Here is a 72,089-nt window from a genome sequence, read left to right on the forward strand (position 1 = left end):
CAGACTCTGAATGAGAAACTCACTAAAACACTCTATGACAAGTTAAAGGAAACAAGTGAGAAATTACTTTGTATTTTAAATATGAGAAATAAGTCTCTAAAAATAGACTACCTTATATGTTTTGTGCTAATTCCAATAAAAAATAACAATAAATGATCTGAAATCTAATGAAAGTGATGTTTTGTCATAATTAGTTTCCACAGAACTGAAGAGGATTCAGCAGTATGCAGGTACAGTGAGGTTTCTGATTTCCTCTCATATTAAAATGTACATATCAGCATTACACCACTACATCATCAGAATTATTGACATCTGTAGATCTCTCCAGATAAAAGGAAGTCTTAAAGTGTCTCTCATTATCCTCCTCACTATAGGTCCTTATTACTACCATGCACTAAACTCTTTTTGTACTTTAGAAAGACTGATCTTTTTACATTTCATAAATAAAATTGAACAAAATTGCCTATTGATGGTAAATTCAATCTTCATGCTGACCAAAAGGTGAGAGTTTTATATTTATGCGGTTAGAAAAGAGTTGTTACACCATGCAGTGTCTCTATCATTTAAATATATAAATATGCTTGAGGGTAAACATCATGAATGTGTTCTACAAAAATAGCATTTTTCTGTTAACATTAAATGACACCTTAAACAAGTATGTTTACTAAAAATAATTTTTTGTATCAGATCAGGAAAACGTGTAGAAATTCAGGTCTGTGATTTTCACACCTAAACAACAGATGCAGTTTACTGTATAGGGGTCAGCAACCATAGACAAATGTGCAGTATAGTCACTGACACACTACCGAAGCGCACTGGAGAGTTTTATTTAACAGTTAATTAAGCACGGTCTCAGCTGCATGCTACATTTTGATGAACCATTGGCTGTTGCACTGTCATTCTTATATAGTGTGATTGTTCTTCCTCAAAAACAAAAATTTATTTAGTGTGATTTGTATTTCCTGAAACACAAAAATGACAAACACAAATATATCACTAAAAATGAAAACATTTAAAATTTTTCATCTTTGACAGACTTTTACCATTTTACAAGTTTTAACACTTTACAAGTTTTATTCATTTTTTTAGGTGATATTCCTAAAAATGTTCCATTATTTAATCTTCTACAAATCCTCTTATAAATCCTAATAAATATGTTTCACTGCATGATGATTTAATTTTTTTTTGCCTGCATACTCATATCACACACTGTGTGTTTCTCTCAGTGGATGTGACTCTGGATCCTGATACAGCTCATCCCAATCTCATCCTGTTTGCTGGTGGAAAACAAGTGACATGTGGAGACAAACGACAGAATCTCTCTGATGCACCACAGAGGTTTAATGATTGTGTTATGGTTCTGGGAAAGCAGAGTTTCTCCTCTGGGAGATTTTATTATGAGGTGCAGGTCAGAGGGAAAACTGCATGGGATGTCGGTGTGGCTACAGAGTCCATTAACAGGAAGGGGAATATTACACTGTCTCCTCAGAATGGATTGTGGACTGTGGATTTGAGGAATGAGAATCAGTACAGTGCTTGTGCTGATCCCCCTGTCCCCCTCACACTGAGAGAGAAGGTGGAGGTGGTGGGGGTGTTTGTGGACTATGAGGAGGGTCTGGTCTCCTTCTATGATGTGAAGTCTAGATCTCATATCTACTCTTTCACTGGTCAGTCTTTCACTGAGAAACTCTATCCTTTCTTCAGTCCTGGTTTACATGATAGAGGTAAAAATTCAGCACCACTGATCATCTACACTGTGTTTAAATGAAATTTCACCTCGCAAATTTACTTCTCATTTTCGTCTATTAAATGGGATTAAATGAGAATCAAATGAAATATTTTACTTTTTCTGGTTCATTTTCGAAATACAGCTATAGGTGGAAAAAACACATAATATTAATCCTTCAATCTGGTGTTATGATTATTACAAATCAAAGGTTAATAAAATTATTTACAGTTCACTGTGTTTTACTCCAGAATTTAATTTGATCAATAAAACGTGTTACATTCAGCTGCTGATGTCTGTGTAGATAAAACTGAACAAAACTGTATTACCTTAAAACTTCAATAAACACAAACAAATTCATATTTTATTTATAAATAACAATGTCAGGCTGATTCTCTTCTTAGAGTCAGAAATAAATAAATAAATCCTCTACTTTTGGTATTTTCTGCCACCTGCTGGTGCAAAGGGGAAACGATGTTTACCTAAAAAAAAAAAATTCTTAAAGGTAGGACGACAAAGGGAGCCTCATTAATATTCATGAGGAAGTTCTACCTGATTGGTCACTGACACGATTTGGCTCTGATGTTTCATGTTGCTGCACGAGACTGTTTTCTGACTCCTGTGAAAAATCCTCCTGAGGAGATTAAACTGACTAGAACAAGATACAGAATTAACCAACCGGAAATATACATTTTATTTCATTTTCTGTTTGAAAAGCCAGCTAGCTATTCTTTCATAAACATTTCAATATTACTGTGGTTTTATTTACTACATACTCCACACTGAAATGAAAATTAAAATGCCATTATGTGATAAACGGGTAAATTCTGAGTGGGACAGTAAATCACTGTAACTTTAATCTGTTTGTAGAGAAGTGATATCGAGCTCAGTGAGACATTATTAAAGCAGACTTTCTCTTGGAGAAAACCTTATTTCTACATGTATGTGGACTGCAGGGCCGTGCACAGACATTTTAAAGGGTAGTGGCCCAAAAAAAAAAAAAAGGGCAGTTACAAAATACCAAAATAAAAGACAAGACACCAGGCACTATATAATAATAATTTTCTGTCTTTATTGTAGACATTTTACTGATAAATTATGAATGCACATCTCTGATAATACCATGAACTTTTTACATATTTTTCTTTGTCTCTGAGTATCTCTTAATTTCACAGCAAAACCTTTCTCTCCCTCACTCTCTGAGTCTCCCTCTGCCTCATCTTGAATGAAGGTATTATAAATGCAATTTCATTATTACTGATACTACTTTACTGCTATACAACACACACGCAGGCACACACAGCTATGCTATATGCAACACGTTTATAATTACATTTATAATGATAAATTATATATTTTTAGAAGAACCATACTTCACAAGAGTTGTGAAAAAAGTGTGACAAATTGCTTGCGTCCAATAATAATTTTATTGGACCTTCTAAAGACGCGAATATTTCGTAACACTGTTACTAACTGCACTAACAAAAGACCAAGAACAAAAACAATTCATTACCAAAAGAACTATAAACAGTGTATCAAAATAATACTTTTAAAACAATACTATTTTCGTATTTTATATACCTGTCGACTGGGCGAATCGAGTGACTGTGTGACTGACTGCTTGGGACTGAGAGAGAAATATGGGAAGCCAAACACATCAAAAGTGGGACGAAACCGCGCCACCCGATTGAGCCACCCTGGGCGGACCAAATATCTGCGCGGTCCAATGGACAGAGCAGCGCGACAGTCTGGATAGCGCAGAGATGAGCTGGTTTACTTGCGCAGTCCAGTGGATAGCGCAGCGCGGACCACAAACCTGCGTGACTCACTGGGCAGCGCTGCGCGACTCTGATGGAAATAGACCCCGCCCACCATCAAGTTTACCCACAATTCTCCGCTGTAGTTTGAAGTGCACATGGAAGCTTACGCTACAACAGTATAGCCAGACAGTATTAATTTGAACTTCTTAAATTTCTAATGTTTATTTTTCCTTTATGGAAACTGCAGTATTGTTCGACAGTACTTCGTGAAATTACATGCATAAGTGGCAATGGAAGAGGATGTTCAAAGCAGGAATTTTAAATGTTGGTCTCGATTGCGTTGCTGGTCTCGTTTGTGTTCGAACTTGAGGAATAAAAAGCCTTCTAACTTCATTTTCTGCATTTTTTGCATTTTCTTCTGTTTTCCAAAGCCTAGTCAATTGTATTCGAAATGTCAAGACTACACTTAATATTGTTTCTACTATGCGCCTTGCCAAACCTGGTTTGCACTTGGGCTTCCTAGCGGAGAATTGTGGGTAAAATGTAAGTGGGTGGAGTCTATTTCCATCAGAGTCGCGCAACGCTGCTCGACCCACAATCCTGTGTGACCCACTGGGCAGTGCTGCGCGACTCTGATGGAAATAGACTAGTAATAGCAAGTAAACCAGCTCATCTCTGCGCTATTCGCTATTCGCTGTCCATTGGGCCGCGCAGATATTTGGTCCGCCCAGGGCGGCTCAATCGGGTGGCGCGGTTTCGTCCCACTTTTGATGTGTTTGGCTTCCCATAGAAATAGCGGAGTGGAGGGCGTCGAGTGACTGTGAGAGACTGTGGCTGCTTGGGAGCGAGCGAGAAAAGTAAAACCCGGAGTGGAGTCGAAAAATCTTTAGCGTTCTCTAGTTCACACTACAAGACTTTAACCGTCGGCAGATCGCTTTGCTGTTCAGACTACATGACTTCACTGTAAGTCTTTTTGTCCTTGTGTTCACACTACGCGACGCTTCGTAAATGATCCACAAGAGGGGGTCGCACACCACACCATCTGACAACAACTCTTGTCACTCAACGCCATCCCCAAACCACGTTTTGTCACGAAAACACACGCGACAGGTGGATCCGGAAATGACGCGAGACTTTCGGTAGAGGTTTGTTTTGAAAATGGACGTCGGCAGGAGTCTCGCTCTAAATAAATTTTAATTTATTAAAATAAATGTTGTGTCCACACTATTTTTGAAACCATGTTGCTGCTGCTGCTGCTTTTCTTCCGGTGACCTCAACCTGTTGACTTGCTCTCATTGGCTGGAGGTCGTAGCTACAATTGACACCACGTGATGTCGAGTCGGCCGACCGTCTCAGATATTTAACATGCCAGATATCTGGATATTGTCTGCGAGGTGTCGTTGAGTAGATCACACAAAGATTGCCGAGCGCTGATCACCCGCTGATTTTCCCACGATCACAGACCGATCTGTCGGCGAGCTCGTTAATTTGCAAATCGGCCTTAGAATCCTGTAGCCCTTGTAGGTATTTTAGGAGTGAATCTGTTAAAATATATGGAACAGACCAGACATGAGCTTTACTCCCAACAGTGAAATGCAACCCACATCTATGCCTACAGTGCCAAGTATTTATTTACAATGAAGGTAAAAAAAAGAGACAAATATAAGTAATATGTAAAACATAAAATAGTGTAACAGACAACAAAGGCAACATATTGTCATTTATTTGTAGATGTTAGCCAACAAGCTAGTTAGTCTAATCATTTCCATTTCCTGCATACAGTGGAAAATGCCATACTTAAATTATTTCAATTCATGAATGCTAGATTATAGCACTAGTCATAGTCTATTTCATGCAGTTATCTTAAAACAAGAAAAACTGTTTCACAGTCTCAGTGTTGCCGAATAAGATATTTTAAAAGTCTATTTCAAAATATTACATAAACATCACGGGTAAAAAATCACGTCGTTAACTTGTGACAATTACCTGTGTTGCTTTTTTCTCTTCCTCTTCTTTGCGTCGCTTCCTGACTTATGCCCATTATAATGTTCTTTTTTCACTCATTTTTTAGAAAGGATAGTTTAAGTGCACATAAATGGCAAAACTAATATATATAATAACTGCGTGCGCCATGCATAATTAATGCGTTATGGTGATGTATTATAATCACGTCAAGATGCATAAAGTGTTTAAATTAGTCCAATATCACATATTGTCAAATCTTATGATTTTTTGCTGGTGTCAATTTAATTTTATTATAACAATATTTTAATCAGTTCGATGATCAATCAGTACTAAAAATATGTTAACTGGCTGAAATAATTTTGCTTAATGTATGGGTGTATGAGCGCACGATGATCACAAGAGGACGCACGCCGACAAAAAATACTTTCGTGCGGCGCCTCCAGTTATTTTGTGCTGTAGACATTTGCCTATGTCGCCTATGCCACGGGCCGGCCCTGCCACGAGCTGTTAACCAAAACAACTTAACTTTCAAAATTCAATTCAAGTTTCAAGAATCTTTATTGTATATAATATAAATATTTTATATAATAATTTATAAATATTTTATATAATATTTTTTTTATTTTTGAATTATTTTGATATTGTGAATATGATATATTCTTTTCAAAATAGTTAATATAATACTTGCAGATGAAATTTAGGGGCACAGCCTTTTCTTTTCTAACGTCTATCTATCTATCTATCTATCTATCTATCTATCTATCTATCTATACATACTATATTGCCAAAAGTATTCGCTCACCTGCCTTGACTCGCATATGAACTTAAGTGACATCCCATTCCTAATCCATAGGGTTCAGTATGACGTCGGTCCACCCTTTGCAGCTATAACAACTCTTCTGGGAAGGCTGTCCACAAGGTTTAGGAGTGTGTTTATGGGAATTTTTGACCATTCTTCCAGAAGCACATTTGTGAGGTCACACACTGATGTTGGACGAGAAGGCCTGGCTCTCAGTCTCCGCTCTAATTCATCCCAAAGGTGTTCTATCGGGTTGAGGTCAGGACTCTGTGCAGACCAGTCAAGTTCATCCACACCAGACTCTGTCATCCATGTCTTTATGGACCTTGCTTTGTGCACTGGTGCACAGTCATGTTGGAAGAGGAAGGGGCCAGCTCCAAACTGTTCCCACAAAGTTGGGAGCATGGAATTGTCCAAAATGTCTTGGTATGCTGAAGCATTCAGAGTTCCTTTCACTGGAACTAAGGGGCCAAGCCCAGCTCCTGAAAAACAGCCCCACACCATAATCCCCCCCTCCACCAAACATTACACTTGGCACAATGCAGTCAGACAAGTACCATTCTCCTGGCAACCGCCAAACCCAGACTCGTCCATCAGATTGCCAGATGGAGAAGCGTGATTCGTCACTCCAGAGAACGCATCTCCACTGCTCTAGTCTCTTACGCCCATGTGCTGCAATAAGTTTACCATCCTACCCTGTTAGTCAAACCTTTATTTTATTTATTTATTTTTTATTATTATACCCTAACTGGGGGCTGAGCCCCCCTTAAATGAAAATTCTAGAATCGCCCCTGCTGGAGACTGATATTGAGGAAGAATAATCACGTGACCCGCAACTCTCCTACAGCTCTTCAGAGATTCCAGCTTTTTTCGATGAGTCAGATCATTTAGTTTCAAATAAGAGCCGACTCTTTCGGTTTCCAAACGATTCATCCCCGTTTGGAAACCGAATCGATATTTCCTATTTATTCAGTTAAAGCTGAATTTATTAATTAAATTCTTACATAAAATGAATAACAAATAAGGTTATTCTATATAATGCATGTTATAAAATCTGTGTAAAATAAATATAACAGATAGATAGATAGATGGATAGATAGATAAAAAATCAGCCAGACAATGGTTTATTAAAATAACAATAGTTATTAATTTAACGCATGTGTTGTGAACTATGTGTGTAATGCCCATTTATTATACTCGCTGATTTATGTAATCACACGATTGGTCCATTCTACACATAATACACTGTGATACAATGAGGGAGATCTTCCCTATGTTAATCTAGTCCACTACGAAGTGAACAGGGAAGTAATATCACACTAGCTAATCGAAAGTGAAAGGGAATCGATTGGAAAACATACGTCGAGCTAAAAATCTCTCTTTACAGAAGAATATAACTACAGCACAGTTAAAGACATCGAGAGGAGTGTAAACACAGACAATTCTGACTTTCTACAAAAAGCAAGGCGAAAAATAAACGTAAGTAATTCAGTGTTCAGTGAAAGATTTAAGTAGTATTTCATGCTAGCTCATTAACCTTGAATGAGGTTGAATGAACAGACGTTGAATGAACAGATTCAGTTTTTTAGGCACAGTTAAGTTTAAATTCGGCAAACAACACGCTTGTAAACAACCTTTGATTGGTTACATACTCACCTTTAAAATACCAGGTTTAACATCTCATATGTGCTTAAATGTGTGTGTAATGAACAATTTCTTAATGTAAAGCTTTAAGAGAAGCAAAACATGGAAGAAGCGTCATCACCACAACTAAGAAAAGGCAAAAGGAAAAACATGGACACACCAGGTTCTTGTAAGTAACACTAATCATTTATGAAAATCACTTTGAAATGTGTCCATTTCACAGCAAAATAAAGCGTGAGCAAAAGCAAGAGAGTAGATGAAATAAAATTTACCCATTTAGAAGAAGCAAAAATAATCTGTGAGACTTCAGTTGCAAAGCAGGTTCAGAAATAAATGTGAAAAAAACTAAGAATTTAAGATGCTTATATATGCACCTAGATTTTTTAGGTGAGACCAGGTAAAACATTCAAAGTCAAATAAAAATAATAAAAAAAAGGTTCTATTTGCTTTTAGCAATCAAAACAAATAAGAAAAATATTAGAGAAGTAGAAATATCTGTAGCTCTGTCTCACTAATCAAATTAGATCAGATTACATATTTACTGTATATAAAATAATAGTAAAATAAAATAAAAGTAAAAATAATAAATGGAAGTCAAATAAAGATGTGTTAAAACTATGGCCTTGTATTTGATGATCTGATGAGGACAAATGATAATTGAGTATTTGATAGTTAAAATTTAAGGTTTAACTGACAGAAAGGGACAGAAGAGAGAGAGCAGGCTATAGCATTATTATTTAAATATACAGTCAAATCGTTTTAAACAATCAAGTATATCTTTCTTCCATACTATGGAAAAACTAAATGTCAGGTAACCGAATCCTCACAATATGAAATGAATAAATAGATCACCATAGAAACACAATAAATAAAAAATTGAACTCGGCACTTGTCACAGAAAACACCAGAGACAAACAGACAATGGAGTATGAAACCCCGGAAGGGGTGCATTTATTGAGGCGGAAGGGAGGTAAAGAGAGGTGTGTGGAGAATACTCAGCTGTTGGTGTAATGATCTGGAAACCGGGGCTGAGAGGAGAAGAGGACGCCGTGCACTGAGGTAAATGGAGAGGGAAATAGCAGTAATCAGACTGTTACTAGGAGTCGAGAAAGAAAGCAGGTAAGGAGATTAGATTGAGGCTAAGGCTTAGGCTAATTAGCACGGAGGCTAAAGCTAACGAACAAATCCATCACTGTGAGTCAATGTCAATAAAAAAAACGAGACCAGATGGGGATGAAGTGAAGGAAGTGTTCTTAAATAGGGGAGTGGAGGTGATTAACTAATGAGGTGCAGGTGATAGATCAATACTCAGGAGAATGTGTGCACTGGCGAGGTGTGGGGTCCGGCGTGACTGTGACAGCACTATGTCTCACTTAAAAGTTAATAGCTTAAATTCAAATGTTCTTCAGTTAAAGTAAAAAGATAGATTCATAAAATAAGGGAATTGTTTGAAGAGGGTATGTCAATTAGAGGGTACACAAGACAAAAAACACAAAACAGTCTTAAGAAAAACAAAGGGTAGGAGGTGCCAGGTAATGCGAGGATAAATAGAGGAAATTTTTTGTAGGACGTTGCACTTGACTGTGCCGAGCCTGGAGCTTTATGTCTTTTGAGTGTCATTTTGTTTTTTTGTTGCTGAGAGACGTCTTATTAAAATAAAGTCAAGTTGCTCCTTCTCATCCAAGCCTGAAGAAGTTTTATTATTTAATTTAAATAATAGGTCATTGTAAAAGGCCCCGGACCACCCTTTGATTTACTCTGAGTTTCAACAAGCTACTTTGACAAAATTAAGTTGGCCAAGAGCTACTTGTGTTATATTTTTAGTAGCATTTATTTACATAGCTTATTGCCATAAACCAAACCAGATGAATAAGAGTCAATATGTTTATGAATGGTCATATTTTATATTTTAAAATCACATAAGCAGCATATTAATTGTTGAGTCAAATTAATTGATTTAACACAACAGTTTTGCCATTCACATTCTTTTATTTATCAGCAAACTGTTACTAATATGTCCCCTGGCACATACCCACATACCCTCAGCAAGACTGACTCAGTAAAAAAGACTTAGTAAAAAAAGTGAACGTCTTTGATATTGAAGGTGATATTAATTTTAAAGAGATCTTAAATTTTATTAGAGCTTATGCGATTAAATAATAGTATTTTTATGGCATTTAAATGCATGTGCAATGGGAAATATTAAACAGTATTTTGCTAGATTAGATTCAACTTTATTGTCACTGCACACGTGGGTACAAGGCAACGAAATACAGTTAGCATCTAACCAGAATTGCATTTTCACAGTGCAAATAATTAGCATATATAATAAGTATATAACAATAAATAATTTGTATATATAAACAATATACAAAAATATATAAATAATTTGCATATATAACAGTATATAAACAGTATACAGTGGGAGGTAAATGCAATGAGTAAATGCAATGAGTGCAAATGAGCAAATGATTATAGTGGTGCAATAAAGAAGGTATTGTATACCATGATAATAATTAAATATGTAAACAGTATACAGAGGAGTTATGGACAATGAGTGCAATGATTTAGATGTATGCAATGAGGACGATATTGTATACTATGATAAATAATTTGTATATGTAAACTGTACACATATGTAAACTGTACACTGAAAGGGTTATATACAGAAAAGGTTATATACACTGATAACAATGTGCTCAGTCAATGTGTGTGTGATCGGGTGGAGGCGGAGTTCAGCAAAGAAACAGCTGTGGGGAAAAAGCTGTTCCTAAACCTGCTAGTCTTGGTCTGCAGGCTCCTGTAGCGCCTCCCAGAAGGCAGGAGGCAAAGGAGGAGGCAAAGAGCCTATTGGCAGGGTGATAAAAGTCCTTTATGATTTTGCGTGCTCTGGTGAGACAAAGCTTCCTGTAAATGTCCTCGATCTTAGGAAGTGGAACTCCTACGATGCGTTGGGCAGTTTTCACCACCCTCTGCAGCGCTTTCCGGGCTGACACAGTGCAGTTCCCATACCAGACAGTGATACAGCTGGTCAGGATGCTCTCGATGGTGCAACGGTAGAAGTTCACCAGGATGTCTGAAGAGAGATGGTTCTTCCTCAGAGCCCTCAGGAAGAAGAGGCGCTGGTGAGCCTTCTTGACCAGAGTGGAGCTGTTGGTAGTCCAGGAGAGATCCTCGGAGTTGTGGATACCCAGGAATTTGAAGCTAGTGACACGGTCCACCACCTCTCTGTTGAGATGAATGGGTGTGTGTGTGTCACCTTTCTCCTTCCTGAAGTCCACTATGAGCTCCTTGGTCTTCGTAGTGTTGGGCAGCAGGTTGTTGCCAGTCTAGACAGTCTACCTCCTCTCTATAAGCTGACTCATCGTTGTCTTTGATGAGTCCAATCACTGTGGTGTCATCTGCAAACTTGATAATTGTGTGGGAACTATGTACAGGCTTGCAGTCAAAGTTGAAGAGAGAGTAGAGGAAGGGACTCAGCACACAGTCTTGTGGTACTCCGGTGCCAAGGATGAGGGTGGAAGAGCATTGGTGATCTATCTGAACATGCTGGGGCCTGTTGGTCAGAAAGTCCAGGAGCCAGTTGCATAGTGATGCGTTGATGCCCAGGTCTCCAAGTTTGGTGACTAACTTGGAAGGGAATACAGTGTTAAATGCTGAACTAAAGTCCAGGAAAAGCATTCTGGCATAGGTGTCTTTATTGTCCACGTGAGAGAGGACTGAGTGCAGCGCTGTGGAAACTGCGTCCTCCGTGCTCCTGTTCTGACGGTAAGCAAATTGATGAGGGTCAAGGGTGGCAGGAAGACAGGTTTTGAGGTGTGCCAGGACCAGCCGCTCAAAGCACTTAGTGATGATGCGGGTGAGTGCTACTGGGCGGTAGTCATTAAGGCAGGATGCAGTGGAGTTTTTTGGTACAGGCACAATGGAGGTGGTCTTAAGGCAGGTGGGCACAATAGCTTGGGCTAGAGACAGGTTGAATAAGTCTGTTAGGACCCCCGCCAGCTCCCCAGCACATACTCTGAGGATGCGCGCGGGGATACCGTCAGGCCCTGCTGCTTTCCGTGCATTGATCCTGCTTAGTACTGCACTGACATCATTAGTTGAGAATATTGAGCGGCTGGACGTCTGCCGGGAGCGCGATTTTGATTGCTGGCTTCAGATTATCCCTTTCAAAGCGAGCATAGAAGTTGTTTAGCTCATTGAGAAAGGAGATATCAGTAGACAGGGGTGAAGGGTTGATGGGCCTGTAGTTGATAATGGCCTGAATGCCCTGCCACATCTGCTGGGGATTGGATTTGGAGAAGTGTTCTTCAATACTCAGCTTGTAGCAGTACTTTTCCATATTAATGCCCCGCTTCAGATTGGCCTTGGCTGTACTGTAGGCCTGTATATCACCAGATCTAAAGGCAGTGTTGCGGGCCTTCAGTAAGAGGCGAAGCTCTTTGTTCATCCAAGGCTTCTGATTTGGATACATGGTGATCTGTTTCTGGGTGGTAACGCTATCTGTCGTGGTGTAATTGTAATCCAGTATAGAGGAAGCGTAGCCTTCAATATCCAAGTGGGAACCACAAGTCGCCTGTAACATAGCAAACATGCTCCAGTCGGTGTGTTGAAACCGGTCCTGAAGTTCAGTGTCTGCCCCCACTGGCCACACTTTGATTGTCTTTACTGTTGGCCCCACACGTTGGATGAGTGGTAAATATGCAGGGGAGAGGAACAAAGAGAGGTGATCTGATTGTCCCAGGTGGGGAGGGGGTAGCCTTGTAAGCTCCAGGTATGTTGGAATAAACATGATCCAGGGTTTTATTTCCTCTGGTGTGGAAGGAAACGTGATGGTGAAATCTAGGGAGCACTGTTTTTAAGCTGGAGTGGTTAAAGTCACCCTCAACAATAAAAGCAGCATCTGGATGAGTTGACTGTTGTGTGCTAATGGCTGCATGTAGTTCTTTCATTGCAAGCTTGGCATTAGCATCTGGTGGAATGTACACAGCAGTAACAACGGTTGATGTGAAACACCAGTTGCACTAATGTCTACAGCACACTCGTCCTGCATCTTCATGCAGCAGGATAGATTCAAGCAGCAGGATAGATTCATTCAGCGCTTTTACTTTGGCAGCATCATAGCTTTATTCCTAACGCTGTCAAATCCCCAGCAGTTTCCAAGTTAAAATGATCTGCCATGTGTTGTTGGATTGATGAATGGCTGTATTAAACTGTATTAGCATGATTTGTCCGGGGAGGATTCACTAGAAAGGGGCAGGATGTCTGTGAATTTGATTGGGATGAAATTTAAACAGGTTCATTCAGTTGACTTGATTTTATAAATTTTGTACATATTCTTTGAAGCTTTAGGCAAGCTACTCAGATGTGTTGGAGACCTATGAGTTAGAGAGTATGTTTGTGTAATGTGTAACTTCATACATTTTCTAAAATTATATATTTCCTTCATAATCTATGAAATTTAGTTTCACATGACTCCTGCAGTCTCCTGTCTGAAGAGCAGCTGCTGTGTCCGATCTGTCCGGATGTGTTCACTGATCCAGTCACCACTCCATGTGGACACAACTTCTGTAAGAGCTGCCTTACACAGTGCTGGGAGAAGAGTCAACACTGTCAATGTCCATTATGTAAAGAGAAATTCACCAAGAGACCTGAACTGAAGATTAATACAACACTGAGAGAGGTTGCAGATCACTTCAAGAAGAAAAGTGTTTCTGACAAACCTGAGGTTCTTTGTGATGCCTGCACTGGAGAGAAGCTGAAGGCCATGAAATCCTGTCTGGATTGTATTCTGACTTTGTGTAAAACTCATTTAGAGCCACATACTCATGTTCCAAGACTCAAGAGGCACAAACTAATAAACCCTGTGGAGAACCTGGAGGACTACATATGCCAGAAACATGAGAAATCTCTGGAGCTGTTCTGTAGAGATGATCAGATGCGTGTGTGTCAGTTCTGCACTGAAGGAGAGCACAAGAATCACAACACTGTTCCTATAGAGGAGGAGAGCAGAGAGAAGAAGGTGAGAAACACTGATTAACATCAACTTTGGACATTATGATAAATAATGCAAACCAATTTTATCCCAGAGAAGATCAGTGGTGAATGATCTGCATATTATCAGTTTAAATCCTTAAACTGTGATTAAGTTAATGTCAGCTTATATTTAGAAATTATACAGTTATATATTTGTACTCTTCCCAACATGGGTCCCTAAAACGAAAAGATGTAATCAAACAGAACTCATTCAATTTCTCATACTGTGTATGTAAAAATAATTTATAGTAATTAACATTACCAATTAACATTTCTATTAATTGAAATCCATTACTATATATTTTGTTCGGCCTCTGCATCATTCTCAGACTCAGCTGGTGAAAACACAAACAGATGTGCAGCAGATGATTCAGGAACGACTGACGAAGATAAAAGAAGTCAAACACGCAGTAGACCAAAGCAAAGTGTGTACATACATGATGTTTTTTCGAACGAATTTTCATTTTATTTTGTAGAAATGAACAAACTGCATTAAACATTAGTTCTCTATTCAGTGTTAACTGGTGGAAGTGAAAATGTGTTCCTTCTTTAGATAATCATAAAGAAAGAGAAAGCAGACAGTGTTGAAGTCTTCACTGCTCTGATTCGCTCCATTGAGAGAAGTCAGGCTGAGTTGCTCGAGGTGATGGAGGAGAAGCAGAAAGCAGCAGAGAGGCATGCTGAAGGACTCATTAAAGAGCTGGAGCAGGAAATCACTGTGCTAAAGAGGAGAGACACTGAGCTGGAGCAGCTCTCACACACTGAGGAGCATGTCCACCTCCTACAGGTCAGTGTTCCTCTTTCTGTTCACTGGCAATGTAGAACATCACAGAACAACACTCACCATGCTGAGAGATTTTTCCTCTCTCCTGCTCTACTGTAGATTTACTCCTCCATGTGCAGCCCTCCACACACCAAGAACTGGACTGAGATCAGTATTAACACTGATCTGAGTGTGGACACTGTGAGGACAGCTCTGTCTCAGCTTCAGAAGACTCTGAATGAGAAACTCACTAAAACACTCAATGACAAGTTAAAGGAAACAGGTGAGAAATGATTTTGCATTTTGTATTTGTGAAATAATAGACTGTTTTAAATAATCTGATTAATCATATAAAAAATACCAATGACTGATTTGAAATCTTATTAAAGTGTTTTTTTGTTGTTTTTGTTATAAATAGTTGCCACAGAACTGAAGAGGATTCAGCAGTATGCAGGTACAGTGAGTTTTCTGATTTCCTCTCATATTAAAATGTACATATCAGCATTACACCACTGCATCATCAGACTTATTTTCAGCTGTAGATCTCTCCAGATAAAAGGAAGTGTCTCTCATTATCCTCCTCATTATAGCTCCTTATTTCTGCCATGCACTAAAGCTATTAAACTCTTTTTTACTTTAGAAAGAATGCCTTTATCATTTACAAATAACATAATGTCGTAAAAGTTATGAATGTGTTTTACAGCTATACAATTTTCACACTAACATTAAATGACACCCTAAACAAGTGTGTTTAATAAAAACAACTTTTTGTATTAGTTTAGGAAAATGTGTAGAAATACAGGTCTGTGATTTTCACACATAAACTCCAGATGCAGTTTACTGTATAGAGCAGGAGTCAGCAACCTTAGACACAAATACAGCGTAGTCACTGACACACTGGTGGTAAGCGCCCTCGAGAGATTTTTTTTAACAGTTAAAGCTCCATCTCAGCTGCATGCCACATTTTGGCTGTTGCACTGTCATTCTTATGTAGTGTGATTGTTCTCCTGCACACATTTCACACAGAAGATGCAGTAGAGCAGTTCCAGTTTGGTAGAAAGCTGAAGTAAATGTTTGGTCATTTCAGCCCTTATGGACAGAAGACTTCAGTTTTGTTTTTTAGAAAGGCCGGGCTGTTTGTACTTTATAGCATTGCTCATTGCATTTCTAAACACAGAAAGTCATTCACTGATGGTGAACAGGGGCGGAATGTGTTAGGAGAAACATCAAATAAAATTGTAATGAACAGGAATTCACCAGCAGATGAATCATCTAATCAATCATCACACAGAGAAAATCCACTCCCATATAATGCTGACAGAATGACACCAAATGCGCAGATGGTTTATTTTTTATTTCTGACTCTCATTTAAGTTGTTTCTGAAGGAGGCCATAAAATTATTAAATTTATTTGAGCTTGTTGTAGGGTGTAATCATTTTTGCACCTCACGTAAATTACATTTTTGATTTTTCTTATCCTAAAGATGTTAGGTGACCACACTTTTATGCTAATAAAAATAAATGTTTAATAAAACTGTTTTGAAAAATGAAGTAAATTGGTCTCATATTCACTGAGAAATAGATAAAAATCTTCCTTTTCAAAGGGGGTGTAATCATTCATGCTGAGCATTGCGTATGGCTGGAATAATATTCTAGGTTTTTATGTGGTGTCATAATTAAACTTAATGTTGATATGATGCACTTTTTAACAAGAACATTTCAAACACTTCATGTCAAAAAGGATCAAGTTTGTCCACAAATGCTTTTCTCTAATGTTCTGTGACTCTTTCTTTGTAATTCCTGAAAAACAAAAATTACAAACACAAATATATCACTAAGAATGAAAATATTTTATTTTTCTCATCTTTGACTGACTCCTACCATAAACTGTACAAGTTTTTTTAAGGAATATTTTCAAAAATATTTCATTATTTAATCTTCTACAAATTCTCTTATAAATCCTAATGAATATGATCCAATGGATCATATCACACACTTTCTTTCTGTGTCTTTCTCTCAGTGGATGTGACTCTGGATCCTGATACAGCTCATCCATATCTCATCCTGTCTGCTGATGGAAAACAAGTGACAAATGGAGACAAACGACAGAATGTCCCTGATACACCACAGAGGTTTAATACATGTGTTATGGTTCTGGGAAAGCAGAGTATCTCCTCAGGGAGATTTTCTTTTGAGGTGCAGGTCAGAGGGAAAACTGAATGGGATGTCGGAGTGGCTACAGAGTCCATTAACAGGAAGGGGAAGATTACACTGACTCCTCAAAATGGATTGTGGACTGTGGTACTGAGGGATGAGAATCAGTATAAGGCTTGTGCTGATCCCTCTGTCCCCCTCACACTGAGAGAGAAGGTGGAGGTGGTGGGGGTGTTTGTGGATTATGAGGAGGGTCTGGTCTCCTTTTATGATGTGAAGTCCAGATCTCATATCTACTCTTTCACTGGTCAGTCTTTTACTGAGAAACTCTATCCATACTTCAGTCCTAATTTAAATAAAGGAGGTAAAAATTCAGCACCACTGATCATCTCTCCTGTATTTAAGACTAGATGTGTCAGGAACTGCTGGACTGTTCCCTGCCTGGCCTGAGGAGGGCACTGGCAGGTGAACCCGAGAAGCCTGCTTGTTCGTGTGTCGTTCGTGTTATACCTGTCCTTTTGTTCTCTCCCCTGATTTTGTCACCTGTAACCTGTTTACCCTAATGTCTAGCTCTATAAATAGGGATCCTTCTGTGCATGTCCTTGTCTGTGATTGTTTATCAGTACCGTGGTTCCAGTCCGTCTATGCGCCTGTCAGGCTTAAGTTTAGTCTTTTTTTTATTTTCCATTAACCACGCCATGTCTCGTCTTCCGTCTGTTTCCCCATGTCGTATCTTTATGTAATAAAAGCAGCGCTACGCTGAATCCTGTGTCCGGGTCTTCATTCAGCCGTCTGCTGGCGTGTGTGCGCGCACCACGGACGGCCAGGGTTCGAGCCCCGCCTAGGACGAGGATCCCAGCCGTGACAAGATGATTTTAGACTCACATAAATTGGTAAGTTTTTAAAAAGGGGTTTTAAAATCTTGTTCTGCAGAATATGTCAAAAAACAACAGAACGACAATGTAATATAATAGAAAAAATCAAAAATGTTTAAATAGCAAAAACAAAATACTGAATTTTACTTTTTAAAGATGAACACCTACATTGATGTGATAATATATAAATTGTGACATGATAAACTGTGTATCCTTACAATACATACAAATCACTCAGATCTATACATCACATTTTACTCAATTTAAATTTTGATTAATGAATAATATCAAAATCAATATGCAAATTCAAATGTATTGTCAATCATAGATCTTACTTGTTTTTTTTATAACTGCAAGTTTTATCCAACTTTTATTACTCTATTACTAAACTCACTTTGGGCTTCCAAAACTTTGTCACTGCAATAATGAATTAGTTGTCATACAGAGATAAAGAGCATTGCTCACTTAACACTTTTAGGTCTATCTTGACCTCAGTTATTTCAGGTGTTGAGATGAAAAGGTGAATATACATGAACACATGACACATCATACAATTGTACTGGCAATTACTGATGACTACAAGAGAGAACCCACCACAATCAAGCCACACACACACAGCAAAAATAAGTGTCAATAAGTAGCCAACTAGTTTCATTAATAGTCTGAATTTTCTCCACAGTATAATGTGGATTTATTTGGAGCTCTGTAAACCTCCTGATACTGCTGTAGTGAAGAGATTCAGTCCTTGTTATTATTCTCATCTGGTTTAAGGACGCTCTTTTTAATGTGAGACTGTATAAGAGAAAGTGACTGATACATTGTGTAAATTACTTTCTTTTACTCTTTCAATCATTTATCTTCTTGTTTTTTTTCCCTTGTCTTCAGTATTAAAATAAAGTTTGTCATGATCCTCACTGTTTACTGTGTAATATTATAAAGACATTGCATCAATTTATTTCTTCTTTTTTTTAGTAAAAAAAAGCAAAGAAAAGCATATTAGAATGCATATCTTGTTTACAAATGTTATCATTTATGTTCATCTGAAAGTGGTCATTAAGAGGACATGTTTTCATATTTAGATTAGAAGCTGACATTTCCAGGCCAGACAGATCTCTGCCAATACATAGCTCATTAAAACTGGAAATTCACTTCTGATAACGTAGTTTCAATAACATACAGCATTTTCAGTGTAATAATATACTTTTCTGTAGTGTACATTACATAAGTAATATGTACTTACAATAGTATAATATATTTTCTAATATATTATATACATTATAATGTATACATTATATGCTATTTATGCTATTTGTATTATGTTGCATGATGCAACATAATACACCAATCAGGCATAACTTTGTCACCATCTGCTTAACATTGTGTTGCTGCCAAAACAACCCTGACCCATCATGCACTGTGTATTCTGACACCTTTCTATCAGAACCAGCATTAACTTCTTCAGCAATTTGAGCAACGCTTGTCTGTTGGATCAGATCACACGGGCCAGCCTTCACTCCCCACGTGCATCAGTGAGCCTTGGACCACCACTGTTCCTTCCTTGGACCATTTTATAGATACTGACCACTGCAGACCAGGAACACCCCATAAGAGCTGCAGTTTTGGAGATGCTCTGATCCAATTTGGCCCTTGTCAAACTCAAATCCTTATGCTTGCCCATTTTAACTGCTTGTAACGCATCACACTTTGAGGACAAAATGTTTACTTGCTGCCTAATATATCCCACCCACTAACAGGTGCCATGAATCAGTGTTACTCACTTCACCTGGCACTGCTTATAATGTTATGCCTGATCACTGTATGTATGTTACTGCATGTTCCAGAACTTTAACACTTTTTATTTTGCTCCTGATCCCCTGATATTACCTGTAAATGTGCAGCCCAATTTGGGTGTCCTTGGGGTTGGTCAAAGATGGGAAGTACCTCTCTGGTGAGGGCAGCTATCTCAAATTATAAATTTGTTTCCAATCAGTTATGTAACATATATTACAGAAGTTGATTTAAATATAACCATTGTGTTCCCATGTACTCAGTGTTCCTATAACCAGTGTTCTCAAGATATTCCACAACAATGTCGGTTAGGGGAAAAGCCCCTCATGTGTTAATGCTATATTAATATTAACACTGACTCTTAATCAGAGTCTTGCTCCACCGTGTCCATAGGCTCAGGTCAGTCAGATACAGGGTCAGGGGTAGCAGGGTCAGAGATGGACACGCACTGCTCAGGACATGGCCAAGTGCATGCTGGTGATTTAATGAAGCATAGATTTCCTGTGCAATGTTTCTGAGATTTGCAGCTTTATATGAGTATATGAAAGTCTGCTGTATTACACTTTATGACATTTTATCTCTTTTCCTGGCGTTTTCAGTAGACAGACTTCCTGTGGAAAAAGAAGAATAAACACTGCTCTGAAAACCACGAAAGAGCAAACGCTCGAGTCAAAAGAGTCTAAAGTCAGAGTCTGAATGTTCAGGGCAGCCATTACAGTAGTGTTCTTGTTGATAAAAGATGTACTTGTTTGATTTGTAAAATACAGTTTTTTTTGCATAATGTTTTTTAACTATTTGACACTGCACTTCTGTTTCTGCCCATTGCAATAGTTTTATTGCTGTAGTTTTTATAATTCTGTGTCGAGGCATGTTACTACTATAGTTCTGTCTGTCCTAACAGCAGTGGCTGTTGCTGTTTTGCTCTAATGCTCTTCTTAAATTTGTGTACATTTCAAATCTTTTACCAATGTAGTAGCTAATACATTTCAACTTATTTACACAGAGCACAAACTTGGCTTTCAAAATGTGGCTGATGTAGATATATTAGATTCATGTGCGACTTTTAAGATTATGTCAAAGTACACATACATGAAAATACAATTTTGAACTCTAGCAGAAAAAGTGAAAATGGAAAAACGGCTAAATTAAAACACTCCAAAAGACCTTTTATTTGGGGTAAAGTGACTGATGTGTTCAGCAGAGCCTCTGTTTCTTTGAATAATCCATGACTATTCATGACTATGTAAGACCTATGGTGACACCTGGCTCAGGTGACACCAGGTTTCCCCAGGACTCCTATTGATTTCTCAGCTGTTCGCACCTATACATTCAGATTCCTCATACAACAACAGGGTACACTGAGGCCTGGTTTTGTTAATGGTTTAACAAAAACAAAAAAAGTTTACTTTACTGGCCTTTGGGTTCACAGGGTTTGCTGGAACTGGAATATGGTAGCTGTTTTGGGTTGCATGTTGAGTGGATGCACTGCACAGCTGTACAATAAGCTCCTCCATGAAGGAGGCTTCTGATGAGCAACTGCAGACAGTTCTTTGTGTAGAATGTAGGCATTACTAGCAGCAATGTCCAGGAAATGGAGAAACAGTACCATTTCACAGTTTTATGTTGCACAGATCAGAAAGGTCACCTCCCATGTTCCTGTTGTACTGAGATATTGGAGAAGGGCAAGGAAAAGTAATGATAGACCAGATGCCATCTCTGGACTTCACTCTTCTCTGTACCATGTCCCCAGTGAAGGCTTTGTGGACTGTGGAGCAGACAGATACCTCTCGTGTGTCCATCCACTTCACAAAAAGCAATGAACCATCTCTGATCCATCTGAATGCTCCTCTGTCAGACTTCTTTGTTAGGGCATTAGTTGTTGTTTGTGGACACTCCATCCTTTGGTCTCTGTATGTCCCACAAGCACCAACATTCAGCCTGAACAAGTCTCTGAAAAGCTTTGGGCTGGTGTAGAAATTGTCTGTGTACAAATGGTACCCAGATCCTAAAAAGGGACGATTTACTAGCAACATAACAGAGTCATATGAAAGTCCTTATCCAGAAGGAAAGTTATTCTTTCCCGTGTAAATGGAAAAATCCATGTGTACATTCCATGAAATTGTCCTGAATCTGTCTCTGCTCATTACTGTTGGTGGGAAGGCTTGGGAAAAAATTGTGCTTTGTCTCCAGTAGTCCCTTATTTGGTCCAGCTTCATCATAGCCATGTAAAAAACAAGTCCAATGTATTTGTAGAACTCCTCCACAGTGACGTCTGTCCATTTGTATTTCCTGCCCTGCGCAATATGACGGGCTGCACGCTTGTTGGTGTTCTTGCATATTGTTTTTACAGATTCGTTGCTGACGAACATCTTGAATAAGTCCAGTGGTGTGTGGCGGTCCATTGAACTTAGCTGCACTCCTGGTGGCCGTGTGGGCTTAAACATCATGTCAGGAGGATCCATGTCAGCATGTTCTTCAGAGTTCCAGGACAGAATAGAAGGCTGAGGTGGTTCTGGAGCAAGGAAGCTGCGGCGTTTCTTTGCAGGGGGTGAAGCTCCATGTCTTTTCATACATCTTGGAGTTGCGTCCCTGTAAATGGAATAAAAAATATATAGTTAAATGTTATGACGAGAATGCAGCCATTTGCAGACACACATCTATCTAATGGGTTGAAATTTCACAAGAACAGACCAACAAAACAAAAGCGCCATGCTAATGCACTGAATAACAATGGGGCTAATAGCTGGCAGGTTCACAAGAACATTTTACATTTGCAGAAAGAACAAAGGCATATTCACAAACACATTCCAGCCATTCACAGACAACGTGCATTGTGCTATTTTTTTTGGTGATCTGAGTATATGATGACTGGAATACAGCTGCTCACATCAGCGCGAGCTTACACTTTATATTTGTGCTATGTTGTTTTTCTGTGGTACCATTATTGATTTTACATTTCGTCTGCTTAGCAAAACAACATAGCACAAATATATATTCGCTAAATAAACGCTGCCTTTTGCAAAGTGAAAGCACGCGCCGATGTGAGCAGCTTTATTTCAGTCATAAATTCACAACCACATTCCAGACATTTGCGGTCAAATTATTATTACAAACACGCCATTATTGTCTGGCCACAGCAAGTGGAAGCGTTTGCAAAACATATGCAATGCAAAATCGCAAAAACAAGACAGCAGTTATAAGAAAATCAACTTCCTGATCACTCAGTTCACCTTCGACTGGATCAATTCTTTCTTCAAAATGACACAATCTTCATCAGTGTCACAATCTTCTGGTCCAGATGAAATTTCTTCATCACTGTCCTCTAACTCAAAAAAAAAAACAACATGAAGGTCTTCTTGTGGATTCATGCGACGAGCCATTTTCTCGGGGCAAGATTCTCGATATTGAAGATTTTGGTTTGGTTCTTCAAGCCCTTTTTATTCTGTTGGACACTGGCATGCATCAGCACGTCACTCCCCTCAAACAACACAGCTATTAGCATTTACTTACATCTGATAGCGTCGTTTACAGAAATCTTGCATGTGAATGGAGCGCTAAGTGCAGGGGCGGGGCTCCGGCCAGTGTGGAGACGAGAATTTGACATACCTTTGTTTTTTATTTTTAACATTAATTTAATAACAAACATTTATTTGGCAATAAACTTTTTGGAAAGACAACTGTCTACCGTTTTTGTACATATTTTTTCTGGGTTCCTACAATGTAATGTCATTTACAAAAACACTTTCAGAGAGAAGAGAGAGAGAGAGAGAGAGAGAGAGAGAGAGAGAGAGAGAGAATGTTCATTCATATTTAAATTAGAATTTATTTCTAGACTCTTTATTTCTTTCTGTGTGCTAGGGACAGATCACAGATCAACATCATTATGGAGTTGCATGTTACCATATATATATATATATATATATATATATATATATATAGAAACAACTGGAAAAAAAACATTAGACATAATACAACTGATTACTTGGACAATAAAAGCATCTAACTACGTATAAATTGATGTCGATTACATGTAGCTAATCCTCCATCTCCTCACTTGCTCAACACAGATTAAAACACTAACCGCCAGAGTCAGAGTCAGAAACAGTGACGTCACATTATTGATTAGCTAGAGAAGGGCTGTCAATTGAGAACCAATGGACTAATGGAGACTTTTATCCTGCCCGCTAACCTGCATAAAACTCTACTTGTGATTTTTGGAATCGCAAACAACTTGGAAAGAAGTGCCAAGAAAAGTGAAGCGTGAATAAAGAGAAAATTAAATCCCGAGCAAAAAATAGCAGAAAGAACAAGCATCCGAGTAAAAAGTAAGCACAGAAAATAAAATTTAGTTTTTAATTCCTAGTGTTTTGTGTTATTTTCTTTTAATTTTTTTTTTCAAATTTTGTATTCAATTTTCTCATATTATATTTTTTTACTACCACAATACTTATCGCGTGAAATTGACGCCATATAAGGTAAATTTCAGGTTACATGTAAAATAGTTAGTAATTAAATCCATGCTTTAAAGTACAAAATGTTTTGTTGTCAGAGTCCAGACACAGTAAATAGGTAGTGTGTGTTATTATTTTAGGTTCCTCATCTCAGCGTCACTCTTGAAATTACTCTGAGAATAAGTGAGAAAAGTGTTTTTCTGTAGTATGTTGCAGCTTCATTATATTTATATCCTACTGTTATGGTACTGATGTATTTGATGTATCATGTGCAGCACATGCATAAGCTTATATGAAAAACAGTAAATAACAACAAAAAAAAGGTACACTGTAAACATGGGTCACCTAATTTCTCTAGTTAATATGTTTTTCAGCGATTTGCATTACACTCTCACAGGAGTACAATAGAAGTAAAAATGGGAATAACAATAATTTCACAAAAAAACACACAAACAATTGCACTTAGATATTGCACATCTTAAATTGTTGTTAATGCACTCTTGTATTGCACAGGATTATAATTGTAATTCACAGATGAGAATATATGCTTGAAGGAAGTCTTAAAGCATGTCTCATTATCCTCCTCCCTATAGCTCCTTATTACTGCAATGCATTAAAGCCCTTTTCTTTTCTTTTCTTTTCTTTTCTTTTCTTTTCTTTTCTTTTCTTTTCTTTTCAGAAAGACTGATCATCTTCTTACATTTCATTGTAAAGTAATTTAGGTGAAACGGTCAGGAGACGCCGCCTGAAGTGGGATTGAAACCGGATCTCCACTATAGTCTTGATCTCTGACATTGCAGAAAATCAAGATGAAAACTAGGCACTGCTTTATTTACATAAAAACAAAACTAACACGGCAACAAAACTTGAATATGAAACAAATGAAAGATGAATAATGAGAACATGATTATTACATACCTGAAAAACATTCACACCGTACTGCAAAAACACAAAACTATGACTGACCAAAGACAGAGACAAAAAAGCTGATATATAAAGGGCTGAACATTAGGGCTAATGGGGAACAATTGAAAGGGCATGGCACAACACACATGGGGAAACACCACAAAAAGCAGGCTATAGTGAAACGCCTGCAAGCAACCCCTCTGGTGGTCTGTCAGGGAAATGTCCCAGTAGCTCCTAACGCCAAGAGGTATGTTTAGACAGAAATTAACTTTGCTAAGAAAGTAAGAAATTGAAAGTGAATTAATATTGCAATGTTAGTTTCATATCACTTTTGCACCCGCAATTAATTTTGAAACAATGGTGAGATTTCAACAGAAAATCAATGAAAATGTCAGTGAATCAATCTCATGAAGTGATTGCACATTCATTTATTGTTGAAACTATTCATCTTGAAAGAAAAAATAAACATTCTCATACCATTGATCCAATGTTGTCATAAAAAAAAAATAACTGTAGCATTTACATTACAATACAGTGTGGATTCTACAATATTTCTGACAACATTGGAAGGATTTTTTTATGTGTTTTTACAGCCTTTTTTTATTCAGTCAACTCAAAAGCACTTCATTCCATGTCATGGAAAAACAAAACATTCATATAGAAGCATAAGTGAAGTTCCACCCACATGGTATGGTGAATATTGGAGCCATTTCTGGACTGCCTGGATATATTCATATTGGGAAACATCTAAAAAAAATCAGCAGGATATAAATTTATGCAACTGAATACATTAATGGGGGGACTGGAAGGGGTGAATATTGGATGAAGTAAGGTAGATTTCTGGTAACACAATATAAAATCACCAAATATACACATATTCAAGAAAATATCCTTGAATGCCCTCTTTTGCTTCGACTGCTGTTAACCATCTTTCCAGCCCAAATTAACTGATGATGCCAGCTCACTGGTCAGTGCACAGGAAAGCATGTGAGAGATCCTCATATTCAGTGAGGTTCCTCCAATTATGCTGAAGCGTCTCAGCTGCCATACAAAATGTGTAAACAAAGCAGAGAGAATATTAGTCAAATGTCTCAATGCCTCTTTTCTTTTGGGTTCTCTGCTGAAAAAGCAAGTATGATCTCATTTAAAACCAATTCAATTAAATTCTCATACATACAGTCATATATAAGATAAATAATAAATACATTTTATAAATTAAATATAAATAAAATATACATTTTGAATATGGTGAGTTGATGATGCAAAGATTGACTGAAGCTGTTCCACCAAGTCATCAAGACATTTGGAATAGACATTATAGATTCTTTCCTATTTTAACAAAAGAGAACCAATATTTTTAGCAATTTGACTTGATGCTTATCTTTCACAACCCAACTCTAATGACGTGTCTGTCGACTTGAGCACGTGATTTAAAAACCGTGGAGAGGATTGCATTTTCAGTAAATATTAAATACTGTGAAATCAGACCAGTATTAAATTCTTTCCCGCAATAGGATTTGTGTTTTTCTACTTCTGTGTGTTGTGTAAGTCCTATATATGTCTTGAAATCACATCCATCAAAAGCACACTCTGGTTTCATGATTTTGCAAGTGTGAATTAATATGCTGAAAAAAGTCTTTTGTACTAGTATAAAATAAGTCACAAATTTTACATCTGAAAGACTGAACAACTTCACACTCTTCAGTCTCCTGTAAATTGTGGGATCTATACAAGCGTGTGTGTAGGCCATCCCATCTTTTAAAGGAGCAAGGACAGTTTAAATAAAGACAAGGTTTTGTATATCCATGACCAAAAGTACTGTGCTTCACTCAATAATGCTTAAGAAGTACCAATTTTGATGAAGCCATGAATGTGCAGATCTTACATTGCCATCCCATAAGATGTCACCTAAACAACGATGAGATAGTGTTATAACTGAGATATGATAAAGCAAATTATAATTGAGAGATGACAGAACAACACAAATCTATAAAAAAAAGAAGTAAAAACATGCTTAAAAAGAATGTCAGATGATGCATCATTTCAGTCCTCTCCAAGAGTCATACAACAGCAAAATTCAAAATGTCTGAATCAGCACTTCTTCAGCATGTTGATGTATACAATAATTGAACATTTGGCCTGATAGAGGCTCTAGAGGAAAAGTCATGAGGTCAACAATGTGTCTTACAGTTTGATTATTGAGGTGACGATTAGATTCAAAACTTTATCTGCTTTTCAGCAACTCTCAAGGTCCATCTTCTCTTGTATGCATCAAATTCCCATACTCTTTCTCCAGATTCACAACTCTAGCATCAATGGAGTTGACCTTTTTCAGCTACAGCATCCATTTGTCTGCCCACTGACTCCAAAGATTCGGTGAGGTTCTTGACAGAAGCACTATTTTTGACAGCCTCTTCCACAGTTACTACCCTCTTTAAAATTTTCTCTTGCATTTTTTCGATGTGTAGCTTCACTGCTAGCATAGCAGACGGGGCGTTGGGGGCATCAGTAGGAGTTTTAACTTTCTTGATGGTTAGATGGAGCAAACTCTGCCTCTCTCTTACTAAACCTTTATTCCAGAAATTTCTTGGCATATCTGTGCATAGCTGTATGAATATCTTTGTCCGAATCCATATCCACGTGGAACAAGCTAGCAAAAGTCTCAGAGATAAGCAATATAGCAGTGAATTTACAACACAGAACTCTATGAACGTCAAAAGGAAGGAAAAATTCTAGTTTAATTTAGGGGTAAACAGTGAGAAATCTCATGCACCAGCAGCGAAAGAACAGAATTTTATCAGCGGAGCTCCGAATCTACAATGTTACACAGACACCATCTTGGTCGGCTCTCACTATTGTGGTTATAATACTACTAATAATATAATGTTATAATGTGATGTTGACACTTCCTGATCCGTGCCGGAAGTTCTTTATTAGTGATTCTCTTGATATAAATACACTTTTTTTTGGTAAAATATATCAATTAAATTATACTGAACTTGAGTAATCGATTAAATTGGCACAAATTAAATTGATTAAAAAATTACATTAAGTATTTTACAATTTCTAGACTCCATTGGATAATACAGATCTGTATATAAGTGTGTGTGTGTGTGTGTTTTACATTTAATACTGAATTCTCTAAAGATATGTTCTACTTATTTCAAAAGTCTGCATTTAAGACACACGCAAGTGTCACAGGCGCGCCGGACTCCACCCCTCGTCAGCGCACTCGCACTTCTTATTGTAATTGATTGCACCTGCTCCTTGTTTTCTGTGCACGCGCTCCCCTACTTAATCTCCTCTCCTTCAGGGTCTGATCCCAGACATAGAGGCTTGCAAGCGGACGTAGACTCTGCCCTCCTTTCTTTCCGCTCCCTATCACTAGCACTTTCCTTAGCCTTTCTCCGCTACTCTTTCCCTTTTCTACTCCTTGCTCCAGAGCGTTACTCCGCTCGCTTCTCCTTCCTCTCATTTTCCTTTTTCTCTACTCCTTGCTCCAGGGCGTTACTCCGCTCGCTTCTTCTCCTTTCCCTTCCTCTTCATTCCTTGTTCCAGAGCGTCACTCCGCTCTCCCCTCTCCTTCCTTTGTTGTAGTGATGGGAAGTTCGGATCATTTTACTGATTCAGTTCTTTGAATCTCGTTCAGCAAAATGAACGAATCATTTTTCGAGTCATTTCGTTCACTTCAGCAGAATGTAATTAAAATGTTACACGTTAATTCCCTAACACATCTACTTACGCACATATTGATCACATTTCGAATAAGAAAGAACTGTCATATAAGTAATAGCTTTGTAGTGTTTTGGGTTAAGTGTCCATTCCAGCGAACTTTAAGAAGGTCTCCACAGGAATTGATTTTACCCCCCCCCCACCCCCCGTGCCGGTCAGTTAGCTACAGTCCGCCCATTACAGCAAGATATTTATTTATTCATTCGATTTATTTAATAATAAATAAATTAATTCCTTCATGTTCTGCTTAACTGTTCTACTTATTTCAGCATACTTTAACAAATGTCTGCATCTAGGAAACACAAAATATTTATTTATTCATTAAATTTATTTATTCATTGATTAACGGCCGTCTCACATTCTGACGATTTGCAGAATTGTCAGGAATTTCTCCTTTTAAGATAAATTCTTGAAGCTGTAGACAAAACGCAAAAGAATCCATATCTCTAGACTGGCGGCAGTAAGTTCGCGCATGCGCAGAATAAAACCTGAGCATAGCATATAGCATATGCCATATAGCAACAAATGCTGCCATCTGCTGATAGAAAGATAAAATGATGTGCTCCGTTACGATCCTATCCAGTAAAAATAATCTGCAGAATAAATAAACCACATTACTCTTATTACATATGCAGTTTGATTGTATAAATACTCATGAGCAGAGGTGAAGCTGCGGAGGTGAAGACAAACTGTACTGTGATCGTATGTGGATCCCCCCCTTTATCAAACAATGAAGTGAAGAAGGAAGTAATGTGAACTGAAGTGAAAGTGAAAGGCAGTTAGCACATTTCTGAAATTAACTGCAGGATATTCTCCCGAAACGAGTATAATTGCAGCAAATTTCGACTCCCTGAAAAGAGGCAAGTACAGTAAAGCTATGTATATCAGTGAGTGTTTTATAATTCAGAGGTTTTTTCAGTGTTTGATTTATCATGAATAAACTGCACACGTTAACAATGGCAGACAAATACAGGTCTCAAATACCGACACTGAAATACAAGCTGATTATTAAAGCTGATTATGAAATACAAAACCATTTTTTAAAGAAAACTTGCCTTTAATAATCAGTAATCAAATAAGAGTTTTTCTTTGTTACTATTTTTTGTATTAGTAGCTGTTCAAAAGTGGAGAGTTAAGCATGAAATGGTTAAAATACAACCAGCATGAAAGGTTAAAATACAATAACACTTTATATTTAATACCAGTGGTGGGCCGTCAGGGCCAGCAAGGCCTTCTCTGCTGGCCTAAACAGCAGTGATCTGAATCACTGACTTGCATTTTAATATATTTAATATATATTTTTCCATGAATGTGTATTAAATTATTCTCAATAGTCTATTCTCTACATTTCATAGCTTTTCTCTTGGTTGCGCTGCTTCCAGTAGTGTATATTTATGATAAGAGTATTTATCCAATCATATTTCAGCCAGTGTCTGACATCATGTGTTGCCAGAGTGAAAATCTTCCTCAAGGCCTTCAGAATCAATAGTGCAGGCCCGCAGCTTAAAATAAGTGGCAATGAAATTGTTACCTTAACCAATCAGATTTCGAGTTGGCATCACTGGGGCCTTTGATTGGATAATTGGAGTAGTCAGAGGCAGCGAACCGCACATATACATCGTTTCTATATTCTCTGCATCTCATTTCGGATGCTGCGTCCTCCGGAGATTGCAGTTTGCTGCATACGGCATCAAGAATGTCTTTTTAAGAAAAGTAACCCTAATAAAATTCACTATTCCTTGTGAGGTGTGAAATACTGTAGACTAATTTCTTTTTTACTTTGTTATTTAAAGGTTGATTAGTATCTATTTCTGTGGTGTCCAGGGGCGATTCTAGAATTTTCATTTAAGGGTGAGGGTATAATAGTAAAAAATAAATAAATAAATAAAATAAAATAAAATAAAGGTTTGACTAACAGGGTAGGATGGTAAACCTATTGCAGCATTCCACTGTATTGCATAGATGTGTATAACATTTGAGTACTGAACAAGCCGAATACGAGTCTTCCTGATCACACACACACACTCCTCTCATCCTCGCTCTGCGACGCCGCGGTCTGCGATTGAAGAACGCGCTGAAAGACGGGGAGGAGCCAAAGTCTGCCGCCGTTTTCATATGAAATTTAAAGGAGACTGAGGAGATCACCAATATGTGTACAGTTTATGGAGAATCACAGAATTTTAGGAGAAGAAAATGGCCTAGCGACACCCATGGTGGATTAATTCAGGAAGGACACCAGTGAAGGCCTAGGTGTGAAATGCACGGTCCACCAATGCTTAAAACATACATTTGTCCACATGTGTGAGCTAACCTGAATATCAGCAGGATGAAAGCTGTGTGTGTGTACAGAGTACAAAGGCGAGCACTGGGTGAAAAAGTAACACTTACAAACATATCAAAAAGTGGGAAACAAAGTGTGAATGATCCAGTTACTGAGCTGAGAGCTGTGAGAAAGATCAGTGAAAGTCTGTGTTTAATCTCATGAAGATCAGAATGTTTCTGTGTTATAGATCACAGTCTAAATGCTTCCAGTGTCAATACTTAAGTGTAATGCTGCACAATAAGTCAAACAGAATAATCAGTACATGTTTAACTGATTATCAAACAGATTAATCACTGTTACATGTGTGACCTGAATGATGTGATTTCTTACTGAAAAGGTTAAAAATACAGGAGAAAGCAAATTGCTGAATCTTCATCATCAACAAAAGGCAAAAGAAGGAGAAGCATGGAAGAACCAAAGTCATGTAAGTTGTAAATAAATTAAATTTCCTAAGAAACTAAAAAAAATCAAAATAATAACAAATATGTAGAACCTGCTGAAGAAATGTGTAAAATTGTTACCAAATAAAATACAAAAAAAAATTAAATCTTTAACTGGACATTGTATTATGGCTAAGCTGTAGCTCCACTATTACTGTGTAATTGCACAAATTATGGTTACAAATACAGTAGTTTATAAAAATAAATGTCGGGATTAAATCTCATGTTTGTCAGTAATTTATACAAAACAGAATATACATTTTTTAAATAAAAAATAAACATATTATTATGGAATTAAATTTTTAATCATTATCAGCTCAAATAATCATGTTAAAGTGAGTTTTGTTTTTTTACTTTATTTTATTTTATTTATTGCATATGCTCCACAACATTTAAAGTAACTATGTACTGAAATAAGGCTGACTTTGTTATAAATGTGTTATTGTTGGTGCCTTGCTGTGATACTGTGTCAGATGAATAAGACACTCAAGCATGTACAGATGTAAGTAAAAATGTTTAACTCTGTAAAGATAACGACTTTGTGTCATCACGAAACTGATCATTTTTAATGCACATTGTTTACCCATTATGTAGAAGCCACATATTAATGCAGGTACTTCTGAGTTTTGTCCCAAATGTAAGATTCCATTTACAAATAACAAAAAACACTGAATGTAAAATTCAGAAATTTTAACACCATCAGTGACACCACAATAAGTGTGTTTACACTTTGTTTGTCTTCATAAATAAAAAAAACTGATACAAAAATTTTTTGTATCAGTTCAAGAAAAATAGAAATTCTTGTCTGTGATTTTCATACCTAGACAATAGGTATTGTATAGTAGGGCTGCACGATTATGACTAAAATCATAGCTGTCGATTATTCCCTTGAAATTGTAATTGCGATTATTAATTACTATTATCACAATTTACATTAAATGGTGTTTTGAATAGCTTTATAACATTGTTTGAAGTAACTGCATGCCATATTTTATAACATATAAATATTTTTTTTTATCTTGGTGACTTTTCTATCCTATTTCTTTGAGGGTGGAATCATCAGAGAGTATCTCCAAGACTTGACTTGAGTAAAACGGTCAATCACCATACTAGTATTTATAGTCCTGAGAATTTTTTTTCTATTGACAGAACAGCCGAATGATGGAGTCTGTTCTGGTCCATTGTTCACCTAAGTCATTTATGTATTTTAACTTAAATACTGCATTAGTTAAATAATAGAAAGTCATGATGTTCAGACTGTAATGTCTTAGCGCTTTAACAGTTTATATTTTATTTAGATCTATCTTTAGGCTTATTTAATTTAGGGCTTTTGTACATCTTGGGTAGGGAATAATATTCAAAAGGGTCCTATATGTCAGGGGTTTTCAGAATCAGAGACAGTTGGCCTCCTTTTTGACACAAAATACATTTTTTAGCCGACTACTATCAACTGTGTTAACAGTAAAAAATAAAAGTCGGGCTATTAGCTCAATAATAATGTTGTGTTTTCTGACCATTTTTTATTGCTGTCCCGCTCAAGGGCTGTAAGGTATTTTAGTCACGTGGTGTGAAAGCGGCTCTGCGCAGACCAATAGGTGTAGGACATTAAAGTATCGCAAGAGCGGTTCTAGAGCATATTTAAGCGCACACTCTCTGTTTTGGCACGAGCGTGTGTGTGTGTGTGTGTGTGAGACATGTCAGTCAAAAGTCATTTCTTTTCAGTTCTAATTCTTGATTCTTCTCAGCAACACTTTGCAAACTATCTGATGTTTCGTGATCAGCGCACATGTTCGTGACATTAACATGACAAGATAGACATGCGCAAGTGGATAATCGGGGCGTTGATAAGGACACGCCTACAGACTATTAGGCCTATTAAAAGTATTTATTCGCCCCTCACAACGTAACATGCAATAAACACTCCTTAAGCACGCAGAATAATATAAGTAGATTTTTTTTGTAATCGCAGCTTTGAACGATTACGTAATCATGGCATCTGTAATCGTAATCGCGATTAGAAAATTACAGATTACAGTATTTCTACACTATTTATAAAATATGTGTAACATTTTTTTCTTTCAAATCTAGTTTCACGTGACTCCAGGAGTCTCCTGTCTGAAGAGCAGCTGCTGTGTTCGATCTGTCTGGATGTGTTCACTGATCCAGTCACCACTTCATGTGGACACAACTTCTGTAAGAGCTGCCTTACACAGTGCTGGGAGAAGAGTCAACACTGTCAATGTCCATTATGTAAAGAGAAATTCACCAAGAGACCTGAACTGAAGATTAATATAACACTGAGAGAGGTTGCAGAGCTCTTCAAGAAGAAAAGTGGTTCTGACAAACCTGAGGTTCTTTGTGATGCCTGCACTGGAGAGAAGCGGAAGGCCCTGAAATCCTGCCTGAATTGTCGTGTAACTTTTTGTAAAACTCATTTAGAGCCACATAATCATGTTCCAAGCCTTAAGAAACACAAACTAATAAACCCTGTGGAGAACCTGGAGGACTACATATGCCAGAAACATGAGAGAACTCTGGAGCTGTTCTGTAGAGATGATCAGACGTGTGTGTGTCAGTTCTGCACTGAGACAGACCACAAAAATCACAACACTGTTCCTATAGAGGAGGAGAGCAGAGAGAGGAAGGTGAGGAACACTGATTAATGTCAACTATGGACATTATGTTAGATAATGCAAACTAATCTATACAGTTAGTAGATCAGATTACAATGTTGTGAATTAAGTTTCTTAAAATACTAAATACTCAAATATTATGACTTGTACTGTGTATGGGGATAAATTATAAAAAATCATTGCTTAAAAAAAAAGTCTTCTTCTCTGTCCTCAGACTCAGCTGGTGAAAACACAGACAGATGTGCAGCAGATGATTCAGGACCGACTGAAGAAGATAAAAGAGATCAAACACTCAGTAGAACAAAGCAAAGTGTGTACAAACATGAACAAATGAGCAAACTGCATTAAACATTAGTTCATTATTCAGTGTTATCTGATGGAAGTGAAAATGTGTTCCTCCTTTAGAGAAGCACAGAGAAAGAGAAAGCAGACAGTGTTGAAGTCTTCACTGCTCTGATTCGCTCCATTGAGAGAAGTCAGGCTGAGCTGCTTGAGGTGATGGAGGAGAAGCAGAAAGCAGCAGAGAGGCAGGCTGAAGGATTCATTAAAGAGCTGGAGCAGGAAATCACTGTGCTAAAGAGGAGAGACACTGAGCTGGAGCAGCTCTCACACACTGAGGAGCATCTCCACCTCCTACAGGTCAGTGTTCCTCTCTCTGTTCACTGGCAATGCAGAACATCACAGAACAACACTCACCATGCTGAGAGATTTCTCCTCTCTCCTGCTCTACTGTAGATTTACTCCTCCATGTGCAGCCCTCCACACACCAAGAACTGGACTGAGATCAGTATTAACACTGATCTGAGTGTGGACACTGTGAGGACAGCTCTGTCTCAGCTTCAGCAGACTCTGAATGAGAAACTCTCTAAAACACTCAATGACAAGTTAAAGGAAACAGGTGAGAAATTATTTTGTATTTTATATTACATATATGTGACTGTTTTATATGGTTTATGCTAAATCTAAATAAAAATACCAATAACTAATCTGAACTAATTTTTTGTAATTAGTTTCCACAGAACTGAAGAGGATTCAGCAGTATGCAGGTACAGTGAGGTTTCTGATTTCTTATATTAAAATGTACATATCAGCATTACACCACTGCATCATCAGACTTATTTTCATCTGTAGATCTCTCCAGATAAGAGGAAGCCCATAAACCTTTTTCTACTTTAAGATCATTTTCATACATTTCACTAATAAAATAAGTAAACTTATATTTGGAAGAGAGAGAATTACCTTTCATATATTGTAACATTTGGTTTTGACAGCTCAGGTCAAAGGTCAGGTCAAAGGTCAGGTGTTTAATGACTTCCACATGGCTGATCAACAGAGTGGTCAACAAAGGGCTACAAAAAGGTCAAAGATCAAATGACTAAGGAATGTGTAATGACTTCCACATGGCGGTCAACAGAGTGGTCAACATTTATAACTTGAATAGCCCCCAATACAGAGATACCATATGATTAATGATATGTAATTAAAAGTAAGTATTAAAAAGGTCAAAGGTTAATGACTAACGAGTGTGTAATGACTTCCGAACATTGGTCATATAATCAAATAATAATTCGGATTTCCGGTTAAAATGTCATGGAGGTCAAAAGTCATTACTTTAAATGGATTTACAGCCAAACACACAGACAGACACACACACAGACACACACACACAAAATTTGAAAAATAAAGACACACCTACCATTTTTCCCTTGAAATACTCTGTCTCTACTTGTGAAATATTGGTGATTCTTTGAGCGCAACTATGGCCACTTGTCCTGATGCACCAAAGAAGCTGAAATCTACTTTGGGGAGATTTGCAAAAATTTTAGAGCATAAACATATTCGGTATTGGTCCTTGTCAAATGGTTGTACAGGCGGTTTTTTTTTCAATGCGGAATCAGCAGACGTAGCGCTTTATCTGGACTGGGGCACATCCACTGGAGGAGCGTTAGTGAAATCGTAACTTTTGATCAGTGTGACTGGGAAAAGTTTCGTAAATGGTGTAAGGACTTTTTAGAATGGATTTCTTTTCACCAGAGGCCTACAAACGGAAGTGGAAAAACAGTACATCTCCGCAACAGATGTACCGCATCAGAGCAACAAATTTCTCCAAGGACCAGGTTTTACTGCATATTTCCACTTCTACTACCAGTGACTGCCCGTCTGATAACAAAGAGAACTGCGGAGTGAGATATGATCGGGTCAGCTGGCATGATCTACAGTGTTACTTTAAACAAATCGATGAATTATTCCAAGAAGCGAAAAGAACAGATGAAATAAGAGTAAAACTAGAAGATCTCTTTTGACATTATGTTTTACTAATCTTTCAAGACTGAGCAGAAACCACACCTTCTCCCCGACTCCACCCAAACGGAGTATACATTTCTGAGTTAAAACATTCTGAGCATCGACAAACATTATGTCAGCAAGCAATAAGGAATACAAGCCTTATTTTTACAGCTCGGTTGCTACCACGGATAAAGATGCGACCTGTTCTGGATGTAAAGACGATGAAAACATTGGTGAATCCCTAGGAAAAAGAAATCTGACCTACACTATATTGCCAAAAGTATTCGCTCACCTGCCTTGACTCGCATATGAACTTAAGTGACATCCCATTCCTAATCCATAGGGTTCAATATGATGTCGGTCCACCCTCTGCAGCTATAACAGCTTCAACTCTTCTGGGAAGGCTGTCCACAAGGTTTAGGAGTGTGTTTATGGGAATTTTTGACCATTCTTCCAGAAGCGCATTTGTGAGGTCACACACTGATGATGGACGAGAAGGCCTGGCTCTCAGTCTCTGCTCTAATTCATCCCAAAGGTGTTCTATCGGGTTGAGGTCAGGACTCTGTGCAGGCCAGTCAAGTTCATCCACACCAGACTCTGTCATCCATGTCTTTATGGACCTTGCTTTGTGCACTGGTGCACAGTCATGTTGGAAGAGGAAGGGGCCAGCCCCAAACTGTTCCCACAAAGTTGGGAGCATGGAATTGTCCAAAATGTCTTGGTATGCTGAAGCATTCAGAGTTCCTTTCACTGGAACTAAGGGGCCAAGCCCAGCTCCTGAAAAACAACCCCACACCATAATCCCCCTCCACCAAACTTTACACTTGGCACAATGCAGTCAGACAAGTACCGTTCTCCTGGCAACTGCCAAACCCAGACTCATCCATCAGATTGCCAGATGGAGAAGCACGATTCGTCACTCCAGAGAATGCGTCTCCACCGCTCTAGAGTCCAGTGGCGGCGTGCTTTACACCACTGCATCCGACGCTTTGCATTGCACTTGGTGATGTATGGCTTGGATGCAGCTGCTCGGCCATGGAAACCCATTCCATGAAGCTCTCTGAGCACTGTTCTTGAGCTAATCTGAAGGCCACATGAAGTTTGGAGGTCTGTAGCGATTGACTCTGCAGAAAGTTGGTGACCTCTTCGCACTATGCGCCTCAGCATCCACTGACCCCGCTCCGTCAGTTTACGTGGCTGAGTTGCTGTCGTCCCAAACACTTCCACTTCCACATTCGTGACCGAATACTTTTGGCAATATAGTGTATCTGCCTACGAACGATGAAGCTGACAAACGCATATCAAACACCGTGCTAGCTATCATTCGTGCTGTGACAGGAGAACTGCTGGACAGAATCATTGATCAAGATCTCAAAGACAACTGCAACGGGTGTGCGATTGATCACCCAAGTCAACTCCAACACTCATGCTTATTCGACCCCAGTGAGTACTATCTGCACATGAACTCCTACAGATTGATGAAAAAGCTATTTAATCCGTGGTTGAAATACACGGTGGCTAGAGGACTCAAAAATGTGCGGTATCAAGCAAACTCCATCCTTGGAAAAAAATCAGGCAGCTGTTTGTGATTGGAAAGATGAGCCTTACATCAAAACTGTTCTGAGTGAGGCTAAAGAGAAAACGAAGGAAATCTGCGGTGACCAGGTGTATGAAGACGTTGTGGACTACTGGACCTTTCACTCGTCTCTGGAACCATTCTGACTCTGAGAAAGATCTAAAGACTGAGATCATCTCCGCTCTCCAACAAATCGTTGAGCTGAGAGTCAATGACTCGAGAATTTTTAATAACCATCTTCCCGCCGTAAAGAAGTTGTTTTTAAACTAGAAATGTTCATGAACAAAGTGCGAGATTTTAGTAAAAATTGGGAATCTTTGTGCAACATAAATACTGTTGTCCCTTTCCACACTCATGTGCAAGGATTTTTATCCGCTATGTTTGCTGAACCATTCGATTGTAAAACTAGTCATGTATTATGCATCTTAACCTATGTATCTGATATTTGTGTTTTACAATTGCTTACAAAGGAAAATGTTGATATAGTAAAAGTCTTTGGTTATCTGATTGAATATTTGACGTATAAAAATGTGAAACTTACTCACGTGATAAGTGTCCTGAAATAAAATCAATAATCCATATCTGTATTTGACCATTTTTGTTCCGTTACTCTGAAATGACTGAACGATTGATGAAGAACATATACTATACACCGTCAGACCGAGGGTCGTACGGCGGTGTTAAGAGTTTGCAAAGAGCTATCGTTGAGAAAGTGGGTAAGAGAGTTAATGATGCAGAGATAAAAAACTGGCTAGCGGAGCAACATGCATACACACTGCATAAACCACTATCTACAAAGTTTAAAAGAAACAAGGTTTTTGTAAAAAACATTGATGAACAGTGGCAAGCTGATTTAGTCGATATGTCCAACGTGTCAGAGAATAATGACAACACAAAATTTCTGATAACGTGTATAGATATTTTATCTAAACATGCTTGGGTTTGTGTGTTACGGAACAGAGGTGACTAAAGCTTTTGATTCCATTCTAAAGGAAGGTAGAGTCCCCAAAAAACTACAAACTGACCAAGGAAAGGAGTTTTTTAACAAAAATTTTCAAAATATAATGAAAAGACACAACATTGTTCACTTTGCTACAGGCATGAGGCAGAAAGCAGCTGTGTGTGAAAGATTTAATAGAACGCTAAAGACCAGGATGTGGAGATATTTTACAGCTTTTAACACGAGGAAATACACCAACGTTGTATAGGACTTGGTCCACACGTACAACCACAGTTACCATTCCAGCATCAAAATGAAGCCCGTCGATGTGAATGAAACCAATTCCTTCAGTATATTTAAAACCCTTTATGGATTATTTTCACCGAAAATAAAGAAACTAAAATTCAGGTTTTAAGTCGGTGACATTGTTAGAATTTCCCGTTTAAAAAGACAGTTTGAAAAGGGCTATGAACAAAATTTTACAGATGAAAACTTTACAATATCTGAACTGTTACCGAGAGATCCCCCGGTATATAAATTGAAAGACTGTGATGGTGAAAAAATTGGGGGAACTTTTAATGAACCAGAGTTACAAAAGATTATTATTGGCAAGGACAATAGAGAAATACGTTCAAAATAGAGAAAATCTTGTCTGATAAGATCCGAAACTGGAAAAACGTCTGTCTGGTGAAATGGGTGGGGTGGCCCGATAAATTTAATTCCTGCATTCCTGCCAAAGAAGTAGTTGACATTGCGTGTTAGAACATAAAAGTATTGTCTCAAACAAAACGGAAATCTATAATTCTTTAACCATGGAAGAGAGCAGATTCTATTTAACTCTTCCAAGTAATGCGTCGCTGGATATATATCCTAAAAATAAGATCGGATACTATACTACTAAATTAGCCAAAACCAACTGATTTGAAAGGAGAATGGGAGATTTCACTCGCGGAGGTTCAATATGTCCATAGTTGGCACTCAGTAAGCCAGCAAGAATGTCAATTTCATGTGGTTCTGTTGAACGGATCAAAGAAAATAAAATACTACGTCTGTTACATCACTAAAGCTTATTATGAAAGTATTGAAAAACTGGTTAGTGAAATCAACCAAACGATGAAAAACCATAATATTGACATGGAGTTATCCTATAACCCCATAAAAAATAAAATACGTATGGTACGCCAAAAAACGTACACATTCAGCGCTAATGGAAACTTGGCATATATGCTAGGTCTGCAACCCAATGCTCTGTTAACATCTGACGACCCGGAAGCACCTTATCCGGCTGATATTTGTGCCGGCTTTTACACGATGTACATGTATACTGACGTCATTGAGCATCAGTGTGTTGGTGACAGCTTCATCCCTTTGTTGAGATGTGTACATATAACAAGGGAAAACAATAAAGTGGTCACAATATCTTACGACAAGCCGCATTATGTGTCTCTGACCAAGAATCACATAACCGATATAGTAATTGAGGTTAAATCGGACCAGAACCGACGAATACTGTTTACTTACGTGAAATTTATAGCTAAACTACACTTCAGACCCTCTAAACATTGGTTCCGATTGTAAAAAAGATGGATAGGCGGTACGCTGATCCTCATTCCTATGTGAATTATTACGTCAACCAAGCCAGAAATGGCCTCCTGGGGTTTCATGGTGACCCCACCATGTATGGGGCGGGTCTCGGTGGTCTGTTCAAGGGTCTTTTTAGAATGGCTGTTCCATTCCTCAAAAGAGGATTCGCTATTGCAAAACCTCATTTAAAAACTGCTGCCAAAGTTATTGTAAGCGATGTAGTGAGCACCGTTATAAACAAGACACACACTCAGAATCAGGATGGATCAGGTCTTGCACTGATTGCACGCAGAAAATCTAAAAGACCCCCAGGACATCGACACATCATTCCGAATAAAAGACGCAAGGTAACTAAAATCAAGACCAGTGTGAAAAAGACCAAGCAGAGAAGCATGAAGCATCCTCCTATCTCTCACAAAAGAAAGAGGTTGAACATTTGATGATTCGCAGTAAAGATGAATTTTGCTTGATGAAGGAAGGAAATACCAATTTCATTCAAAAAATGCTCAACGCTTCTCTTTTTGTGAAGAAAGTATCCGTCTCACCGGCTGTAAAACTTGGGCATGTGCAAGCGCTACTTACAGCCACAGCCAAATATCCCACTGAAAGAGTTTGCATGAAGACTTTCAGCATGGCTGCGGGGAGTCGCATTTGCTCACAAGAGAATCTTTTCCTCGGGCCGTTACCTAAAACCATAATCTTTGGAATGGTAGACAACGGTGCCTTCAGCGGTACAACAAAAACACATTTAATTTTAAACATTAGGATACAGAGTTTGTAGCGCTCTACGTAGACGGTACTCAATATCCTGCAAAACCGTTTCAACCCGATTTCCAGTCCGGAAATGTGGTCCGTGAATTCCAATCTTTAATTTTAGCATCAGGAAGACAGTTAAAGGATCAGGCATTGTCGATTAACAGAGATGAGTATACGCACGGTTATACTTTATCCGCATTTAACTTGAACCCCGATGACGACTGCGGCAGACATTTGTCATTGATAAAGTCGTGGAATATGCGTTTGGAACTCAGATTTCGACAGGCCCTTCCGAGAATCGTAAATCTAATTGTGTACGCTAGTTTCTACAGCATTCTAGAAATAAATAATAGAAGAAACGTGCTCATCGATTACCAATAACAAATGGACACCGGAAAACTGACGGATGTTATGAGAAGTTGCCCTGAAATAGCTAAAATATTCTGCAGTGTGGTGGCCAGTGATGAATTACCGACGAACACCTTGACAAGATTTCCAGCTCTGTTTATCGTAAATACACATCCGAGACACATGCAGGTCAAGCATTGGCTAGTTTTATGTGTTAATGATGAAACTTCCGGGGAATTTTTTGACTCATATGGAAACCCGCCAGATTACGAACTCTTTCCTGATTCTGTCGATTATTTTTTGAGAAAAAACCGTAGCGAAATAAAATATAACCCTGTACAAGTTCAAAATTTTACCTCAGTATGCTGTGGACAGCACTGTGTATTTTTTCTGTGTCATAGAGCCAAAGGTTATTCCTTTAACCGCATTATGTCTATGTATGATAAAGATTTAAATAGAAATGATAATGCTGTTGTATCTTTTGTGAAAAAACTGTACCCTAGAGAAAATAAAAAACATTCATTTAGGTGTGTACAATGTGTTAACTCTCTAGACATGTTTCATTTGCATGTGTAATGTAATTAATCATTATGCTTCACAAGAAAATTCTCTATGCAGAATAACTTTATTGAAATAAATAATGTAACGAATTTAGCTCAAAATTTAATATTTAATTGTAATTATAACTGGTTATAATTAACTATAAATATTCAAATGGGGGTTAGATCTAACTGTCAGAGAATCAATAACACAATTATTTGATTTGTTCGTCCAGCGAACAGATAGTATAATTATGTATTAATTCCAGGGAAAGTTATCTTCCTGGCCAAGAAAGAATAACTACTTTATAAAGCACTATCTGTAATTTAGCACGTAGCAAGAGCAATGTTCAGGGACCCCGAAATTGTGAGCAAAGCACAGAGACAATCACTCATGAATAAAATGCATTTAATAAAACAGAAACACACAACAGATACTAACTATGACACACATTCATAAAAGACAGGATAAAGATTATAGAGAGGGGATAAGTAGGCAAAGAGAGATTGAGATTAAGGAAGGGAATACGGAGGAAATCAGAACGAAAGAGAGAGTAAGAGAGAGAAAGAGATAAGGAACTAGAGAAGAGATCAAATATGACAAGTTTCAGATCAAGTTTTGATTACAACCATGTGAGAATCGTCAAGGTAATTAGGATTCGCCTTAATAAAGGGGCTTCAGCTTAAAATTGCAGATTTAAAATAATTAGTGACTTTTACTTGCATTGGTTCATTGATAAGAGTCCTGATGTAGTGGATCAAGGAGGTTCAGAGATTCAAAGTCCTCGGAGTAAGCAAGAGATTCTGCTGGAACGAAAAAGGTTTCGGTGGTGCAAACAAAGTTCTTCGATTGAAGTTGCCAGCAAAGTCTCAGAAGAAAGTGAAAGTCTTGTCCTGAAGAATGATCGGAGTCGAGACGGGCGACAATAGAAGAGGTCGTGCCGGGAAGAAAAGGCACACGGGGGCCCCCCGACCGCAGAGCAGAGAGGGGGTCGGCCCCCATGGGGCCGAGCCGAGCTGAGCCGAGCAAAAAACTGAGCAGGACAAAAAGCTGAGCTGGACAAAAAAGCAACGATAGATGGGTGCTTAGGGTTTTTATTGATCCCTTGGGCGCGCCCAGTTTTTCAGAGTGACCAATCCAATACCTGAAACTTTTGGAGGGAAAAGTTTCTTTGTCTCCGCTCGGTCACTCATTTGCATACTTTATGGTGAAGTCAGGAATGGATAAAGTTTCAATTAAAGTATCGTAGGCTCATATTATGTATTGGATGACCACATGGCATACACTATTGCTTATAAAAGTAAAAGAGGATCATTTTGATAGTAGACACGAAAGAGACAGTATGAGAGGAGAGGGAACTGGGCATAGGCAATTAAACATACAATCATATTATAAAACATGTTCTGTTTCATGCTAAATACAGAACAACAGGTCATGAGTGGTAATACAACAATAAAAATATAAAGGCAAAAGGGGAATCCATATATACAGGTGTGTTAGGCATGGGTCAGGTAGGGTTTTACTATTGTTTTATTGAAACTTGAATAAAGGAACTCTCCTTATGTGTGTGCGTGTGGGGGTCAGGATGAGCGTTTCCAGACGCTTTGGGTGTGTGTGTTTGTGTGTGTGTGTGTGTGTGTATGTGTGTGTGTGTGTGTGTGTCTTCAGTCGGAACTTTGATCATCCCCCGGTCAAGGCATTGATTCGGTTTAGATTAGGGAATTCTTGTTGACTTTCAAAGGCAGTAAAACTGCTAGGCGCAGGGTGATTTGAATGTTAAGGTCACAAGTTGATGGGGAGTACCAGGGGTGTGAGGCTGGGCTATCAGTACTGATGGACTGCAGAACTCTAACATTCATGGAGGCAGGATTCCTCCTTTGTCTCCAGTCTTGTTGGGGGGGGGGGGTCATTGTTATCCAGAGCCATCAGACATCCTGGAGCCTGGCTCCCATAAGTTACAGCATGTCGGTTGAGTCAAAATGAAATAAATTATAAGCGAAATAGGTCAGTTGTGAGCTGCGTAATGGTTAATTGAGTTTTTGAGAAGGATGCAACTGACCCCATGAGCAAGTGAGCCGACCTGGAGACGCTACAACGATATCGAAATACATTGCAACATTAGTAGTCCCTTGTCAGTCATTTCAAAAATCATACCAGGCAGATCGTTTAAGAACCGGTGATTTAAAAACAGGGTCGGGAGACGTGGAATCATAGTCTTTGCTTTTAGCTGACGGAGAAGGAGAATCATGTGGAGAAGGGTGTGGATCTTTAGATCTTTTCATGTCGGATGTTTTCCATCGAACATCTCCGTTAGGTATGGTTGAGAAGGGAATATTTAAACTAGCTACAGTATGTAATAATTCTTCCCAATAAAGGCCTCCGATCGTCAGATACTTTATGAGGGGCCGTGAGACTCATAAGCAGATCCACCATGTGATAACTTTTGACAGCGTTTCCTTTAAAAATAAATTCACCTTCATCATTCCACGAAGCAACATCGTCGGATTTAAAAAAAATTTCCATAATGTACAAAGCATTTCTTTTGCTCCTCATTGAAACTAGCACTTTTTACGATTCCATCTCCCGGAAGTGATGGACCTTCAGTCACGGTTGTCTCTGTTTTGCTTTCCGGTATTTTAGGCAGGTTTAAGGTTAGTTGAGCGGTTTCCTGATCTCCTAATTTTACCAAGTTTAAAAACTTTTGCAGGGCCGATGGGTAGAGTTTAGCCTTCTCATAATCATTCACATCAGTCCTTAACAAAATGTGACGTATTGTCTCATCCAAATTGTTTTCAGCAGTCTTTCTTAAGCTTTCTTTCTCAGTGGTGATGTTTCTAAGTTTATTGAGTTGATGTTGAGGGATTAAATACATTTTCTCTGCAGTCTCCATGTTAATTGTTACAGGACGCGATTAAGCTGCTTATAAAAGGAACGGCCACGCTGAGTAGCGGAAGAAGAAATCCGCCAGTTTGATTAACAACCTTCCTTTTTGTTTCTACAGACGTTCTTTTATCCACAAAAGGTTTGTTCCACTTTTTCTGTTTTTTTAAATCTCTGTATTGTTTCGTCGTCAATGGTACGTTCCCTCTAAGAACGTTAGAGCTCGCATATGCTCAGAATGAGATCTGTTGAGGCGTTCCTTAATATTGTCTTTCTCCGACTGGGGGGTGACCTATGTAATGTTTGCAACAATGGGAGGGTTTGTTTCAATCGACCTGACATTGTTTTCGATACTTTAAAGATTTTTCTTCTTTTTCGGAATATGCACAATCAGCTTCTCTCGTGGAAACACCCCTGACCGGAGACGAAGTTCTTCTGGTGTTTGAGATCTACTAATAAATAACCAAATGGTCTAGCGGTTGCACCCCAAAAAAAGTACTTGCTGTTATCAGGATACATTTGACGAGCTAGTACGCTGATCTGTAATTTGTCTCTAGGGTTTTTAAAAAGAACCATGTAGTTGGCATTTAGGTTAATGGTTCTACTAGCTTTTCCTTGAAAAAACAAATTTTGAACGAGATAGATGATGCTCAGATTTCTGTGATGGGTGTATTTTGTAAAAGCCTTTTCTACTTCGTCGTTCTTACTGGCAGCTTCCATCAAGTCAGCGATTAACAATAAGTTTGTTTTGTTGGGGGGAAAAAGTTCATCGTCACACAACGAATCAGGGACTCCTTGAAGAATTTTATATTTATTTTGGACAACAATTCATCATACAGAGATTGCCAACAAGAAAAAATCCACACAATATTTTCAGGGGCTTTTCAAAATACCTCTTTACAGTTTTCCAGCAACAACTTGATAAAATATGATTTACCGCTATTACTAGGTCCGCACACGATACATGAAAATGGCAATTGCATCCTGGCATCAAAAGCATTCACATTCATATTTTCCATGACTAATGACGTGTCAAATCAACAGAAACAAGTAAAATAAACTATACATACATATATACATGAACAGCCTTAGTACCCGTAAGGGAGAAATCAGGTAATAAAACTCGCTTATCATATACAACCCTGAACCTTTTCAACTGTGGCTGGTTTCTCAAATGAAACCCCTTTTTATCTCTCACAATTTGACTTTGCAAGGTTATAAGCTGACTGGATTGGTCCGGATTTTTCACATGATTGTCCACCAGCTCTGTCAGAGATTTTAAATTAACAATTTCGGAATTGGTGTAATTTAAAGTGATACCGTTAGCTTTCATTATTGTTTTTCCTTTTATTGTTTTGTATCCATATGTTTTAGGGCCGGCACTTATGAATTCAAAAATTTGGTCTCCGTCATCTAGTTCGCTGGTAAGACCACCTAAATAATCACTCAGAGGTGGTATCCACTCACCTTCCTTAAATTTAAAAATGACGCTGTCGGTGTCAGTGTACAAACAGCGTTGATTCAGTCCGTCCATCAGATTGTACAGCTCAAGTCTAGCATATGCAGTAGTGAAGATACCAATAAAAACATTAGCATTCCCGGGTTTAATGAGTCTATCATCGGCATAACGCCACTGCGAACTGGTTAACATTGTACACATCAGAGAACATGAACTGTAAAAACTCAGCAGGATTGCTAATCAGAGTTGTGTTCGATCTATCAGGTCTTTGACACATCTTACTCCACAATGAATTTAATGCGAGTTTAGCCACTAATCTTTTGGCAGGATTAACTGTAATGTTTTTAGGGTCTAGTTTAATTCCCTTGTTTTCTTTTCCCTCGTATTTTTTTATGTACTCACATTTAGTGGCTTCATCTACTACCCAGATTGGATATCCTGAACTTACCTGCTTGGTCTTGAGAAACATTTTAATGTAGTTGGTGAAAAGATTGTCACGCTTATTGGGGAAGTGCCAGACTTCAAACACTTTTAAAACACTTTTGTATCCTTTTTCTATGGCTTTTGCTATTTCAGTCGAAGACCAGGTACCTGTGAGAGCTCTATCCTGATCTGTGTGATCGCATTGTTTTTGTTGCAGCTCGGTGCATGCCCTACATAGAGGAAAGAGGAGTTTGTTATTTACACGGAAAGGGAGAATGGGTGCCCACAGGCCTCTAGGTGGCAGCACTTTTGCTCTAATTATACTGAAATAATTTTCCAGAGGCTCAAAGTCCCAGAAAATTATGGTACAGATATGGGTATAGAGAGGTGAAATCATAATAATCGATTCTCTCCCCAGGTTCGGCTAGATAGTGCAGATGTAATGTGTTGGTGCGTCAACCATAAAGCGCATCTCGAGGGTTTAAAACGTTCGGGGAAGTGAAACTCTCTTAGAAAGTTTATCACATGGCTGTCACTTTTCTTCATTTCACTACACTCGTGCTCCCACATAGTTGTGACTTGCAAATTGTGGGTCATTTGCAAATATTTAATCCTTTCCATGGTTTTTTGATGGACATCTCCAAAGCTAACGTTAGAACAGCTAAGAGGATGTGGTGCATTTTGGGGAAAACACTTTTCACAACTGTGATAAAAGCAACTGAGAAACTCGAAAACCTTTCACGTCTGACTGATTTTGCAGTAACCGTCTACAAAATAGTTACCAAACCTGGCCTCACCTTTGTTCAATGCGTGTTGAATGGGAAGGTTTTGTGTGGCGGAAATGTACTCGAGCCACTGAATGGAGGGTGTTGATAAAGATTTCTGCCTGTTGATGTAATTGTCAAGTGGCGGAATAGCTAGCGTGTTTTGGGGGAGAAACATAGTTCTGAAGATCTTCATACACACAGAAGCGATCGTTATGCATTTAAAAGGGTCGACCTTTGTACTTTGCAGAATTTCATTTCTGAAAGCTAAACAACCCTTTCTCAAAATGTTGACGTTGTTTATGCAGTATTCAGCCATCTCTTTCTTAAAATCAAAGATTTCACTGTATATGGCTGGAATAAAATTCTAGGTTTGTTGAAAATGATTTTTTATGTGGTGTCATAATTAAACTTAATGTTGATACGGTGCACTTATTAACAAGAACATTTCAAACTGCACTTCATGTCAAAAAGGTTGCTGACCCTCTGGTATAGAGACTATTACTGTACTATTTTGTCCAGCAGGATCAAGTTTTTCCTCAAATGTTTTTCTCTCATGTTCTATGACTCTTTCTTTGTATTTCCTGAAAAACAAAAATTACAGACACAAATATATCATTAAGAACAAACTTTTTATATTTCTCACCTTTGACAGACTTGTACTATAAAGTTTTTTTCTATTTTTGACCATGTTTCACTGGATGATTTAATATTTTTATCTGCATACTCATATCACACACTGTGTGTTTCTCTCAGTGGATGTGACTCTGGATCCTGATACAGCTCATCCCAAACTCATCCTGTCTGCTGATGGAAAACAAGTGACACATGAAGACACACGACAGAATCTCCCTGATACACCACAGAGGTTTAATCAGTGTGTTAATGTTCTGGGAAAGCAGAGTTTCTCCTCAGGGAGATTTTATTATGAGGTGCAGGTCAGAGGGAAAACTAAATGGGATTTTGGAGTGGCCAAAGAGTCCATTAACAGGAAGGGGAAGATTACACTGACTCCTCAGAATGGATTCTGGACTGTGGCTCTTAGGAATGAGAATCAGTATAAGGCTCTTGCTGGTCCCTCTGTCCCCCTCACACTGAGAGAGAAGGTGGAGGTGGTGGGGGTGTTTGTGGATTATGAGGAGGGTCTGGTCTCCTTCTTTGATGTGAAGTCCGGATCTCATATCTACTCTTTCACTGGTCAGTCTTTCACTGAGAAACTCTATCCATACTTCAGTCCTTGTAATAACGATGGAGGTAAAAATTCAGCACCACTGATCATCTCTCCTGTATTTAAGACTGACTGAATTTCACCTTACAAATGTAATCGTCTATTAAATTGTGAGAATAATGAAATATTTTTATTTTTCTGGTTACTTTTAGAAATACATATTCCCTTTTATAGTGCTGTATGGATTATTTTAATACAGAGTTTTTTGAGGGGACAGGGTAGAAAAAATCATTTTAATTGTGCAGTCTGTATTTTTATTATTATTATAAATCAAATGTTAATAAAGTTGTATGAGTATAAGCTTTACTGCAGAATTTAATCATTCAAAATGTTTGAACTGTACAAGAAAATTAGTTGTTGATGTTTGTGTAGATAAAACTGAACAAAACTATTTTCACTTAAATACAAATTCATATTTTATTTAGAAATAGAAATGTCAGGCTGATTCTCTTCTTAGAATCAGAAACAAACAAACAAACAAACAAACTAATTAATTAATTAATTAATTAATTAATTGTGGTATTTTCTGCCATTTGCTGGTGCACAGGGGAAATGATGTTTTTCATAAGAAACTAATTCTTAAAGATAGGACAACAGAGGGAGCCTCATTAATATTCATGAGGACGTTCTACCTGATTGGTCACTGACACGTTTTGGCTCTGACGTTTCATGTTGCTGCACGTTTTCATGTTTTCTGGCTGCTGTGAAAAATCCTCCTGAGGAGATTAAACTGACTAGAGCAAGAAACAGAATTAACCAACAGGAAATATACATTTTATTTAATTTCTATTAAAAAACAGCTAGCTATTCTTTCACAAACATTTCAATATTACTGTGGTTTTATTTACTACATTCTCCACACTGAAATGAAAATTAAAATGTCATTATGTGATAAACGGGTAAATTCTGAGCGGGACAGTAAATCACTGTAACTTTAATCTGTTTGTAGTGAAGTGATATCGAGCTCAGTGAGACATTATTAAAGCAAACTTTCTCTTGGAGAAAACCTTATTTCTACATGTATGAGGTCTGACTGTTTCTACTTTTTTGTTAGGATTTATTTTTATTTTGTCCACGGTTGCCATGGTGATTAAACTCCTAGTGCAGCATGAAATGTCAGAGCCAGTGTTCCAGTGATTCAGTTCCCCTGTTTCTCCATCAGTGCGCATGCGCGAAATCATCGCGTTTCCTTCTGTTGAGTCTCTTGTGTGTATTCATTGTGTGTTAGTTTTATTATTTTGCGTTTATCAGGGTAAGAAAAAATAGTAATTAAATACATGCTGAACAGTACAGAATATTTTGTTGTCAGAGTCCAGACACAGTCAGTAGGTAGTGTGTGTTATTTTTTTAGGTTCCTCATCTCAGCTACACTCTAGACTTTACTCTGAGAATAAATGAACCTAGAAAAGTGGTTTTCTGTAGCTTCATTACATTTATATCCTGCTTCACAGTTTCATTCAGCAAGTTTCATCTGTACTTCATTCTTTCACACTAGACCACAGAGAGAACTGGGTTACCTGATACTGGTGGAAAGGAGATTTTCTCCATATATTACATTATATTACACCTGATAATCACCGGTGGAGAGCATGGAGCCAAAACGCATGCAAATCAGGGTTATTCCACCAAATACTGATTTCTTAATGTTATTTCGCCAAAGCATTAACACAATTTGATTACAAATTATTTGCATTTTGTTTTATTTGAGTTATTAAAGCTCTGCAAATACTGCATGATCTTGGGTTATTTTGATGTGTTGTCATTTCCTTTAAATATACACTCTAAATAACAATAGTTATATTTTAAATTTAGGAGAAATATTGTCAGCAGTTCAGAAAAAATGAAACAAAACTGTTCATCTCACCAATACCTGCACCTGTAAGGAAAAAACATAAGAAACTGATTATTTTGCAGTGGTCTCTTATTTTTTTCCAGAGCTGTATATAAACATTAAACTTCACATAAATTGTTATAAAACTGTTATGCTAGTCTCTAATGCCAACTGGATTGTAGCTATGTCTGTTATTATGTTTTTTTCTGATTTTTGTTTGATTTAAACATCTCTTTTGTTCAAAATTCAGTTTTTGTCTAAAATGTTTGTGAATCATTGAACTGCCTCTTTATCAATCACTATGAAGTGAACAAGGAAGTATGTGAAAAGCAGTTAGCTCTCATCGAGAAGAAATCCTTGTTTTCAAATTAATTTCTTAAATTAATGCAGGATATTCTCTAAGGCTGAAAGGAGAATAAATGCAGACCACTATCTGACTCCATGAAAAGAGACGGGTACAATAAAGATATGTACTTCAGTCACTGTTTTCAGAGGTTTTGTCAAAGTGTGATTAATCAGGATAAACTGCACACATTAACTGATGGTAAGTCAGACAGAGACAGGGTTTCTAACACAAATACTGCTGAAATACTGACAATGAAAAACAAGCTGATTATAACAACTGTAGCATTTTAGACAACTGTAACTGGTATTTCATTGAAAATTTTATTCTAATAGTCTTTAATGTCAAAAGCACATCCAGAACTATGGTGGCCGACAGGTACAGTAACAGACAGGGGCCAACGTCTTGCAAATACAGAAAACACACACAGAAAACACAAGCATAATCAGAAAAAAAGTGAACAGAAATGGTTTACAAGAAAGCATAAATGTTTCTGAGGGGTGTGTGAGAGAAACATTGGCAGGCCATTCAAGATAGAGATAAAATTTAGGGGTGCAGCTTTTAGACTCTTAGCTCTCATACTGCCAAAAGTGTCCATAAGCTCATACATACCCAATGCAACCTAACATTCAAAATGTTATAATCAGATAATGAAATTCAATAATGTAATGAAACTAACACACTAAAACTAAAACTATTCACAGTATTAATTTGTATCCAGGCTAAACCTTTTTATGATCATTTAGTAAAAATGTAATGAAATTAAAAAATGAAACTTAATTAAATTAAGCTAAATTCTCCAAAAGTCCTACTATAGCTATATTATATGTTATTGAATATGACATTTCTCAACAAAGAAAAACAAGTCACTATTGGAATTGTGCAGTGGAATAATTTATTCTATGTTCTACAGTGTTACAGAAAAATAATCATCTCTGTTACAGTAAGAACTGTATGTTCAAATGGACGCCATATCACACAACTCTGTCATGGCATGGATACAAGCACATGCATGATCTTGTGTAAAAAAAATAGTTTATAAGAAAATAAAAATTACTGCCATGTATTAAATCCTTAAACCCCTTTTCACTTTAGAAAGTCTGATTAACTTCTTACATTTCAATAATAAAAAATGCAGGAAACATGTATGATTTTGTAAACCTGCTTCTTAAAGAAATTGTGGAAAAAAATTATTGGCAGTTTCTCAAAACCTAAAACATACAGGATATTTATCACTAGAGACATAATAAAATCAATAAATGTTCAGAAGGCAAACATTTTATATTTCCATTCTTTGACAGGCTCCAAGTCTCCTATCTGAAAAGCAGCTACTGAACAAAGAGGTTCAGATGATCATCTTTCCTCTCTGTAATGCTGTTTGGTCTTTTTAGTCAGTCATGTTTCGTTTGGATGATCAATTGCAACACATGCATGACCTTATATAGTTAACAAAAAACAACAATGACATCATAAACACGGATCACCTAATACCTTGAGTTTACCGTATTGTCCCGAATATAAGACGTCCCTGATTATACAGTAAGATGACCCTTGTTGCTTTGCCCTTAATATATGCCCTTAATTTTTCAGGTGTCTATGTGATAGTCATGTAAAATTTCTTTGAATGTCATGTAAAATTAATTGAATTATTCATTCAATATAAATTTTGAATATGGTGAGCTGATGATGCAAAGATTGACTGAAGCTGTTCCACCAAGTCATCAACACATTTGGAATAGACATTATAGATTCTTTCCTATTTTAACAAAAGAGAACCAATATTTTGAGCAATTTGACTTGATGCTTATCTTTCACAACCCAACTCTAATGACGTGTCTGTCGACTTGACCATGTGATTTAAATACCGTGGAGAGGATTGCATTTTCAGTAAATACTAAATACTGTGAAATCAGACCAGTTTTAAATTCTTTCCCGCAATAGGATTTGTGTTTTTCTACGCCTGTGTGCTGCATAAGTCCCATATATGTCTTGAAATCACATCCATTAAAAGCACACTCTGGTTTCATGATTTTTCAAGTGTGAATTAATATGCTGAAAAAAGTCTTTTGTACTATTTTAAAATATGTCACAAATGTTACATCTGAAATACTGAACAACTTCACACTCTTCAGTCTCCTGTAAATTGTGGGATCTATACAAGTGTGTGTGTGTGTGTGTGTAGGCCATCCCATATTTAAAAGGAGTAAGGACAGTTTAAATGAAGACAAGGTATTGCATATCCATGACCAAAAGTGTGTGCTTCACTCAATAATGCTTAAGAAGTACCAATTTTGATGAAGTCATGAATGTGCAGATCTTACATTGCCATCCCATAAGATATAAATGTAAAAACATGCTTAAAAAGAATGTCAAATGATGCATCATTTCAGTCCTCTCCGAGGGTCATACAACAGCAAAATTCAAAATGTCTGAATCAGCACTTCTTCAGCATGTTGATGTATACAATAATTGAACATTTGGCCTGATAGAGGTTCTAGAGGAAAAGTCATGTGGTCAACAATGTGTCTTACAGTTCGATTATTGAGGTACGATTAGATTCAAAACTTTATCAGCAACTCTCAAGGTCCATCTTCTCTTATATGCATCAAATTCCAATACTCTTTCTCCAGATTCACAACTCTAGCATCAATGGAGTTGACCTTTTTCAGCTACAGCATCCATTTGTCTGCCCACTGACTCCAAAGATTCGGTGAGATTCTTGACAGAAGCACTATTTTTGACAGCCTCTTCCACAGTTACTACCCTCTTTAAAATTTTCTCTTGCATTTTTTCGATGTGTAGCTTCACTGCTAGCATAGCAGATGGGGCATTGGGGGCATCAGTAGGAGTTTTAGCCTTTCTTGATGGTTAAATGGAGCAAACTCTGCTTCTCTCTTATTAAACCTGTATTCCAGAAATTTCCTGGCATAACTGTGCATAGCTGTATGAATATCTTTGTCCGAATCCATGTTTATCTACGTGGAACAAGCTAGCAAGAGTCTCAGAGATAATCAGTATAGCAGTGAATTTAGAACACAGAACTCTATGTACGTCAAAAGGAAGGAAAAGTTCTAGTTTAATTTAGGGGTAAACAGTGAGAAATCTCATGCACCAGCAGTGAAAGAATAGAATTTTATCAGCAGAGCTCTGAATCTACAATGTTACACAGATGGATTACACAGTTTACACAGATTACACAGTTGGGCGTCTCTCACTATTGTTATAATAAGACTAATAATATATATACTATTGTTGTTATAAAACTACTAATATAACTAATATAATACAATGTGTAGCGTCTCCAGGTCGGCTCACTTGCTCATGGGGTCTGTTGCATCCTTCTCAAAAACTCAGTTAACTATTACACAACTCACAACTGAGCTATCACTACTTATAGTCGTTTCATTATACCTCAACCGACATGCTGTAACTCATGGGAGCCAGGCTCCGGGATGTCTGATGGCTCTGGATAACCAATGACCCCCCCCAATGAGACTGGGGACAAAGGAGGAATCCTGCCTCCATGAATGTTAGAGTTCTGCAGACCATCAGTACTGATAGCCAAGCTTCACACCTCTGGTACTCCCCATCAACTTGTGACCTTAACATGCAAATCACCCTGTACCTAGCAGTTTTACTGCCGTTAAAAGTCAACAAGAATTCCCTAATCTAAACCAAATCAATGCCTTGACCGGGGGATGACCAAAGTTCTGACTGAAGACACACACACACACACATACACACCCACAACCACACACACACAAAGCGTCTGGAAACGTTCATCCTGACCCCCACACGCACACACATAAGGAGAGTTCCTTGATTCAAGTTTCAATAAAACAATAGTAAAACCCTACCTGACCCATGTCTAACACACCTGTATATATGGATTCCCCTTTTGCCTTTACATTTTTATGGTTGTATTACCACTCATGACCTGTTGTTCTGTGTTTTCATGAAATAGAACGTTTTATAATATAAGATTGTATGTTTTAATTGCCTATAACCAGTTCCCTCTCCTCTCATACTGTTTCCTTCGTGTCTTCTATCAAAATGATCCTCTTTTACTTTTATAAGCAATAGTGTATGCCATGTGGTCATCCAATACATAATATGAGCCTACGATACTTTAATTGAATCTTTACCCATTCCTGACTTCACCATAAAGGATGCAAATCAGTGACGGAGTGGAGACAAAGAAACTTTTCCCTCCAAAAGTTTCAGGTATTGGATTGGTCACTCTGAAAAACTGGGCGCGACCAAGGGATCAATAAAAACCCTAAGCACCCATCTATCAAAGCTTTTTGGCTTTTTTTAGCTTTGGCTTTTTGCTCAGCTTTTTGCTCTGCTCAGCTCGGCTTGGCCCCTAAGCCCTAAGCACCCATCTATCGTTGCTTTTTTGTCCAGCTCAGCTTTTTGTCCTGCTCAGTTTTTTGCTCGGCTCAGCTCAGCTCGGCCCCATGGGGGCCAACCCCCTCTCCGCTCTGCGGTCGGGGGGGCCCCCGTGCGCCTTTTCTTCCCAGGACGATCTCTTCTATCGTCGCCTGAATCGACACCGATCTCTCTTCGGGACAAGACTTTCACTTTCTCTTGAGACTTTGCCGGCAGCTTCACTCGAGGAACTTTGCACCACCAAAACCTTTTTCGTTCCAGCAGAATCTCTCGCTTACTCCGAGGACTTCGAATCTCCGAACCTCCTTGATCCACTACATCAGGACGCTTGTCAACGAACCAATGCAAGTAAAAGCTACCAATTATTTTAGATCCGCAATTTTAAGCTGAAGCCCCTTTATTAAGGTGAAATTACCTTGACGATTCTCACACGTGGTAATCAAAACTCGATCTGAAACTTGTCATATTTGATCTCTTCTCTGTTTCCTTATCTCTCTCTCTCTCTCTCTCTCTCTCTCTCTCACTCGCTCTCTCGTTCTGATGTATGTGTGTCATAGTTAGTATGTGTTGTGTGTTTTTGTTTTATTAAATGCATTTTATTCATGAGTGATTGTCTCTGTGCTTTGCTCACAATTTCGGGGTCCCTGAACATTGCTCTTGCTACGTGCTAAATTACAGCAAGTACTTTATAAAATAGTTATTCTTTCTTGGCCAGGAAGATAACTTTCCCTGGAATTAATGCATAATTATACTATCTGTTCGGTGGACGAACAAATCAAATAATTGTGTTATTGATTCTCTGACCGTTAGTTCTAAGAACCCCCATTTGAATATTTATCATTAATTATAACCAGTTATAATTACACTTAAATATTTAAATTTTGAGCTAGAGTCGCAACAAATGTTATAATGTAATGTTGACACTACCCGATCCATGCTGGAAGTACTTTATTAGTGATTCTCTTGATATAAATACACTTTTGGGGTAAAATATATCAATTGAATTATATTGCACTTGAGTAATCGATTAAATTGATTAAATACAATTAAATAAATGAAATAATTACATTAAAACTTTAGATTACAATTTCTAGACTCCATTGGGTAATACAGATCTGTATGTGTGTGTGTGTGTTTTACGTTTAATATTTAAGTTTCTAAAGATATGTTCTACTTATTTCAAAAGTCTGCATTTAAGACACACGCAAGATACTTATTTATTCATTCAATTTATTTATTTATTCATGAATAAATTAATTCCTTCATGTTCTGCTTAACTGTTCTACTTTCAGCATACTTTAACAAATGTCTACATCTAGGAAACACACAAAATATTTATTTATTCAATTTATTTATTCATTGATTAACGGCTGTCTCACATTCTGACGATTTGCAGAATTGTCAGGAATTTCTCCTTTTAAGATGAATTCTTGAAGCTGTAGACCAGAGCTTCCCAAACTTTAGAGGGGTAAGGCCCCCCACATACATAGCAAAAGCTCCATACCCCCCCCCACCTCTTTATTTAAAAAATACAGTATATTGATTAATAGTATAAAGATATATTTATACATATATTAGATATATTTAATAAAGCAGATTGTCTCTTTGCACAAAATTGTCAAACATTTATTAACCAGTTTGTAAGAAGTTCATGTGAATTATGAGAACTACCATAAAATGTAATATTTTTATATGCTGGTGAAAATAAGATGATGTAAACATTCTTTACGAATATATTTAAATCCTTAACACTACATACTGTCTGCATACTATTTACAATTATATTGAATCAAAGTCTGTATCCAATAAAAATAATCTGCAGGATAAATAAACCACATTACTCTTATTACATATGCAGTTTGATTGTATAAATACTCATGAGCAGAGGTGAAGCTGCGGAGGTGAAGACAAACTGTACTGTGATCGTGATTGTGTGGAAACCCCCGCCCTCTTTATCAAACACTGAAGTGAAAGTGAAAGGCAGTTAGCACATTTCTGAAATTAACTGCAGGATATTCTCCCGAAACGAGTGTAATTGCAGCAAATTTCGACTCCCTGAAAAAAGGCAAGTAAAATAAAGCTATGTATATCAGTGAGTGTTTAATAGTATAGTCTCTATAAATAGAGATTTAGTCAGTGTTTGATTTATCATGGATAATCTGCACACGTTAACAATGTCAGACAAATACAGGTCTCAAATACCGACACTGAAATACAAGCTGATTATTAAAGCTGATTATGAAATACAAAACGATTTTTTAAAGAAAACTTGTCTTTAATCATCAGTAATCAAACAGGAGTGTTTTTTTTTATTTTTGTATTAGTAGCTGCTCAAAAGTATACAGAGTACAAAGGCGAGCACTGGGTGAAAAATTAACACTTACAAACATATCAAAAAGTGGGAAACGAAGTGTGAATGATCCAGTTACTGAGCTGAGAGCTGTGAGAAAGATCAGTGAAAGTCTGTGTTTAATCTCATGAAGATCTTAATGTTTCTGTGTTATAGATCACAGTCTAAATGCTTCCAGTGTCAATATTTAAGTGTAATGCTGCACAATAAGTCAAACAGAATAATCAGTACATGTTTAACTGATTATCAAACAGATTAATCACTGTTACATGTGTGACCTGAATGATGTGATTTCTTACTGAAAAGATTAAAAATACAGGAGAAAGCAAATGGTTGAATCTTCATCATCAACAAAAGGCAAAAGAAGGAGGAGCATGGAAGAACCAAAGTCATGTAAGTTATAACTAAATTAAATTTCTTAGGAAACTAAAAATATATCCAAATAATAACAAATATGTAGAACCTGCTGAAGAAATGTGTAAAATTGTTACCAAATACAATACAAAAAAATTAAATCTTTAATTGGACAATGTATTATTGCTAATCTGTAGCTTCACTATTACTGTGTAATTGCACAAATTATGGTTACAAATACAGTAGTTTATAAAAAATAAATGTTGGGATTAAATCTCGTGTTTGTCAGTAATTTATACAAAACAGAATATACATTTTTTTAAATAAAAAAACATTATTATGGAATTAAATTTTTAATCATTATCAGCTCAAATAATCATGTTAAAGTGAGTTTATTTTATTTTATTTTATTGCATATGCTCCACAACATTTAAAGTAACTGTGTACTGAAATAAGGCTGACTTTGTTGTAAATGTGTTATTGTTGGTGCCTTGCTGTGATACTGTGTCAGATGAATAAGACACTCAAGCATGCATACAGATGTAAGTAAAACTCTGTAAAGATAACAACTTTGTGTCATCACACCACCCTGAAACTGATCATTTTTAATACACATTGCTTGCCCATTATGTAGAAGCCAAATGTAAGATTCCATTTACAAATAACAAAAAACACTGAGTATAAAATTCAGAAATTTTAACACCATCAGTGACACCCCAATAAGTGTGTTTACACTTCATTTGTCTTTATAAATAAAAAGGCCTTTTTGTATCAGTTCAAGAAAATGTATTGAAATTCTTGTCTGTGATTTTCATACCTAAACAATAGATACAGTTTACTGTTTAGTAGGGCTGCACGATTATGACAAAAATCATAATTGTCGATTATTCCCTTGAAATTGTAATTGCAATTATTAATTACTATTAACACAATTTACATTTAATGGTGTTTTGAATAGCTTTATAACATTGTTTGAAGTAACTGCATGCCATATTTTATAACATATAAATATTTTTTTTAATCTTGCTGACTTTTTTTATCCTATTTCTTTGAGGGTGGAATCATCAGAGAGTATCTCCAAGACTTGACTTGAGTAAAACGGTCAATCACCATACTAGTATTTATAGTGCTGAGAATTCCTTTTTCAACTGACAGAACAGACGAATGATGGAGTCTGTTCTGGTCCATTGTTCACCTAAGTCATTTATGTATTTTAACTTAAATACTGCATTACTTGAATAATAGAAAGTCATGATGTTCAGATTGTAATGTCTTAGTGCTTTAACAGTTTATATTTTATTTAGATCTATCTTTAGGCTTATTTAATTTAGGGATTTTGTACGCCTTGGGTATGGAATAATATTCAAAAGGGTCCGATATGTCAAGGGTTTTCAGAATCAAAGACAGTGGACCTCTTTTTTGACACAATATACATTTGTTAGCCGACTTTTATCAACTGTGTTAACATTAAAAATTAAAAGTCAGCTATTAGCTCAATAATAACGTTGTGTTTTCTGACCGTTTTTTTTATTGCTGTCCCGCTCAAGGGCTGTAAGGTATTTTAGTCACGTGGTATGAAAGCGGCGCTGTGCAGACCGATAGGTGTAGGACATTAAAGTGTCGCGAGAGCGGTTCTAGAACATATTCAAGCGTACACTCTCGCGGTATTTTGGCGCGCGCACGTGTGTGTGTGTGCACAGAGAGATGTCAGTCAAATGTCATTTCTTTTCGGTTCTAGTTCTTGATTCTTCTCAGCAACACTTTCCAAACTATCTGATGTTTCTTGATCAGTGCACATGTTCGTGACATTAACATGACAAGATAGACATGTGCAAGTGGATAATCGGGCCGTTGATAAGGACACGCCTACAGACTATTAGGCCTATTAAAAGTATTTCTTCGCCCCTCACAACGTAACATGCAATAAACACTCCTTAAGCACGCAGAATAATGGAAGTAGATTTTTTTTGTAATCGCAGTTTTGAACGTTTACATAGTCGTGGCATCTGTAATCCTAATCACGATTAGAAAATCGATTAATTGTGCAACCCTACTGTATAGAGACCAGAATGAAACAGATTACAGTATTTCTACACTATTTATAAAATATGTGTAACATTTTTTTCTTTCAAATCTAGTTTCTCATGACTCCAGGAGTCCCCTCTCTGAAGAGCAGCTGCTGTGTTTGATCTGTCTGGATGTGTTCACTGATCCAGTCACCACTCCATGTGGACACAACTTCTGTAAGAGCTGCCTTACACAGTGCTGGGAGAAGAGTCAACACTGTCAATGTCCATTATGTAAAGAGAAATTCACCAAGAAACCTAAACTGAAGATTAATATAACACTGAGAGAGGTTGCAGATCACTTCAAGAAGAAAAGTGGTGCTGACAAACCTGAGGTTCTTTGTGATGCCTGCACTGGAGAGAAGCTAAAGGCCCTGAAATCCTGTTTGGTTTGTTGTGCTAGTTTGTGTAAAACTCATTTAGAGTTTCATAATAATATGCCCAAACATAAGAAACACAAATTAATGAACCCTGTGGAGAACCTGGAGGACTACATATGCCAGAAACACGAGAGAGCTCTGGAGCTGTTCTGTAGAGATGATCAGACGTGTGTGTGTCAGTTCTGCACTGAAGGAGACCACAAGAATCACAACACTGTTCCTATAGAGGAGGAGAGCAGAGAGAAGAAGGTGAGAAACACTGATTAATGTCAACTATGGACATTATGTTATATAATGCAAACTAATATATCCAGCAGTAGATCAGATTATAATGCTGTGAATTAAGTTTCTTAAAATACTAAATACTCAAATATTATGTCTTGTACTGTGTATGGGGATAAATTATAACAAATCATTTCTTTAAAAAAAGTCTTCTTCTCTGCCCTCAGACTCAGCTGGTGAAAACACAGACAGATGTGCAGTGGATCATTCAGGACCGACTGAAGAAGATAAAAGAAATCAAACACTCAGTAGAGCAAAGCAAAGTGTGTACAAACATGACTGGGTTTATATATGATACGTTCAGTTTTCTTTTTAGTTTGTAGAAATGAACAAACTGCATTAAATATTAGTTCTCTATTCAGTGTTATCTGATGGAAGTGAAAATGTGTTCCTCCTTTAGAGAAGCACAGAGAAAGAGAAAGCAGACAGTGTTGAAGTCTTCACTGCTCTGATTCACTCCATTGAGAGAAGTCAGGCTGAGCTGCTCAAGGTGATGGAGGAGAAGCAGAAAGCAGCAGAGAGGCAGGCTGAAGGACTCATTAAAGAGCTGGAGCAGGAAATCACTGTGCTAAAGAGGAGAGACACTGAGCTGGAGCAGCTCTCACACACTGAGGAGCATCTCCACCTCCTACAGGTCAGTGTTCCTCTCTCTGCTCACTGGCAATGCAGAACATGACAGAACAACACTCACCATGCTGAGGGATTTCTCCTCTCTCCTGCTCTACTGTAGATTTACTCCTCCATGTGCAGCCCTCCACACACCAAGAACTGGACTGAGATCAGTATTAACACTGATCTGAGTGGGGACACTGTGAGGACAGCTCTGTCTCAGCTTCAGCAGACTCTGAATGAGAAACTCACTAAAACACTCAATGACAAGTTAAAGGAAACAGGTGAGAAATTACTTTGTATTTTATATTATAAAATAGAGAAATAATAATTGACTGTTTTAAATGGTTTTTGCTAAATCTAAATAAAAATACCAATAACTAATCTGAACTAATTTTTTTGTAATTAGTTTCCACAGAACTGAAGAGGATTCAGCAGTATTCAGGTACAGTGAGATTTCTGATTTCCTCTCATATTAAAATGTACATATCAACATTACACCACTGCATCATGAGACTTATTTACATCTGTAGATCTCTCCAGATTAAAGGAAGCCCTTAAACTTTTTTTTTTACTGTAGAAAGACTGATCATTTTCATACATTTCACTAATAAAATAAGTAAACTTATATTTGGACATAGATTAACTATTTTTAACTATATGATCAAAGATTGATTTCTTTGCCTATCAGTGGTGAATTTAATCTTAATGCTGATCAAAAGGTGAGAGTTTTATATTTATGCATATATTTTTTTTACACCATGCAGTGTCTTTATCATTTACAACTAAGCTTCAGCGTAAAAGGCATGAATGTGTTCTACAAAAATTACACTAACATTAAATGACATCCTAAACAAGTGTGTTTAATAAAAATAATTTTTGTATCAGTTCAGGAAAATGTGTATAAATTCAGGTCTGTGATTTTTACAGCTAAAATACAAATGCAGTTTACTGTATAGATCAGGGTTCAACAACCTTAAACACATGCAGCATAGTCACTGATACACTGGCAGTAAGCTTCCTCAAGAGATTTTTTTAAACAGTTATAGCTCCGTTTCAGCTGCATGCCACATTTTGAAGAACCATTGGCTGTTACACTGTCATTCATAGTGATTGTTCTCCTGCACACATTTCCCACAGAAGATGCAGTGCAGCAGTTCCAGTTTGGTAGAATAGACAATGGCAGCTCTGCTAGCTTAAAAAGCTAAAGTAAATGTTCAGTCATTTCAGCCTGTCTGGACAGAAGATTTCAGTTTTTTTTTTTTAGAAAGGCCGTGCTGTGTGTACTTTATCTTTCGAAAATGTTGTTTGTTGAATATCGAGTGTTAAGTGCCATTTCTACAAAGCACAAGAAATGTGGCTAGCCATTGTAGAGCGCAGGGTAAATGTAAAGAGCGGGGGTAAATATAAAGCGTGAGGGTAAAAATGAAAACGGTAAGCGAATTCCAGGAAAGAGTAACATCTCTGTTTGCCTGTTTGGGTTCCGCGCTTTGTCTCGTCCTGATTGGCCGAGGCTCATCACCTGCAAAGTGACGTTACCAGGAAGCGCTCGGAGAGCATTAAACTGTACAGTAGAATTTGTACAAAAAAGATTTGGAATTGTAACCAATTCATGTGTTTGAGCGTTTATTTTTTCTTTGTGTACATGTTGGTGCGTTGTGGCTGGATATTTGTGATTGGCTTAGCTCAAAAGTACCTCATCTTGAGTACTTTTCCTTACAGGACATTATCTATGGGCTGGTTATGAGCAATAAGAATGATGATTATCTGGTTAATAATATATTTATGCTGGGGAAATTTTTCATACACAAATCAAAATTCATAAAAGTGAAACCCAGGTTCTGTGCATTTCATAATGATTTTGTTTCTTACACTAAAACCCTTAGTAATATGATAATCAAGAATGGCATTAATCTTCTCTCCATAATAGAAGAATATGATTTAAATCAGAAGCCCTAGCTCCATAATGTGTTTTAATTTTAATTTAAATAAATTTAAGTTGATCTAAATTGCAATAATTATTTAAATTTTTTTTTTTTTTTTCACTCTCCCTGTGTCTTTATTCATGTATCTGTTTCTCGCATTGCAAAATAATAACTGTTGTGTAAAAAACAAAACAAAAAAAACTGTACATTGGAGCCTCTGTCTCCATTCCAGCAAACAATCTTGGATGAGGATGACAGAAATGTGATGTTGACCATGTAACATCAAATGTACCCTGAAAATTGTATAACTGAGATTGACTGTTTTGCCAAGGCATGCAAAAGGGTAACCCACCATTGACCCTGTAGCAGAACCACAGCTGGCTATTATCAAGAGGTTTATTGTTGTACATATTGTGTCAAAAGGTAATAATTTAAACATGTCATTACAGAAGTCTCCTGGCTTCATCCCCATCCAGACCGTCATTTTTATGAAAAACCCATAGAAATTTGGAGTTTGCGGGGAAAGGCATCTGACCAAACCAAAGACAACCATACCAAAATAAAGAAAATCCACATTTTCAATGCTTTATATATATGTATATATGTATATATATATGTATATATATATATATATATATATATATATATATATATATATATATATATAACACACACACACTTATTTGTATATTATTATTAATGTTTTGTCTTTTAGTGGTACACAAGGTAATTAGTCTAACTAGACGCAATGTGATATGATTCCAGCAATAGGAAATTTGTGTCCATACTGAACACGATCAATCATAAAACACAGCCAATCATAACAGTTTTTCTCTGTTTGTGTGCTTTCTCATACTGCAGCTGAAGAGATTGTAGTCCGCACACACATACTTACATACAAATCTCAATTTAAAATTCAAGCAACAATTTAAAAATCTATAATTAAAATAAGACTGAGCTTTTTACACTAGATTTTCTTTACATTTGGGTAATAAGCCCACTCTCAATCAGTGAGTCCCCCCTCCCCACACTACCCTGGTTTGCATTTGTATAGCTCACTGTAGTCATTTACATATGAAAGCTAAACCCAGGCCAAGGTGATAGGAACATGGGGGGGTGAACTGCCAAGCCTATTTCACGTCAATTTTTGGCAGTTCCCGACAATTATCTGTGCTGCCTGCACATTCCCGTGAACAGTCGTTAACCTGAAATTCTGTGGCAATTTACAGTGTCGTTAACTGAAGAAAATCCCACTTTTCATGCAGTGATCCCCAAAAGCCCAAACCCATTCATCAATAGATTTTTAAAACAGAGACTTAATCAAATGGTTCTGTGCACATAGTGAAACGAACATCTTAAATGAAAGCTTGTAGTTTTTCGAACTCAAAAATGTCGAGACAGCAGCTTAAGTATTTATTTAACTAAGTTTTGTCTGAATGTTGCTTGGTGTCCGCATGGGAGTAGTGCTAATTTAAACTGAAGACTCAGAACCTCTGCTATCAGCTAGTCTGGCAACGCCGGTTTTTAGACCATTTACAAGTAGATGGTTTATGCGCGTGTAGCCTTATAAAACTATTCCATTAGTTTCCATTACCATTGAACTGTACATCGGTGTAAGCAACCTTCTGCAGATAAATATTTAAAGTGCATTTCCAGTCTTTATCAGCAATTGCCACTGAAGTAAATCATACTCGGCACATGCCATGACACTATATATGGCAGGGGTGTCCAACACTTCGCTACCAGTAACTCGTGACACACTTAAAGTTTCATAGAATATGTACAAAATTTATTAAATCAAATGAACTTAGTAAACCTGTTTACATTTAAGCCAAATCAAACTCACAGACTTACCACCCCTTTCAGTTGTTGTACCAAAATCTGACTCCCCGAACAAATCATGTGCCTCTGCATGTGCATCATGCAGTTTAATACAGCAATTCATCAAGCTTTTTCACACACAGCTAGCATCAACTTTACATGGAAGCTTTATATGAATGTAAAACTATAAGCACAAAATGAAGAGGTTTGGATAAAGGATAAAGAAAATACATGGCAGATCTTTTTAACTTGGAAGCTGCTCGAGATTCGACAGCATTAGAAATAAAGCTACGATGCTGCTAAAGTAAAAGCGCTGAATGAAGATGCAGGACAAGTGTGCTGTAGACATTTCTTATTAGTGAAGCTGGTGTTTCCTAGTAAAATACTCTTTAAAATTTCCCATTGCACATGTATATGAATGCCATAAAAATACTATTATTTAATCACATAAAGTCCAATACAATTTCAGGTCTCTGTTTTCAGTATTAATATCACCTTCAATATCAAAGATGTTTCCTTTTTTGCAAAAAAGTTTTTTAGTCTTGCTGAGGTTATCGGGGTATGTGCCAAAAGTTTTAATTAGTAACAATTTACTGATAAATAACAGAATCCATGTGAATGAATAAAATCTTACAATAGTAACTAATTAGTCTAGTCAGCAAACCTGTTGTGTTAAATCAATTAACTCAAATCAACAATTAGCATGCTGCTTATGTGAATTTAAATTGATTTGTTGCAAAATATGACTGTTCGATATTGACATTTTTTAAATGTTCACGCAAAAATAGCAGATTCATGTTTGGTTTATGTTAATAAGCGATGTAAATAAATGTTACAAACAATCTAACATTTTTTATGTTGGAACACTTTTATCTGTAAAATAAATAAAGATAAAATACATGGGTTAAAGGCACAATTAAATAAAAGGTTAAAATATTTATGGTATTAGTTATGTTATTCATTATTGGACAGATTGAAAAAAAATCATCGTTAGACTAATTGATTATTAGAAGAAAAAATTGACAGATGAATTGATTAGAAAATTTTTGTTAGTTGCAGCTTTAGCATATCTCTGATATGGACGTTTTCATGATGATGGCAGTATTCTTATATAGTCCTGTATTTGTTTTTGATATATATAATGCTATATAATTCTGACAAAATGTTTCATCTTTTACAGACTTCTACCATAAACTGTACATGTTTTTTTTTCCTTTTTTAAGCGAAATGGTTTTTTTTTAAATGTTTGATTATTTATTCTTCTATAAATCCTAATGAATATGTTTCATTGGATGATGATTTAATATTTTTTCCTGCATACTCATATCACACTCTGTGTGTTTCTCTCAGTGGATGTGACTCTGGATCCTAATACAGCAAATCCATATCTCATCCTGTCTGCTGATGGAAAACAAGTAACACATGGAGACACACGACTAAATCTCCCTGATACACCACAGAGATTGAGCAAATATGCACATGTCCTGGGAAAGCAGAGTTTCTCTTCAGGGAGATTTTATTATGAGGTGCAGGTCAAAGGTAAAATTGACTGGGCTCTTGGAGTGGCCAAAGAGTCCATTAACAGGAAGGGAGACATTACACTGAAACCTCAGGATGGATTCTGGACTGTGAAACTGAGGAATAAGAATCGGTATAAGGCTTGTGCTGATCCTGATGTCCCCCTCACACTGAGAGAGAAGGTGGAGGTGATGGGGGTGTTTGTGGATTATGAGGAGGGTCTAGTCTCCTTTTATGATGTAAAGTCCAGATCTCATATCTATTCTTTCACTGGTCAGTCTTTCACTGAGAAACTCTATCCATACTTCAGTCCTTATTTAAATGAAGGAGGTAAAAATTCAGCACCACTGATCATCTCTCCTGTATTTAAGACAAAATAAATTTTCAACAAATTTACTCATCTATTAAAGGGTGAGAATAAAAGCAATATTTTACTTTTTCTGTTTAATTCTAGAAAAAAACAACTTTTCCCATTTTAAAGTGTTCTACTAATTGTTTTGATACAGGGTCTTTCAAATGTTAATAAAATTTGACTATAGTTAACACTGAGTTTTACTGCAGAATTTAATCAGTAAAATGTTTGAACTGTGTATAAAAGTTCAACTGTGGATGTCTCTGTACATGAAACTGAACAAAACTGTATTTCTCCTTAAAATTTCATTAATCACAAATGCAAACTAATTCATATTTTATTTAGAAATAAAAATGCCAGGCTGATTAAGTTCTTTGAAACAGAAATTAATAAATAAATTAATCCTTTATCCCTATAGAATAAAATCACTGTCAGAAATAATCGTATGTAATTCAAAACATTTGTGTGTAATTTTAATTTACTCGTGTGTAATTTAAAACTATTGTATGTAATTCTGTGTTTTGTCAGAGTTGGATTCCAAAATCTATGACCACGACAGTTTACAGATAGGAGATTTTGTGTGTTTGTTAGAGTACAACTCCAAAATGGCATATGACTATGACAGTTTACAGACACAATGCTAGTTTTCACAACAGCTCTGTTACATTATTTTCATTTTTATTTTCATTTTGATTGGTGCTCTTGTCGGAACTCAGAGTCCCCTCTGAGTGGACATATCACAGGGTGGAATTTTAGACTGTGTCTATTTCTATTATTTCCATAATCTTACCCAATGAACTCAATAAACTATCAAAAACTTTTGTAGTTAATCACATGCATTTCTGAAGAGAGCAGCTGGTCTAAAAAAACCCTGATGCTGATAAGACACTTTTATGTCTAGCATATGTCTGTCTTCTCTCATCTGAATGACTATTCTGGGCCCTGAAAATCTGCTCACTTTCACACTTCTCAGCACCAAAAAATCCCCTCAATTTTACACTAGTTCTGCATGATTATTATTAATGTTATACATTTGCATTAATCAAAAGCCAACTACTAATCAGTAGCTAAATATTTTTGATAGATATTTGATAGATAACCACTACTTTTAGGCAGAGTATTGCAATTTTAAATTTCTCCGACACTCTGTACTTAATGATAATCTTATGATCTTGTATTGCCTTATTGTAAAAAAAAAAAAAAAAAAAAAAAAAGATTAGCGCATGCGCAGCCGGTGTTCCAGTGATTCAGTTCCCCTGTTTCTCCATCAGTGCGCATGCATGAAATCATGGCGTTTTCTCTTGTTGCTGTATTAAGTCTATTGTGTGTATTCAGTGTGTGCTAGTTTTGTTATTTTGTGTTCATCAGGGTAAGTGATTAACATAAAATACATTTTTAATTGAATACATGCTTTAAAGCACAGAATGTTTTATCATCAGAGACCAGACACAGTAAGTAGGTAGTGTGTCTTATTATTTTAGGTTCCTGTAAGGATGCACTCGAGGCAGCAGGATCAGAATCCATAATGCAGATCTTTAATAGAAAATGGCAGGCAAAAGACGTAACGAAATAGGCAGGCAATAGAACAGAACCGGGAAATCAAACACACTGGGAAAACCAAAACCGAAAACCAGAACTTGTAGTCAACTAGGGATGGCAAGGATCATACACAAAGCAATCGTAATACAGAGAATAAAGGCTTGGTACGCAAGGAAACGATACTTTCATAGAACAAAGGCAGCATGCTGTTTAAATAGCCTAGAAACACCGGAAATAAGCACACAATGTTAAAACTCAGGCGAGGGCTCCCTCTGGCGTACGTGTTCCACAGTTCCTCATCTCAGCTACAATTTCGACTTTACTCTGAAAATAAGTGAACCTAGAAAAGTGGTTATTTGTATGTAGCCTATGGACTGTAAGGAAGCAGCACAGGATACAGAGAATATTTTTATAGGGGCTTTATTCTGACAGCTGTCTCTCAGAAGGACAGCGATCGATGGGAGTAAGAACTAGTAAAAAATGAATAAAATAACGTAAATTCCCTGTCTCTGTTGTACTTAATTGACAAAAAAACAACCTTCAAAGAGTTCAGGGTTCTGACATAGGAAAATTCAGTCTTTCCAAATCGCACTAAAATGAAATAGAATGGAGTAAAATAAAATAAAATGAAATACGGTAGAGGCTAACGTGAATAAAATGGGAACAGTACATTAGCCTACTACTAAACTCCACAGTCATTTTGAAATACATGTTGAGTACAAAAAACAACCTTTTAATACATCCTAATAATTTTATCAAAGTATGAGAGGTTTCAAGAACACTCACAACCATTTTTAACATACATATTCCAATGTAAACAGATTAAACTACAACCAGGCCAATGCACTAGGCTTTAAATAAAGAAAATGAACCTTCATAAACGTTCATTGTACATACCCAGTTCTTGCACGTGTCCTCAAACGTGATCAAACCCGATCCACCTCAGACATGCAACCCATGCACCTCACATATGCACGTCCTTAAACATGACCCATGAAACATTCATTATTAACATACTATGCTCACATACACATTTTATGCAACTCGTTCACAACTTCAGTAAGAATGTATATTTACCTTGCCAAATTAAGAATAATGGCACCAAACCCAGAGCACTAATTCGCGTTCGTTGCTCTGCTCTACCTGACATCCGCGCACATGTGCTGCATCCGGAAGCGCCGCAAAGCAAGTGCTGCACACACGGTTTCTTAAATGGCCCGCAACCAATTTATGCTCAACATTAAGTTTTGTTAATCTTCTCCACTTGGCTACATTCTCCCCTGCTAAATGTCCTCAATGATCTAATACTTATTTTTTACTTCTTTAACAGCTTCCCTAAAGAATACACTCCCCAAGCTTGTCAACACTTGTGAAAAGACTTCAGGACTGAGTGAGACTGCATGACACGCGGACCTCGGCTCATTGAAAGGGTTTGAGTGCACACCCGCATTGGCCCTTTTTGTTCTCCTAGGGGTTGGTACAGGTTTCTTCAGCATGGTTTCTTCCACTCTGACATCAGCGCTGGTGCCATCCATAAATTGCTTGGTTTCAGTATCCTGCTGTTCAGTATCCGCTAGAATCAATTCGGGTTGAGCGACAAGCACTTCACCTGCTGCTGAAGAGTTTCCAATTTGCTCTGTTTCTTGCAGACTAGGGTAAGTGACTAGTTCTAGCACAACGAAATCAGGATCAGACTGAACTTCAACTTGCTTGTACTCAGCTTCTCTCCCTTGTTGTGTTTTAGGAGGATGGTTCTCAATGGATTCTGGCTCAGGAGCAGAAGTGACACAGGGTCGCAAATCCACTCAATGAAGTCTCTTGATAGGACCACCCTCAAGGGGCTCAACGGTATATGTAGTACCTTGCACATCTAGAACCTTATATACAGTAGGACCCCATGAATCCTGTATCTTAATCCTACCCAAAGGTCGGTGACACAGATAGACTTGTTGACCAACACTGATAATGGGACAATAGACCTTATCATTCAAAGGGCCAACCTCTCAGCAGCCTTGTGTTCAGCATATTTTCTTGTCTGTTCGTGAGCCTCTCTCAATCTCTCCTGATGAATCACTAACCAGTCCTGCTTCCTGTCTACAGGTTGCTCATGACCCAGCAGGGCATCAACTGGAAGGTGTGGATGGACTCCAAACAGTAAGTAGTATGGTGAGTATCCCATGGTCGCATGTGGTGTGACGTTGTAGGCATAAACCAACTCAACTTGGTGTTCCGACCACCGCCTCTTCTTTTCAGGGGGAAGTGTGCACAGGAGATCATGAAGCGTTCGATTAAAGTGCTCACACTGAGCGTTACCCTGAGGCCGGTAGGGTGTGGTGCGGGTTTTCTTTACCCCGTACAATTTGCACAACTCAGCAACAACTTCGCTCTCAAAATTTCTTCCCTGATCTGAATGCAATCTTTCAGGTACACCGTACTTCATGAACCATTCCCTTAACAAGATTTTGGCGGTAGTGTCAGCTCTCTGATCCCTGTTTGGAAATGCCTGTGTGAATTTGGTAAAAACATCCATCACGATTAATACATTTTCACGGCCATCAGATGATGGCTCAAGCACAGTAAAATCAACTGCCACTACCTCAAGGGGTGTGGATGCAAGAAACGGCTTCATAGGGGCATGTATCCTTGGCTGTGGCATCTTTGTTAGGATGCACCTCTGACACCTTTTGATCCATTAGTCTACATCATTATACATGCCGACCCAGAAACAACATTTCCTCAACAGGCCGATCAATCCCCTGATGTCCCATATTGTCGTGAACACTTTCAAGGACAGCTTATTTTAGACATACGGGTAGAAGCAACTGTTGACACTCACCATGATGCTGATCATACACAATACGATAAAGCAAACCATCCTGTTCATGGATACTTTTCCAGTGCTTTATCAGCGATAATGTAGACTTTGATAGATGAGACCCTTCACAGTCGGAAGGCTTTTTCCTCCTTTCCCAGAAACATCTGAAAGAACTGATGGTAGGATCATTCTTCTGAAAATCTGCCAGGTCTGTGGTCATGTAGCATGGCATGGTGTGTGCACTTCCCTGGTTGCCACTGTCTGCCTCCCCACCACCTTCCAAGGCACGAATCTGTCTGACTCTGTAACACCTTTCGCTAGCAGTTACTAAGCCAGGCTCCAGGACTGTCCCTTTACTGATTATGTTACAAATGGCAACACAGTCATCATACTCGTCCAGAATACTAGGTGCCCCTGCTAGCGGCTGCCTAGAGAGGGCATCAGCAGCTGCATTATGTTGACCTGGGCGGTATTTAACATCAAAGTCAATCACAGATAGTTGAGCAACCCACCTTTGCTCATCTGCACCAAGCTTGGCTGTTCTAAGATGGCACAGAGGGTTGTTATCGGTGATAATCACAAACTTAGAACCTAGCAGATAACCATGAAACTTTTCTGAGACTGCCCATTTAAGAGCCAGCAGTTCAAGTTTCATGCTGCTATAGTAACGGTCATTCCTTTCTGCTTTTCGAAGCCTCCTACTTGCGAATGCAATGACCCTCTTACAACCACC

The 72,089-nt window shown here is 37.5% G+C and overlaps 3 protein-coding genes across 3 annotated transcripts in view; all 3 read left to right on the plus strand.

Moving 5' to 3' along the window:
* LOC131355611 (nuclear factor 7, brain-like) overlaps positions 1 to 2,100 on the plus strand; it is a 5,899-nt gene extending 3,799 nt beyond the window's left edge. Inside the window, exons 6-8 of the mRNA XM_058394005.1 lie at positions 1 to 55; positions 195 to 230; positions 1,227 to 2,100. The exon at positions 1 to 55 is cut by the window's left edge and continues 108 nt beyond it. Of these exons, the coding sequence (XP_058249988.1) occupies positions 1 to 55; positions 195 to 230; positions 1,227 to 1,768 (633 nt within the window). The 3' untranslated portion in view covers positions 1,769 to 2,100. The remainder of the gene's footprint in view (positions 56 to 194; positions 231 to 1,226) is intronic.
* A 29,165-nt stretch (positions 2,101 to 31,265) lies between these two features.
* Positions 31,266 to 49,016, plus strand: LOC131355848 (zinc-binding protein A33-like). The gene is made up of 7 exons (XM_058394378.1): positions 31,266 to 31,346; positions 33,451 to 34,007; positions 34,210 to 34,305; positions 34,401 to 34,634; positions 34,731 to 34,893; positions 35,006 to 35,041; positions 48,308 to 49,016. Exons 1-7 carry the CDS (start codon positions 31,328 to 31,330, stop codon positions 48,853 to 48,855), a joined length of 1,653 nt encoding a protein of 550 aa, XP_058250361.1. The 5' UTR covers positions 31,266 to 31,327; the 3' UTR covers positions 48,856 to 49,016.
* An 8,870-nt stretch (positions 49,017 to 57,886) lies between these two features.
* LOC131355846 (E3 ubiquitin-protein ligase TRIM21-like) lies at positions 57,887 to 67,089 on the plus strand. Its single transcript, XM_058394375.1, has 7 exons — positions 57,887 to 58,088; positions 60,188 to 60,744; positions 60,945 to 61,040; positions 61,178 to 61,411; positions 61,508 to 61,670; positions 61,796 to 61,831; positions 66,483 to 67,089. The coding sequence occupies exons 1-7, from the start codon at positions 58,025 to 58,027 to the stop codon at positions 67,028 to 67,030; spliced, it is 1,698 nt and encodes a 565-aa protein (XP_058250358.1). The 5' UTR covers positions 57,887 to 58,024; the 3' UTR covers positions 67,031 to 67,089.
* The last annotated feature ends 5,000 nt before the right edge of the window (positions 67,090 to 72,089 follow it).

Source organism: Hemibagrus wyckioides, linkage group LG07 (assembly GCF_019097595.1).
Source record: "Hemibagrus wyckioides isolate EC202008001 linkage group LG07, SWU_Hwy_1.0, whole genome shotgun sequence".
NCBI lineage: Eukaryota > Metazoa > Chordata > Actinopteri > Siluriformes > Bagridae > Hemibagrus > Hemibagrus wyckioides.

What these genes read in the sequence shown, in the direction of transcription:
- LOC131355848 (XM_058394378.1), top strand. An exon ending in AGGAGAGCAGAGAGAGGAAG is followed by an intron (nt 34,008 to 34,209) that starts GTGAGGAACACT and finishes CTCTGTCCTCAG; the next exon opens with ACTCAGCTGGTGAAAACACA. An exon ending in ACTCAGTAGAACAAAGCAAA is followed by an intron (nt 34,306 to 34,400) that starts GTGTGTACAAAC and finishes TTCCTCCTTTAG; the next exon opens with AGAAGCACAGAGAAAGAGAA.
- LOC131355846 (XM_058394375.1), top strand. Translation starts at nt 58,025, where the DNA reads ATGGTTGAATCTTCATCATCAACAAAAGGCAAAAGAAGGAGGAGCATG. An exon ending in ACTCAGTAGAGCAAAGCAAA is followed by an intron (nt 61,041 to 61,177) that starts GTGTGTACAAAC and finishes TTCCTCCTTTAG; the next exon opens with AGAAGCACAGAGAAAGAGAA. An exon ending in AGCATCTCCACCTCCTACAG is followed by an intron (nt 61,412 to 61,507) that starts GTCAGTGTTCCT and finishes GCTCTACTGTAG; the next exon opens with ATTTACTCCTCCATGTGCAG.